This window comes from Melanotaenia boesemani, chromosome 21 (genome assembly GCF_017639745.1).
Source record: "Melanotaenia boesemani isolate fMelBoe1 chromosome 21, fMelBoe1.pri, whole genome shotgun sequence".
Taxonomy (NCBI): Eukaryota; Metazoa; Chordata; class Actinopteri; order Atheriniformes; family Melanotaeniidae; genus Melanotaenia; species Melanotaenia boesemani.
The window spans coordinates 20580092-20652180 of NC_055702.1; the positions used below are offsets into that span (position 1 = coordinate 20580092).

Consider the following 72089-nt stretch of genomic DNA (forward strand, 5'->3'; position numbering starts at 1 on the left):
AAGACAGGGTTGTTTAATCTACAAAGATTAGATTCACAGCAGGAGAAAATGCATAAAAAACCCCCCCCAAACTAACAAAAATAAATAAATAAAAACACCAGAAACACTTGTTTACTGCAAAGAACTGAGCCACTATTGCACATAAAAACCGTTTTTGTCTTCCTAAGCCAGTAAATCTCTGCATGTTTAAATCAGAAAACCTCAAACTTTGGGAGGAGAAGATGCTTGTTCAGGATCCTTTGCTAATCTGGTAGCGGGTAACAGCAACTCTTACAGACATGGTCAGCTTTTATGCTAAATTATGAGAAAACACGAAAGGAGAGGAGCGAAAGCAAAAGATTTACAGGGTTTTGTTTTTTTTTCTTCCCTACAACATCGGCCAATGTACTTTCAAGCCAGTCATTAAGATACTTTCTCATCCATATCTGGTTGAAACTGTGTGGTATAGACTGTGTGTTAGTAAATGGACCGGTGGGGACGTGAAGATGGGGGCTAGTAGACATAACCTGTGGCTCAAGGGTGTTGTGAGGGTCAGTTCTGCATGTAGGTGAGAGGTTTATCTCTGTGGATGCCTCATCTGAGAGTGCGATCTCACCTTCACCTCAAATTATTGAACAAAAGGTGAACTTGCCCTGGACAAACATGAGCTTATACTAAATCCCTGAATTTTATGGCAACTTTTGAGCAGTATTTTTTACTTTTTTATTAAGATAACTGCCCAGTGAAATTAAATGTTATCAATGTAAGATTATGCAATAATTCTAAGTGAAGGTCCAATTCTTCCACATTAAAACTAAAATAGTATTTTAATCCAATCCACTTTATTTATAAAGCACATTTTAAAAACAAAGACATGTCTCCAAAGTGCTGCACATCAATAATAAAAAAAATAAAAAGATAAAATAAATAAAAAATATCTGTAGAAGTGCAGCAGGACTAGTACATACCCCCCAGTAATTTACAGATTACAGCCTTTGTTTCAAAAAGGGTCGTGAGGGTCAAAAGTTTAGACTCAATGCAGATTTCTTTTCATGTCAACATCAGTGTTTCACTTTTTTGAAAAATGTTATTAATCATTTTTAAGTTTCTTATCTAAATAAAATCAAGTACCATGGATAACCGCTGCAGAGGTGATTTCTTAAAGGAGAAAAAAGCTTAATCAACTTTGAAGAACAAATGTTAAATTCCTTTAAAGTTTTTTTTTTTTATACCAAACTGGTTTAAGTGGTTAATGTGATGTGAACAAACACATCAGAGATATTTGCAGTGACAAACTGAGTATCACCAAATGTTCAGGTATCCTATTGTACCTCTGTTGTAGCTATAAACAGCAGGCAGCTTGAACTATAAGAATATAATTTTTTGTGATGCCTAATTCTGCATCTTGGAAGATATTAGCTTTGCAATGTTCTTATTTCTTGTTTTGAAGATGATCATACTTAAGCATGCATCTGTTTGTGTGAATTTACATCCATTTAAAAAATTGTGAAATAGGAATATTTCCAATATGTCCAATGCATAAAGCTTTATAGTCCAGGCTTAAAAGTCATCAACAAATTTAAAGTTGTGTAAAATAATTGTTGTATGTTGGCTAGCGCCATGACGTATGTCAGATTTTGTGAATAATGAGTGTTAAACTTGGTAGTTTGTGACAATGTACTGTTTTCTAACCCCAACCATGTATTTCTAAACAGTTAAATATAACCATGTCTTCCATCTCTAGCCATGTACCCTAATCAGCCCTATCCTAACTAACTATTACCAAATGCTAATCATAAACTTAATTTGCCAGTGGGGTAAATGCAGAAAAGTAAGTAATTGCCAAAGTAGATTAAATATACTTTCTCAGTTGAAAGGAAAGGGCAAAATGTTTCTCACCAACTCTTTTTTTTTCCTTTCCTAAATGGAGTGAGGAGATTAATGACTGGATGTGCCTGAACTTTCTTCAGTTAAACAGAAATAAAACTGAGGTTGTAAGTTTTGGAGCCAAAGAGAAACGATTAAAGGTCACCAGAGAGCTACAGTCTATACACCTAAAAACCACCAACCAGGCCTGGGGGTACTGATGGTTCAGACCTTAACTTTGAGAAACACATTAAGGGAATTACAAAGTCCGCCTACTATCAACTTAAGAATATATCAACGGTAAAAGATCTGATGTCTCAGCAAGACTTGGAAAAACTAGTCCATGCTTTCATCTTTAGTCGACTTGATTACTGTAACAGTGTTTTTACAGGTTCTACCTAAAAAATCAATTAGACGCCTGCAGCTTATTCAGAACTCTGCTGCTTGAGTCCTCACTAAGACCAAGAAAGTGGACTGCATCAGTCCAGCTCTGAGGTCTTTACACTGGCTGCCTGTTCGTCAGAGAATATACTTTAAAGTTCTGCTGCTGGTTTTTAAAGCTCAGAACGGTTTAGAACCAAAATACATCAGTGACCTCTTGACCCAGTATGAACCTACCAGAACCCTCAGGTCATCTGGATCCCGTTTCTTATCAGTTCCTAGAGTCAGAACCAGACATGCAGAAGCTGCATTCAGCTTCTATGCTCCACATGTCTGGAACAAACTCCCTGAAAGCCTCAGATCAGCTGAAACACTCAGTTTATTTAAATCCAGGTTATAGAATTTATTTAGAAGTTCAGATCTTCATTTGGTTCTTTTAAGCTTGCATTTTTAAACTTGACCATGTTTTAATACTTTTTTACTGTTCTACACTGGAACTTTATTTCTTCCATTTTATCTATTTCTTTTTATCTTTTTCTTTCTGTTTTGATTACACTTCTTTTATTTCTTTTAAAGTTAATTTTTTAATGCACTTGTTATTGCTTCTGTAATGCTTTTAATGTTTTATGTAAAGCACTTTGCATTGTCTTGTACTTGAAATGTGTTGTACAAATAAATTAGCCTAAAGAATGGAAACTGTCAACATAATCATGTTGCAAGCATTAATGTAGCTGTTGTAGTTGAGAACTGTGGAAGGAAATTACTATTATGATTTTTAACCTTCTAAGCAACATATTTTTCCATGGACCAACATGTATGCTTTGCGCTCTGTCATGAAATTGTATTGTATATTTTCAGTGTAAAATCATGAAGCTAGCTAAGTGTGATTTAGCTAAAAAGAAGGATTTCTTGTTTTGTTAGCCTCATTTAGCAACAGTGTTGAGGTATGTGTCATTTGTTAATTAAAAGTGTCATTTTCTTTTTGCTTGCTCTGCTTCTCTTGAAGTCTGACTCTTAATTCAGCCGCTACAAAAACATGTAACAATTTCACAGGACAAAGACAAAGTTCCCCATGAAAAATATTTCTCGCAGCATTTCTGGAGATGTGTGCCATACAGTTGCAAAGGGTTTTCCTGCTATAAACTTTTGCCACTAAGTGTAGCGGTAGCATTGCATTAACTGTTGCACGCTCTCAACGATAGCTGCAGCTCTTCACAGTGTCCTTTGCTGTCCAGGCCTTCGAGATGAAATGAGAGATGTGAAATGCTCCGGGCCTGGAAATGCCTCAGTAAATTCCCCTGCAATGGCGCCTATGGGTTAAAAATTACACACAGGCATCCAAACGCTCCTCAGTTATGACTCAGACAGTTCAATAATGAGAGACCCAGATCCACATTGACTTGTTCCCTTTCCTTCCCCCAAGGGAGGAAAACACGTACCAATGTATGATTTGTTTTTCTATTTTTCCCTTCTCTTTTCTCCCTTTATCTCCTTTTCTAAAGAGTCCCAGCCTCTGGCTCTTACACTGTCTCTCCCTCTCCTCCTCTCCCTCTCTCTGGTTGGGATGGAGGCTGATGGGAGCTGACATGATGGTGGCATTGTCCTCACTGTCGAGTTAATGTGACCCGGGGGAAGTTGTCCCTGTATGCTTGGCCTGATGGCAAAGAATGCAAAGCGTACTTCATCATGGAGAATTGGTGCGGAGAGCCAAAAGGGGAGAAGGGATGAGAAAGTAGTAGCCTATGTAGATAGACTGAGAGATGCAAAACAGGAGAGGTGTTTTTATGGGGAGAACAGGGAGTACTTAAAATAATATGTAAAGACGCTTCAATTATTTTGACATGATTTAGAATTATATTGTAATTAAATGGCATCGGATGCAATGGTAAATTTCCAGTGTATCCAAAATAAATAAAAACCTAAATGCCCTACATTTTGATGCCACCAGTTACTTAGCTTCTATAAACTTGGAAATTTTTGTCTCTTGAAGCAGATACAGACCATAACCAGGTTTTACAGCTGGTTTATTTTTATTTTTTTTAATTATTTGCTTAGGTTTTTGCCTCATAAATCAGTTCTAATGCTGTTTGGAAGCAATAACTCCATCAATAGGAGATGCAAAGGACTCCCACACTACTCCACCACCAGGGCAAAACATTTCAATAAAAATACTGCAATGTCACGTTTGTGTTGAAAAACAATAAGAGGTTTATTGTTGTGTAGTTATTCTTTAGTGAATTCTTGCCCTTATTAGCTTGCTAATGCACATGTCTGTGGATAGAAATAGTAGATAAGATAGTGATATTATTTTAGAATATTGCTAAAATATGTTTGACTCCACTGTCATGTTTGTACCATAGACTGTAAAAGATGGGCATAGTCACCAGTAAAGTCCAGTTCCCTCCATCAGCTCCAGCTCAGGACAGGTCACCATTTCTTTTGGTTCCTCAGGCAACAATTGAGAAAAATGCCAGAATATGTGACCCATCCTACTTTATTGGGACCCTTCCATTGGGGTCCCAATCTTACTGATTTGACCATAAAGAGTCGAGATGTATTGATTGGTCAAAATGAATCGTCACCTCTCATGTGACTCAGCAATAAGAACATAGCGGGAAAAATGTCACGTTTAAATACACTGTGAAGTTTTGGTTGTTTAAAGCCACATCCCAAGAATAAAGAACACAAACTGCTGGATGTCCATCATTCACATCTGTGGTTTCATTTTTTTCACTCTTAATCATTATAACTCAATTCAAGGAAAGTGTCACACTGCTAGCATATCACGCTATTAGCTTGCTGTCTACCAGGTAACGGTATAGTTGGCTGTGGAAATGCAACAGAGATCTGAGTTTATCTAACCAAACTGCGCCAAACCATCTTGTCCTGAGTCTGTCTTGTTGGTGAAAACAGGGCTTATATTACACATTGGTTTTTGTTGTGAATAATCAAATTTGGCATCATTCTTACCCTTGACTGTACAGACGGTAAAACCTATTTTATTGTAGATTGGTTCATAATTTACTGAAATCACTAAGCTGTAACTCATGAGGTAATAAAGGAATTGTGAGGTAGGGTTGTTTTCCCATTGACTTTTATCGGGCATCTGATAATCTGAGTCACATCTCACTTGCCAATAGAAAGAATGAATGTTTAAGGCACTTCTTCATTGTTTAGCTTTTCAGACACAGTGGCTTTGTCCATCTTTTACACATAGTTCATGGCACATATGCAAAGTTTGCCTCAGAATGCGCCAGCCCCATTTTGACTTGCCAAGCATAATGGTAATAATAATAAAACATGTCCACCAGGATGGAAAAAAAAGTTTGAAAGTGACAAGTCAATCCACACAGTTAAATTTACAGTTGAGTCAACTGCATATATATTCAACCTGATCATATAACTGGACCTTGTCCCAGTAAACATGCATGCAAGGGAATGGAGTTATTGACTAAATTATGCACGACTCCATGGATGTATCCATCCATGCTCAATGCTGTTAACTTTGTGAGAAAACATTTAACACATCATTTAACGCATTCTGCTGCTTCTAACGTTGTCAGTGGATTGTACATGTAAGTAAAGCTGTGTTCACAGCACAGATGTTTTCTTTAAATTAAAATGCTGATTTTTATCAGATGATACTATAGTCATGAAATCATGATTTTATTAGACCAGTGTGGGATGCCTTTGGGTCATAACTTCTGATGCTTTTAGCATTTTGACAAAGAAACAAAAATATATATTTTATTCAGCTGTATTAAAATTGTATACACTTTCTGTTTTTACATAAAGATGCAAAAAGATGGAACTTTGAACCATGTGCTGAGCACCTCGGTCCATTAGAGTCTTGCTTAGCGTATACATGCAGGAGTGTGCTAGTCCGGCTTAGAGAGCTCTGACTTAGGGCAATTTTGGTCAGGCTACTTACATGCATCTTAAAAATCGGGTTTTAATCTCACTAAAACAATGATTCCACTTTTTGTAATGTCATGTAAACATGCTCAATATGTCTGGCCAGATTCTCTGCCATCAAGGTTTTGATTACTATATGAGCTCAAAAACAAGGACAACTTGACTTCTTTTGGTGCTTTAAGATGTTAAAGTGGCTTCTGAGATTCAGAAAATCAGGTTGTTTTCAAACCTAATAGTCCACTAAACCGGGGACTGGGTTCATTTGGAAGTTGCAACATTCACACGGTCTGAGTTAACTTTTACACTGCACCGGGTCAAACGAACTGAACCTTAAGAATGAAATAATCCCCTTTTTGCTTGAGGCGATGCTACGTTAATAATCACTGAAAGAGATGAGACAAACAAAGAACAAGAAAACTCGCTCATCTTTTAGTTAATGCAGGGCAAATTCTGTTTCCACCATATAAGTTATAGGCCCCCTGCTGCATTTAGAGAATGAAGTTTTTAGGCAGACCAGAGTTGACTTCTTTTATGGGCATCAGTTTGGTTGTGGATCCACACCTCCTCAAACAAACCAGACTTTCTGAGCAAGCAAACTATGCTTAGATAAAGAGTTGGTGTCAATGTATGCTCAATGTTTCATGACAAAATGATTGCTTTTCAAACTATTAGAATGTACCAAATATGAGCAAAATGCAGGTAGTTGTTGTCGCTGTTGTTAAGCTAACTTCCTGCCATTGGGATTTTTTTTTTAAATATTTAGCTTCCAGATTCAAGAGTGATGTCAATCTTCTCTTAACTTGAACCAGGAAAGCAATATATTGATCTTTTCTGTTGAAGGAGGGTGTTAAGTAGGTAAAAAGAGACATGATTTCCAAGGTTTAAAAATATTTTCACACATATTTATGTTAAAGGTTTGTAAGGTTTGCAAAGTTTACAAATTTGCAACCTTTATGTGTCTGTTTGGACATTAATGGTGGACGGTTTACGCAGCTGGCACCACCACGGTCAGCTAAGCTAATGCTAATTAAAACTTTAAAGGGGCTTTACATAGTTTTTTTTTAATGTATGAGACCTTTACAAAGTTGATTCCCTGTAAGAGAGATGGTTCTACTTCCCTGTATTCATCTTGAATCTAACTGCTGCCACTTATGAAAACATTCCTACCATCTTGTATAAAATTCCCATTGTTTAATCTTTCTCCTGTTGGACAAGATGTCCTGAAGTCTGGCATTTTACTAACACCAAACCTTTTTTGCGTTTAACATTGTGGCAGGCTGCTCTGTCTCAGCCACTTAAACTGTCACCTCAGTCGCACTGTGGGTGGAGTAGCTCTTCTGCCTTGTGTGGTGGTAATAAGGGGGTTGAGATGCATGCTGCCCCTGGACCTGCTGCCCAGCTCCTCCATACATCCCCCCATAGGCTTGATTGAAGACATCTGCCATGTTCTCTGTGCTTTGCTGCCTCCGCATCGAATAGCCGTGTCTCCGTGTGGAACCATGCTGGGAGGAGGATGTGTTTGGTGGGGCAGAGGTCTGTCTGTGGACATGGCGGCCAGCTGGCTCCCAGGCTTTAAAGGCTGAGCTGGACAGAAACGGGTGCGTGGTGGTCTTGGGGAGGCGTGAGTGATCCAGGTGGTTGGATGGGATGGAGATGGAGAGGGGAGCATGGATATCATGGTGCAGTGGCAGGGGCTGGTGGATGTATGACTTCTCCTTGGGGTGTATAGGGTGGAAGACAGGAGGTGCTACAGGTTGGTACTGGGAGAAATCCATGATAGGGAAGCTCTTGTAGTAGCTCCGAGAGGCGGTTTCCGCTGCAGAGACAGAGGATAAGAAACAGTTAGTATCCAGTACAAATATTAATCAGTAAGGTCTTTGATTATTTTGGTTTCTTAAAATTTGGGTCAAGTTGCAAACATTTTTTTCCTAAAAGTGTTTCTCACCCCAAAGACCTGAGTTTGGGTTTTTATTGCATCATATGCTTATCAGCCATAATGTTATCTCTCCTATCTGGTAAAATAAAAAACATACAGTTGATACAGTTGCCCCTGATACCAGTAGATGTGAAAATGTCCAAAAGGCGAATATGCTGATTTACCATGTAATCAACGTTCCTACCCTCACCTATGGTCACGAACTGTAGGTAGTGACCGAAAGAATGAGATTACAAATACAAGCGGCCAAAATGACTTTACTTCGCAGGTTTCCCTAAGAGATAGAGTGAGAAGCTCAGTCATCTGGCTCAGAGTAGAGTCGCTGCTCCTCTGCATCAGGAGCCAGTGCAGTTGGCGGGTATCTGGTTAGGATGCCCCCTGGACACCTTCCCGGTGACATGTTCAACATCCCTCTGAGAAGAGACCCTGTGGAAAACCCAGGACAAGCTGGAAGGACAACATTTCTTAGCTAGCCTGGTAATGTCTCAGGATTCCCCTGGATGAGCTGGAAGGAGTGGCCTGGGAGAAGGATGTCTTAGTTTCCCTACTTAGGCTGCTACCCCCATGACCCGAGCTCGAATAAGCAGCATAAAATGTATGTATGTATGTATGTATGTATGGATGGATGGATGGACGGACGGACAGATGGATGGCTGGATGGACAGATGGATGGCTGGATGGAAGGAACTGTAGTCGAAGATTATGGATGGTGAACTGCCTGCCTGCAGTTGAAACACAAAATATATCAAAACAGAACCATGGCTGTTGAGCAGCTAGAATCCTTTTATAAAAAAGGATTACAACATCCATTTCTCAAAGGACCAGCTGGTCTCAGTTCCCTAATTTTTACAGACTGCTTCTAAAAGAGGATAGCGTGCTACACAGTGGTAATCATGGCTCTTTCTGCAGAACAAAGGAGGACATGAGATTGGGCTGCTAACTTGGCCTCCAAATGCTCCAGATCTCAATCCAATCACGTGTCTGTGGTATATGCTGGACAAGCAAGTGCAATCCATGCAGGCCCCATCCTGCAGCATTCATGTCTGACAGTTTGGTGCCAGATAATACATCATATCTTCAGAGGTGTTGTAGAGTCCATGCTTTTATAGGTCATAACTGTTGTAAGAAAAGGGGTAACCCTGCACATAAAAGATCTTTGCAATAAAGTTCACAAAAAAACCAAAACAAAACAAAAAACAAACAAAACAAAACAGGTCCTGGAACACAGTTCTGTATTACTGGGCCCAGAGTTAACTGAGGGGATCTCAGTACAGCAGCATTGCTAACAAGTGGTTGCAGACTGCCTAAATCAGGCAAAATAATTTAGGACTGAATTATTCTGAACAATCAACATTTTCTTCACATACCCATTTGGAAATGATCATAGATTGATCACATTTAGATAAAATCAGATTTCAAATGAAGATCCAAGCAAGAAAACGTCTTGTTGGCAGCACCCAGCTTATAAAGTTCAGTATTAATGACATTTTATATTTAACACACATCTGTATAAGCTGTTGTTTGTCAGTTTTACAAGATAAATACCCTCCAATTGTTCATGTCACCCAAATTTCAACTAAAAATGAAAACTGGGAGCTGAATTCACAGCACCCATGTTTGCAGGGCCAAATTTTATTTTAGAGATTTAATTAAGAAATTCCAATTTGTGTTCCCATAGATAAAACAGTTTAGCACAACAAAGTTGTCCACAACTTATTTCATCACCTGTCTTCTCCTTTCTTGCCTTAAAATGTCTGGATTCATATAAACTATGGTGATAGTGAAGACATGACGTCAAAAGCTTTGAAAATAAGTTAGAATTTGGCTGTTTTTTCCCCCTTGATAATTAGGCCAGTGGAGCAAAAACTTGTTTTATTTGGCCTCTTTAAACTTGTTTATACTTTGGAGTCATGTTCAATTTGTCACAGTCTGATGCAGAACTGAGTCACATGTGGAAACAGCCTGAAATGAACGATGAACATCGACGTATGAATGCAGGCTGTTGTTGGAAGAACACTGACGTCTGAATCACACTAAATCCATGATGCATTTAGGTTCAAGCCTCCTGGCTCTAAACTGTGGCCAACGTCAGACGCTCTACATCCTCAAGATATTTAAGAAACTTTTGGCAGAAGTTGTCACACTGCTCTACTTACCAATTAAACTTGAGTTTTTATAGATTAATGCATCTTTGTTAAAGTTTTACATGTTTTCAGGAATTTAGATTTTTTTTCTAACCTCACTCCATCTGGTTTGACAAGTTGGAGATGAAAATTTAAAGTGAAATACAAACAAACCAAAAACAAAACAAAAAACAAAAATCAGGAAAACAGATTTACATGTGTACAAATATAGAACGAGTCAGAAACAGGAAAAGGTAGGTCAGGATAAGAGGGAGGGTTTGATGAAGATCGAAGGAGAAGGTTGATTTCAGTATTTTCTATTGGTGTATATGCCTTTAAGGTCAGTTAGTTGTAGCTTTATCATTATTACCTCTGCCAAGGTTATGTTTTCCATATTGTACGTTTGTCTGTCTGCAACGTAACTAAAAAAGTTAGATAGTTTTTGATCAACTTTTTAGAAACAATTGGAATAAGGAACAAACGATTAGATTCTGAGGGTGATCGGGATCACCACCTGGGTCCAGGAATTTTTTAAAGGAATCTTTACTATAGGGAGATCGGGATAATTTTGCCGTTAGAGCGTCTAAATAAAAAAAACTGAACAAAATCATTGGGGGAAAACAAATAACAATGCAGTGATGGGGGTCTGTGCTCTGAGTGCTTCTTTTGTTGAGACATTACAGGGCAGATGGCACTAAAAGGTTGAGAAGGAGAAGAAAGCTCAGCAGTGCAATGGAGATGATGGAAGCAAAGATATTTGTGTCAGGCTGAGTTGACAGCAAAGACAATTTATAAACACCTTCACTCTGAGTTTGAAATGTGCCTCTGGATGTATCTGTATGAGGTAAGAAAGCATGAATGTCAGGGAATTTTCTAAATAAACTAAACACTTCGGTCATCAGCACTTGCGTCACATCTACATTTTTTGGTAACGTTGTCTTTGCATTATTTCATCATTTTTGTCAGAACGCCCGAGTCCATCAGACTCATCAGTTTTTTTCTTTTTGTTTTTTTTTTTAACCAAATTTTTTTTAACCAGTTCACATGAACCAAATCATATCTAATTGGATCACAAAGTAGGAAGACACTGCTGTGATTAACAGAGCAACAGAGCTTTATTAGGATTTCATTCATGTGTTGTAAAAAAAAACAAAAAAAAAACTAACAGTCACCTGACTATTTGTACAAACTGAAATCAGAAACATCTTACAGTGCTAACTACCACACCCCCTCAAGAAAAGGGTTGTTCCTAGCACTTTGGGTGTGGTGCCCCACCCCAGAGGAGACACATTACATACAACATGTCATGTAAGGAGTGATGCTGTTTTCACAAAATCAGAAGAAGAGAAATATTCTTTTACTGTTGTACTGACATGCAGATTTGCAGAAGTTTAGATATCATAAATCCTGTCAGTCAACGCAGTGAACCATGACAGATCTCATTTAAGATCTGCGATAAGCAGGAAGTTAAGGGGTTGGTTCTGTTCATGTTTTCACTTCTTCGTCTGATTTTTTTTTTGTGCACCCCCATTCTGGCGCTTGGTGCACCATGCTCAGTGTGTGATGCTCTGGTTAGGAAAGTTGCTGTTTCACACCCTTCTGAAACTGAAGGTGCCAAATAATGAAGCATGTCAGTTGTTGTTTTATTCCATTCTTTCTGCAAAATGTGTCTTAAGGGCTGGTATTGTTGCCCGTGGAAAAGATGTTGTGTTGTAGGAGCTTAAGGTTGCTCTGAAATTTAAATGAACTTTTCTGCATTAATGCTGTCACGACAGAAGTATAAATTAGCTTTTACACAGTCCAAAAACATCAGTGTCTGGCTTTAGGACTTGTTGCTGATAACAATGCACACTTCCCCTTTTCATTTTTGATTGTTATCTGCTGAATGTCTCTTGTCCACTCTACTCACCCGCCAGACCATGTGTGCTCAGGTCTGCTTTCCAAAAAAATAAGATTTTTTTTCCAAGAAGCATTGTTACAACAAGTACTCCACTTTTTATGCAAAGTTAACTTAAAAGTATTCATCTTCAAATCCATCCATCCATCCATCCATCCATCCATCCATCCATCCATCCATCCATCCATCCATCCTTATTCGGGGTTGAGTTGCAGGGAAGCACAGACTTTCCTCTCCCCGGCCACATTCACCAGCTCGTCTGGGGGAATCCCGAGACATTCCCAGGCCAGCCAAGAGATGTAGTCGTTCCAGCGTGTCCTGGGTCTTCCCTAGGGCCTCTTTCCAGTGGGACGTGCCCAGAACACCTCACCAGGGAGGCGTCCAGGAGGCATCCTGACCAGATGCCAGAGCCACCTCATCTGGCTCCTCTCGATGCGGAGGAGCAGTGGCTCTACTCTGAGCCCCTCCCAGATCACCGAGCTTCTCACCCTATCTCTAAGGGAGAGCCCGGCCACCCTGTGGAGAAAACTCATTTCGGCCGCTTGTTTTTGCAGTCTCGTTCTTTCAGTCACTGCCTACAGCTCCAGTTGGCCGCCTCAACAATAGAGGCACGGAACACAGCTCACTCGGACTCAATGTCCCCAGCCTCATGGTTGACATGGTTGAAGCTCTGCCGGAGATGGGAGTTGAAACTCTTTCTGACAGACCATCACAACATGCTTGGGTCCGCCAGGCCTGACCGGCATCCTCCCCCACCATCTGAGCCAACTTACCACCAGGTGTTGATCAGTTGACACCTCCACCACTCTCTTTAAGCCCCTGGTAGGTGACCCTACCAGGGGCTTAAAGCCCCCGACAACATAGCTCCTAGGGTCATCAGGACCTGCAAACTCCTCCACCACAGTAAGGTGGCAGCTCAGTGAGGAATATATAAAAATATAATAATATAAAATATTGAGGGAATAAAAACACTTACACATAGAAACAAATTTAAATCCTTGGCAACAACATGTCTTGTTCAAAAACTTATAAGATACAAAATCATATCACCTCTAAACTTCAGTTAATGAAGATTAACATTACAAAGCCATTCCTCCCACAGTATCAGACAAAGATAATTTGTAGGCTTGTCTTTAAAATCTTATTGCCTAGAGGCCAAGACCTCTTCATCATCTGACAGCTCCCGTACTGCCATCTTACCTCACTGTAAAGGTTACTGTGTCAGCTGGAGTTAACATCATTTCATGAGTGTGGGTCTGTGACTTACCTACAGCTTTGAGGGAGGTATATTTGTTCAGCCCCAGGCTGCTGTGGTTACTGTGCGGGTGTGGAAGCCCTTGTCCAAATGGTCCGTAAGCTGAGTTATTCAGCTGGTACTGTTCTGTTGAGTGACAGAAAAAAAGAGTTAGTATTATATACAGTATCTGTACAAAAACATACAACGATGAGATGAAGTGTCTACTTGTGTCATACAGAAAATTAAAGTTTTTTTTCAAACCAATAACCCACAATTATTGATGTAATTTACACCACTGTGCAATGAAAATGCTGGTTTTGGTTTTACCCTTGATGTGCAAACATGCTGCAGACCAACAGCTCCTTCCAGATTCCACTCAGTGAAATCTGCAAGCACCGTCACATGAAGTACACACAGTGTACTGCACACATGTAGTAACTTTTCTTTATAAGTTGTCCACAGCCCTGAGATCCAACTATTTCACAGTATGTTAAAATGTTAAAACAACATTTAACAAATAACATTACAATATTACTAACAAGTCCTGGTCCTGCTGGACATATCTGAAATGCCCCCTTTTGGAGACACAGAGAAGAAATCTGGACCAGAGCTCTAAACCAGCTCATACGACCATGATCACTCCCCAGATGACCGAACTCCTCAAACTTTCTCTTATTCTAGATGCTCCCCTTCAGATGAAACTAATTTTGGCCAGTTGAGATTGCAATGTCACTCTTTTGGTCATTCCCCACAGCTCATGAAGACAGATCCAAGTGCAATGTAGATCAAGTGTAAAAACACTTTATTATTTTAGTTATTCTGTAGCAACAGCTGTTTTATCTTTCAGCTTACAATGGAAATACCGTCTTCCAATCCTATCTATCCAGTCTAGGATTGAGAGTTTGAATGTATTTGATCAGTCTGTTCAGGGCTGGGCAACCTCTTGGCCTAATAAACAAGCAACTAACCAAACTAAAATCAAAGGCCATCGGAAGCTGGTGGGCCGTCACTGAGCACCAGTGCCGGATGACTTTCTGTATCAGCTGCACTTCAGGAAACAATTTTGGCTATATGTTCACAGTGAAGTCAATATGATTGCTGATGGTTGGATTGATCGTTTTTGTTTCCAAAACCCTACCAGCCTGTTGGACCTAATCTTTCTCTACATGTTCAAGCGTCACTCATCTTTTGGTAATGCTGTAATTATCCCTGGTTTGTTTTGTGCTTTGTGCCAATTTTTAACAGAAGTTACACTAGCAGTCACAAGTTTGGACCCCCCCCCCATTACATTTAATGGGAAAGTGAGTCCAAACTTTTGACTGGTAGTGTATGTGCTGAAAGAGTTTTATCACTTGCACTTTGTCCTTGCTGGATGTGTCAGAGGAAGGACAGTGCTGAAGAAACATCACAAAAAATGGTGGATTAACATGAGTTAGAAAGCATCAACCTATTGCTTTGAGGCTGGTGACTTTGGATGAGACAGTGTTGCCGTTCCTGATGGAACTGAGACTAATGAACAATGGAACAAACCAGGAGTAAGAGAGGAAAGGCCAGGCTTTTACCATTAATGAAGTCCACTGATGCAGCCAGTGCACTTGATGTGCGCCCCAGGGATGGACAAACACACATGCAGCACATGCGGATGTTCACAGGGACACACATACCCAAACAGCATGTATATGAGGTCATTTGGAAGAGCAACAAATCTGCCTTCTTTAGTGTTGTCATAGCACCAGTTTTGTGCATGTTTTTGTTTGCTTGCTGGTGTCTGTTTTCTCGTGTTTAATTGACAGAACTTCTGACTGAACAAAACAGTAAAGCTTATTGATAAGCTTGCCAATCTGATTTATCGCGCACAAATCAAGTCTGTGCATGGGTGTATGTGTGTGTGTTTGTGTGTGTGTGTGTGCATATTTGTAGCAAGTGTCATGTGGCAAAAAGCATGGCCTCAAAGATCACATCAATGTCTGTTACTGTCAATCTGTTACAGCTCGAAAAGATGGAAAGAATGTATGTGGATGTGTAGCAACCTTTAAATACACACACACACACATGAAAGAGGCCCATAGAGTGAGAGTCAGTAAGAGAACAGTACGAGATCAGGATGTTCTGGCTGTATGAGTTAGGAAATTATGCTGAAGCCAGAGGGGCGGAGAAATGTTCAGTTAGTCTTTACTGTAACGTATGTGTACTTCTATGAGCTTCAACTTTCAATGTTGCACACTCGCTCTTATACAGTGTCATTGGCACACTGTAGTTTAAGCTGATTAACTGGTAAAATGTTCATTTTTTTGTCTTGCATTGTACAAGTGTGTGCTTTTGAAAAGGTAGCTGGGTAACTAAAATGTCACATAAAGCCTTGATTGTGACACTGTGAATCTGTAGAATTCTGTAAAATGGGTCACCTCTATCAAAAAAAAGCAGCTACATCAGGCCAGTCGCCAGACAAATTCGTACAGTGAACCAAAGATAAAATGCTAAACTTTTCAGTATGGAGACAAGCGGCGCCAAAAAAGTGACAAAATCATCATCTTTAATGCCTGTAACCACACAGAGGTCTGTCATAAAAGAGCTGCTTGCGAAGGCAGCATGCTTTCAACAAGAGGAGAAAGTTAAAGAAGTAGCCAAAGCAAAAGGAGTTGGTCAGCCAGCCAAACCCTGGAAAACTACATCAAACCTCCAGGAGGCAGGTGACCTTAACTCCAGCCTGTGGCTCCATGAGGCAGACTGCTTTATAGTCCAGTGAGAGCAGTTTAAGCAACACACACAGTGGGGACAGAAGGACAAGGCTGCTGACCTAAAAAAGGATTAAAAAAAAGAAAAAAAAAGAAAAGAGAGAGCTCAAAAAATAATTTTGATGAACAACAGGCTGGCTGCTATGTAACCCAAAGCCTGAAAGGTCTGTTTTGCTGCCACGGCTCCAAACTCCAAATTTTTGCTGCAGCAATCAAAGTGTTAAGAAACTCTGGTCAGTACAGTTGTATGGACAGATGAGAACAATCTGGCCATTTAATTGGACCTCCATCCTTATCCGATTATAAATACACAGCAGGGAAATTTAGTTAAAGTTTATAAAAACATTTTTATTGGGAAAAAAAAGTTCAATTATCAGAGCTTTTGAATGGTGCTCGATATATATCAACATACATATGTATACAGTACCAGTCAAAGGTTTAGACACACTTTTCCATTAAATCTAATCGGAAAGTAGTAGTAGGTAGTAGTGCGTACGGATCATTGCTGTTTGTGCTTTATTTGTTGACCACTAGGTTTTGTCAATGATGTTTTTTTCTGTGACAAAAATGAGACGATACCTACATAAAAACTGGAGCATGAGGACAACACTACGATGATATGTACTGAAGCAAGACAAGTGGCTCCAGGTAATCTCAAGAAACTAATGCAATAAAATGTCAACACCTGGAAAAAAAGAAGACTCGACATATGCACACATATCACATTTGATTTGAAACAAGATGCTTTTTAAACTCTGTGGAGTGACGTTTACTAGTGAAAACACAATAAATTCAAAGCAACGTTTGTCATAGCATGCTTATCTAAACATGCTAAAGCTAATGTTTTATCATGAGAAACTGGTGCTTAAAACCTAAAGATGCCACAGCTGACATATCAACCTTACTAATTAGAAAAGTGAATGACTCATCAGTCTGAGATGAAAATCAACAATCGACTGATACAAATTTAAAGAAGAAGTACTTTGGCAGGTTTTTGCAATTTGGTGCCCCTAATGAAAGCCAAAGCTGGATTTTTACTCGCACAGCATCTGTGTACGACAGGGCTGGCATAGCTGATGCTGGTGAAATGTGACGAAACGCCCTAACCGACCTTACACAGACGCCTTACAAGTATAAATCCAGCTTCACTCAGCATGTGCCTTGCATCCTGTCTCTTCTCTGAGCTCTCTCCAGCCACTTGTAATAAGTAAATAAATAAAATGTGCCATCAAAATTAATCAGAAACATAGAGTTTTTAATTTCTAAAACTTAATATAGTACTGCTGTGGAACTGTGTAAACCTATAGTGTCTAAGCTTTTTGGTGTCATTCAAGTTATTGCACAGAACTGGTAAAGATTAGATTCACTGAGTTTCATTAGAGATGAGCATCTGGATTAGTTAGTACCACTTTAGTGAGCATTACTACTGGTGAAGTCTTTCCAAATGGCAGATTATTCCTGAAACTGTCAGTCCAGAGTTCCAGGATGATCTCCACATCTTCTTGATGCTTCTCTAAGTGGATGTGTGTGTGTGTGTGTGTGTGTGTGTGTGTGTGCAGACAGAGAAACATCATACACTGGCACTGAGCTCTCAGCATGTGCCAAATTAGTGGATTATGAAGAATAAGCCACTTTTTCAATATAATCATGAGTAATTATTGCTATATTCATCTTCATTTTTTCTTGTTCATTAAACTGTCAGTGCAGTAAATGACCAACATAACAGGCTGTTATGAGAGGCTCAGATCTGTCTGAGGTTTTTTTGCTTCACATTGATAGAGGACAGTTGTGGAGAAACTCTGGAGAGACTCTTAATCTCCTTTCAGAAAGCAGTGTGATGTCTAAATAGGCCTCCTTGTGTTTTTCAGTAACCTTGTTTTTGCAAAGGTAGCCAGAATATATATATATATATATATATATATATATATATATATATATATATATATATATATATATATATATATATATATATATATATATATATATATATATATTATATATGTATTGCTGTCAACACAGCACAAGCCTGAACAGCTGTAGTCTTGTTAAGGGGAAGGCGGATACTGACTACTTAGTAATTGGTTTCTGGTCAGTTGTTTAGACTAAATCAACAAAATAGGTTATTAGATAAATAAATTACAGGCAAATGGGGCAAATGAACAAAAGAAAACTATTCTTAAAATCCTCTGAGTTGCAGCTGCAGCTTCTGCTCTTGACTAAATTTCAAGTGTGCAAGTGTGTGCAAGCCAATATATAAGATGCTAAGGGAGGGAAATACATGCAGAACAAAAGAAACAGATTGCTTATTAATGAATCGTATAATGTCTTCTTTTTCTCAGTGGGAATTACAGGAAAGGGATAATCACACTACACAGCAGCAACATTTTCAGTTTTATCTTAGTAACACTGTGAAAATGAGCTGTTGTGTTTGAGGGACAAAGTCTTGGTGTACCATGGACATAAAGCCACCTGCATGGCTCTGGTGTCTGCATGAGCATGTTTACTGGGACTTAGCAGATTCTGTTCGTACTACCTTGTGGGACAGCTGTGCATCCCAAGTAATTTAGTACAATGTAAAGGTATTTCCTGCAAAGTCTCCTCAAAATGAGGGTTAATTTTGTTCCATTGCTTCTGTAAATCTATATCTGGTGTTTTTCTCTCTTTTTTCATTTAAACAGAGATTTTTCTTACAGTTACAAATATGTAGGTGGCACACAGTTGGACCTGGTGGCCCTTCATGGAATGCACAAACGACGAAATTTGTATTACACAGACTGGAAGCATGAGTAGATGGAGAAACCACAATTTTCCTTGAAGCATTAGTGTGTGTGCCCTAGAAAGCACCTTACAAATGTAAGTTTCCAGGTGTGAATAGAAAAATAAACTTATCTTTACACTAAATTATCTTTTGAAATAAATCTATAAAGCTGAGTTAAGGCTAGATTTGTTCAAGTAACCCCAAAGTAGTTGAATTTCCATCTCTCTCAATGTTTCATTTGGATGTTTTAATCAGGTTATTCTAGTCTCATCCTTGGTCAGGAGAAAACTTTGGGGACATTTTAAGTCTTGCTCAACTTCAAAAAAACATCTTCAACATAGAAATAAATGTGAACACAACCATTAGTCAAAGTCACTGGTACTGATAAATGGCCTCAAATCTTAAAAATTCTCTCACGAAGCTCAGATATTATATGCTGCGATATGAATAATTACACATTAATTATTAATCATTACAGAAGTCCTCACTTTCCCCAGAAATCTCTGATTAGCAGTTTTAAGAAGAAAAAAAGGAGAATGCATTTTTTCCTCATCATGCAATAAAGTGGTTATCAATAAATAAAGAAACCCCAGTGTGCAGTGTATCTGGTCCCAGCTAGTTTAGCTAGTTAAATTAGCAAGTAGAAGCACTAATTATGCTGCCAAAAGAGGAATGATGAGTAAGGTCTGTCATCAAATTAGAAACTTTAGGAGGCATTGAAGCTCTCTTAGATGTCATGATATTCATTCCCTCTCTTTTATGCACACACACACACACGTAAAACACAACCATACATCATCTGCCTGTGGTTTGAACATCCTCGCATGTCTGAGGGAGCGAAGGTGCAAAAAAGCACACTTGAGTGCCGGGAACAACGCAAGACTGCAGAGTGCAAAACGAGCCTGTAAATGGGGAAATTGTATGAGAAAGTCTGTGTGCATCATTAGCTGTTGCAGCAGAATTGCAGCAAACTTACCCTTTTCCATGGACTTTATCTGTACAATCTGTTGAGTCAGTTGTAAATGTACCATTTGTCAGAATAATCAACATGACATGAATGGGGGGCACAAACTCCTAGTAAGATCATTAATTTACATGGATAAGGTTTGCTCTTGTGACCCAGGGAAGGATTGAGAGAGCTGTATAACCTTTCAGAGAAGACGAGCACTCAAAGCAGCTTTTCTGACAGCTGGGGAAGAGGAGAGAGGCAAAGGTGAAATTTGTGATATGAGGAGTGATTTGTTACAGGGTCACACTACTTCTGCAGTTATCTTTGATAAATAGGCCATTGCTTTTTTGCTTCAAGCTTTTTTTCTGCAGTGAGTCATGTTTGTTTGAGGCTTTCAGACCAAATATTTGCCTCCTGTCCTCTGTTCATAGTAGGCACTGATGCCTCATGTAGATCTCAAAGGATGTGACTTCAAAGATTTGGGACTTTTTGACATATCTAATCTTTAATCTCTGCGAAACAGGAGTAAGAGCATCGTTAGCTTCAGAAATATGTCATAAATCTGCATGAAGCAGAATATGTGTGCAGGGTTTTGTTTCCAGATAGATTTAGGTTCCTCACCTGTGTTAGAGTGCAAGGAAGTATAAAAAAAACAAAGATTACATAAAAGATTACTCAGTCTTTGAAAATGTTACATTTTCACAAGGACAAATCCACTCAACCCTGCAAAAATACTGTTCTGTTAGCTACTAACAAGCTAAGAGTTAAGTGTGCTTTTATTCTATTGAATCAAGCAAAGCGTCACAAAGTTGGCAGGCTGGCTTATTATAACATTGTTTTGACAGCTGTCTGACCAAAGATCTGATCCTAATTTAAATGAGCTGCAGCAAGGTAATGGCAATACAAATAAAAATGAAAATGCCAAAACCTGAATTAGGTAGTGGTGCACTAAAGTGCATTTGATTTCAACATGTCAGTGCTCCTTAGAGGGGTTAAACATTTGTGGCTAAATTACCCCATGTACGTACTAAATAGAATCAGAGAAAGAGGGCAGGAAGTGACAATTTTACCACATTTATAGATTTCCAGACTCTAAACAAAGCTGCCAAGACTCACCAGAAATATTTGAGCCATCATGCGCGGGCCGCCCCCTAACCCGAGGGTCCCGCGGGTTACCCGCGGTTCGGGTTGGGGCGGGTCAAAGAATTTTCGCTTCTCTGCGGGGCGGGTTAGTGTGGTTTACTATTCTAAAATATCTAGTTCTATCTATTAATTTTATTTTTTGTCAAACTAAAAATAAAGACCCTAATCAGTGTCTGCATTTTGTTACTATAACATGTAAGACAAAATATTTATCAGTTATTTAAACACAGGTCACGTTTTATAACGTAATGTCCACGTAGGCACGTAGTAGGCTACGCAGGCTACGTGCAGAAAGCGCCAAGCAGACAAGCAACAAAAGATGGAAGAAGAAGTGTTGAATAACATTCGTTCGGGAGGATTCGTCCTTAAAAAGAAGAAGGAGGGTCAAATGGCTAAATCACAGGTTTGGGACAGGTTCAGCGAGGTAATCAGTGCAGACAACAGCAGCAGCATTGGCTATGTGCTTTTTAACACTTAAACGCTTAAACGCTTTAAAACACTTTATTTATTTGCCTATTTATGTTTATGGGCTTAATGTTCAAATGAAAATACATTCTGTGTTGCCAGTTTCCAGTGCCAATTTAGGAGACCATATGCACCTTTCTCAGACTAAAAAAAAGCATTCGTCAATGTCATAACATGTGTTTTAATGGGGCGGGGCGGGGCGGGTTAAAAAAATAGGAGCGGAGGTGCGGGGCGGTTTGGTGCGGTCAAATTTTTTTAAAAGAGCGGGACCCGCGGGTTGGAAAAAACCCGACCCGCGCATCACAAAGCCATCAACCTGTCACCTGGGGCCTGTTCCAGAAGGTGGGTTATGTTGAAATTCTGAGTATGTTAACCTTGAGTTGGGGGAAACTCTGGGCCTTCCCTTTCAGAAAACAAGGTAAGTCTTAACTGAGTCTGTTACCATGGTAACTGAGTCTGTTTCCATGGTAACTGACTCTTTAAAGTAAACCTGGCCGGCATACTGTAAAGAAAACCTGAGTTCACATGACACACCGTGAACATGAGATGAAGAAATGAATATTTTATTCTATCCACCCATATTTTAACACACATACTACGTATTTTATAAAGTAAAATATTCTGTCAGTGGACAACTGCATTCAAACTTCCACACTGACGCAGGTAGAAGTTTTCTTTTATGATGCGTCTCTCTACTCAGCATCAGCATTCAGCAATGCTCCATGTTTTACGAAATACCTCTTTGTATTGCCCTTATGCCCACCAATCAGATGAAACTTCTAGCTTTTTGTCAGCAGTTGCCATGGTGAATGACGGTATCAGTGCTCTATTGATAATGGCTTTTTGTTCTGGTTTTGTTCTGGGTAAAGATACTCATCGAACCAACTCACAGCAGCTGAAGTGAAAACTCAGAGTTGCTCAGCTCAGAGTAAGAAAACCAGGAGTTTCTTTTTAGACTAGTTAGTTGAAACTCCTTTCTGGAACAGGACCCTGAAGAGCAGGGGTAACATGGAAATTTAGTCTCAGTCAAGAACGGACACTACTGACATTATCATGTCACAAGCTCTGGCATTTTCACTTCACACTTCACTAACAGCTGCCATTGGCAGCAGATAATCAATACATTTTCGGAAAGCTAATATGAATCAACATACATATTTATTTATTTTTATATTTTTTGTGAGATGGTGTTGGGATGATGATAAATCTGCAGTCATGCCACAAACAATTTTAAGGCTTGTGGTCAAAACTTTTAAACACAAAACTTTTAATTTGTTACGTGCATTTGTTGTGTATTTGTTATTAGTATGTGTTATTGGAGCAAGTAGGGGTTCAGTGTCTTGCTCTACCCACTGAGCCATGCCGCCACTAAAGGTGAAAGGTGAAATGGTGTAGATTTGCTGTAAGTTGTAGTAAAGCTATATTTAGTTAAAATTTTTAAAATGGAGTAGACCCTGTCAACTAGTAGCTCAAATGGCAGTAAATATGTTTTGACTGGTGTCAGGATGATGATGCGGGTCCTTGGCTAATAGTCAAGCTTAACAATTAATGTCAGTACTTATTAGGGATGTCAGTTAAAACAACACAGCCATTAGAGAAATTAGAACATTGTTTAAGCTATTGATTATCGTGGGTTAACTCCCAGCTGTTAGCTCAGAGAAATGTCCATGTAAATCTATATTCCTGCTAAACAGGTGACTTTAATCACAAACTTAAGTGACAGAAACAAACAAAAAAACTCAAATTCAAACTCAAAGAATTGACTCAAATAGTCTGTTTTATACTTCTAAATGTTACAAATGGTACAATGTTGTAGTTTTTCCAAATGTTTATCATTTTAGTGGTAGCCACAGAAAATGTCCGGAAGTCTTTTAACACCCCTCCTCCCGCTTCAGATGTGTTCAGTCACTCTGCATCTAATGAACAGTACTTTTTCCAAAGGCTGGTCGGCCATTTTGGCTACAATGGAAAAACCAATTTTATGCATCTGCTTATTGGCCAAGTTGCAATCTATGCTGTGCTCCAGTTTGTCTTGTGCCACAATGAGAGACTGTGTTTCATTACATTTAGATGCACATATGGTGTTTAACAATTCACAAACCTGATATCCTAAAAATATTACAAACATATCTGTGCAGCTGATTCAGAGTTTGAGGAGAACAAGAAAATCTGGGACAGAAGCAGATGATTCATGAAGAGATGCACTGATGCTTCGACCCTCAAACGCTGTGAGTTTGCTTAAAACCATGTAATGACCAAAATATACATATGATGGCAGCTTCTAGGTGACAAGCTATAGTTCAGCTTGAGGCTGTTTTCTCAGTTCTAGCTTCACGTTATTCTCACCACCATGTCACATGTTGCCAGATGTAGTAGACGTACCATTTGGATGACAAAGTTACAAAAATGCCTCGTGGCCAATTTCCTGAGGAAATCTTCTTTGTCTGTCCAGCCTGCCACCAAGAACTATACACACGTATATATAGTGTATAGTTTTGTACCTCTAGTGGCCATCTTGTATCCCATTTTAAAGTAGAAAAATGTCTGTCTCATACTGAATGCCAAAGAAAGATGATTTGTTTCTTTATCATACACATATATCAATGAAAACATCTGAAGCAATGTGGGGTTCAGTGACAAAAAAAAAAAAATAGGACGATATAAAACAAGTTAAAAGATTAGTTCAGCAAATGTTAAATTATACAAAAAAATAAAAAATCTAAATTTACATATAAACGGTTTTTTTTCCTCAACACTGGACCATTATATTACCATTTATTAAAATAGTCTTTCAATGTATAAAGGAGCTGTAAAGCCTTTCAAAGAAATATTAGAGTACCTGACCTTTTTTTTTTTTTTTTTTTTTTACCTTTCAGGCCCTTAAATGGCTCCAAATAGTTATCGTGGGGTTCTGTGGTAACACTTCAAACCTCTTTTAAATTTTCTCTATCAAAGCTTGTTTGATTTCCTTGTGTGCTTTTCTTTTCATGCTCAACTGATGCCGACAGCAACATTTACTCACTTTTAGATTTGTAACCAACTTGGACGGCTGCTGTTTGGCTCTTGTTTAGTATTTGTTGAAGCTTTTAAATTTGCTGCTTTTTCCATGTGTCTATGATGGATGCAATTTTAAAGCTTCAAGTGTCAATGGCAGGGTGTGAAGGTAGATGATGAAAGCTGCAGCGTGGCTTTATCCATATGAGCAAGTGCTTACCAGCGCATACTAAGTCGTACACACACACACACACACACACACACAGGAAAAATAATCATCGAAGCTCAATATTCTATATAGATAAACATTCTTATACAAAAATTTAAGCCACCAGTCCAGTTCTTTTCTCTCCCCTTCATTCATTAATAGGCTCAATACAACAGTCAGAGCAGGGCTTCTGTATTAATGATGTTATTATGTTGAGTTAACATGATTGTATCATTTTGTAAGCATTTACATGCCAGTTTAACAGAATAAAAATACTACTCCAGCTCCAATATTCACTGCAGCAGTTAAAAACAATAAGTGGTCAACAGCAACTTCACCTGATGTGATTTAAGTAACAAACGGAAGAAAATGTAAACGTAACTTAGACAAATAAGAGAATGTCCAATTTTAAGAGGGTTTTCCAAAACTTTTTCAGGCAGCATCCCACCTGTGAGCAAGATCCACCAAACATGCCATGCAGTAAAATAAGCCATGTCAAAGAAACACATCCACAAGCACACTCTTTATATAGAGAAAATCTCAGACATCAACATTTAACCAGCAACCATAAAAAGCTGCAGTCACATCATTTACAACCAGATATACACACTGACAAACTGTCATTTAACCTGGGCTTATAAATGTTCCTCATGGGCACAGTTTACAGCGGTGGATGGTATCTGTGTACAGACTAGTATAGCTGAGCAGCCTAAACAGCCACATGTAATTTTAATTCAGCAGATTATAACTAATATTTATCTAGGTTATGCCAGGAAATCTCATGTATATCCAAGATTGGAATAGACAGTATCTTTTTTGTGTTTGGGCTGATGGTAGATATATTATAATCGTGCAAGAAATCACAGCAACATTCGCACCAGAGTTACGTTTTAACAGCAAGCAGGACTGCGTTCAATATTACATAAAAAGGGTCATGGAGAATTTTAACCAGTGATCATCATGTTATGTTCAACTAAAAGTTTTCAGCTTGTAATACACCAGCTGTCTTTCCTAAATTATTTATTTATTAACCAGTTAACTCACATGATGTAGATGCTAATGCTAGTGGGAACTTTGGAAATATCCAAAATTTTCCAACATTTGCCCCCTTCCTTTTAATGAAATCATGGTCCCCACTGCTCCCCCTATCCTCTTTCTTTCCCCCTAACTCCATTTGGCCATCACATTTCTCTGCCTCTCAGATAATCCACCTCTATGTGCTTTCCTAATGTTATTTTAAACAGAAAGAAAAACATGATTACTCACATTTTGCCATTCGGCATTGTTAATGCATAAAAATGTTTTGTCTGAAGTGTGTGCCAGATCTAGGCAGATCACTCAACTGCACCAATGTAATGATCACCAATGATTATTTATTTGTTTTCTGGGCCAAGCAGGCGAGTCAGACCACTTAGGCCATGCCACCAGGAATTGTCCTGCTCCCTGCCATGGACCATTCTGGGCTTGGTTGTCCAAAAACCAACCAAAGACATGCATGTTAGGTTAACTGGTCACTCTAAATTCTCCCTGGTTGTTTGTCTCTCTGTGTTGGCCCTGTAATAGAAAATGAATGAATGAATGAATGATCAGGTTTTCATTGTAAATTATTTTCTTTGTATTTGCATTAGACAATATTCTGAACGTTGGCATCTAGAATTCAAGAAATGTATATATATTCTTTTTCTTTCATTTACATGTGATCATTGTCTAAACTTCTACACATATAGAGCAGGAACCGCATTTATTAACTGGTTTTGTTTAGCTAGGAACTAACAGCAGGCTCATTCTGAAGCAGTAAAAAGTTCGCTTCTCCATTTATTTATTTATTTAATACACTCAAACCAGTTTAAAAATGTTAATTAAGTATGGCCCCTGAAACATGGAAATGCTACAAAACAGTCATACTGGAGGCTTTTGTACAAAGAAACAACATCAATGTGACACCAAGCAGTGAAAGATTGTGTTTATTCCAACAGTAAAGACAAACGAAAAAGAATAAATCACACTATACCAGTTGAATTATCAGTAAATCAAGCTGACAATGCCACATGCAAATTAAACTCTAAATGAACACCAGTAGGATCAGTCCTTGTAAGAGACAAACAGCTCAGAAAAAACATGTTAACCTTAACCGAATGAACGACAGTGTCCCTGTTACCTGGCCAATCAAGGTGCAGCAAACTTGCCTGAAACTGCAGCTTCCTAATCACACGGTTAGCACTTACCGGTGCTTGATTTTTTACTGTTTGCAAAAACTCTGCAGGAACAGAAAGAAAATGTTTTATCCTTCCAAAACCACGGTTCATATTTATAGACACTTCCACACTGATTATGAGTAATCTAATCAGCTCTGTAGGCATGCGTTTCTCAGATTTCTGCTGCGTCCCATATCCCACAATAACATCACAACATGTTACCTGCAAGGCAATCATCTTAAACAGAAAGGCCAAACTAGTAGGCCACGCCTTCTTTTCATAGAAAATATGCATGCTTAGGTGACATATGTAAAGCAGTTTATAATAATTTGTTTTTTAGATTTTAAGTTAATTTGTCTTTGGGATGTCATGCAGAGTTAAGATTACCCTTCACCGCCTTGGCAAGTGATTGCCTGAGGCAGCAGCTGTAGATTTTGCAGAAAATATTTATTTGCTTTACTGAGAGATTTGGCAAACGATAAAACACTGGCATTTAATTGTGATTCTTCAGGCATTTTTCTGACTCATGTTGGGATTTTTATTTTATTTTTGACAGAGCTGCGTGCTGGTTTATTTAACATTCACTTTCCAATAATCTACAGAGGATCGTCTGAACAGCGCATTTGCACCCCTGATTAACAAAAAAGTGTTGTTTGATTTAAGAGACAAAAGTTGACACAGACATGCAGTTTTCTGAGATTTTGCTTCACATCTATGAAGCAGAAAAACTAAAGGCAGAAAGCTTAAATTACTCCAGATTATCTTAAATACCTGTAAGGTTTATAACACACAAGAAGATCTTGCGACAGGAAGCCTCTATCGAAACCTCAGGATGGGTCTTAGGAAGGACTTGGGAAAGCTCAAGATCACATCCTTCATAGTTTGTGTGTCATGATCATAATCCCTGACAAATTATTTCTACCAGGGAATCAAACTTTCATGCTATAACTGTATATAACTGTGGTATTGTAAGAAACCAAATGTGGTAAATGTTTTAAAATTCATGTGAAAAACATTACAAGAGACAAGTACCATCATTTTGTCAAGAAAATGTGATTTTACTTATCAGTATCATCATACAGACAACACAAAAATATACTGCACATGTGTTGGTAAGGTTTAAAAAAAAACTTTTCTATAACGTTACTCAGATAATGAAATGGTGAACATACAATTTTGATATTCTGAATAAAAGTCACAGGAATGTTTCCTTCTGTCCAAGTCCAATTAAAACATAAATTTTTCTTCTCAGAATTGTGACCAAGTAAAATAACATCACTGGCCTTATATTTGAAAGAAAGTTGTAAAATACTTAATCTGGAATTAGAACACATGCTTGTTGCATGTGCAAATATTGCATTCGTGCAGTGCTTAATTATTATGTTAATGTAAGCAGGCTGAAACCCTGCAGGCAGCATGTGATGTGCCTTTTCCCCATATTTTCCATCTAGACACAGGAGCCCTCACCAAACACATTTTTTTCCTTGTCCTGCCCAGCATTATAGCAAGCAATGTGATGGTCTGGCTGTTATGTTGTGCAGAACAATTTGCTTTGCCAAGAGCTTAAAGGAGATAAGGCCCTGCTTGATAATTTAAGCATTTTTCTTTACCTGAATTTATATATTATATACCGGACCTGACAAGGGTGGGGTGGGATGGGGCGCCGGCCCCCCAGAGGCAGACAGAGCGGAGGACTCAGGCCCCAGGAGCCCAAGAGCAACCCAACCCACTAAGGCAGAGCCTTTTCTTTTTTTTTTTTTTTTTGTACCTGCAGCATGCCGAGCAGCATTTCACTTTTTATGTCAGAACAGTTTGGGTTTGCATATAATACAAAGTTTGGGTTTAGGTGTGTGTGTGTGTGTGTGTGTGTGCGCGCGTGTGTGTGCATGTGAACTTGTGTAAATGTAAACATATCCATGCATTATATGCATTGGGGTGGCCTGCATGAGTGTATGATTCCAGGCCTGACTTTTTTTGTCCCAGTCTTGCAGACAACCACCATGTTCTAATTCTATAATCATGATTATAATTTTATTGTAATTTTAACTATTTTTTTCTTTTATTATATTTTAATTAGTGCTAGGCACGTTAACGCCTTAATTGCGCGTTAATGCAACGCTTAATTAACAGCGTTAGATTTTTTTAATCATGCGTTAATTTTTTTTTTTTTTTTTTTGCTGGCTGCTGGCTTTGATGACAGAAACATGGCGTCCCTGTCTCCCTTCCTGCTGTGGCAGTGCATCTGATGGAATTTACTGCATTTTCTTTATATAGCTGTAGGCCTTCTTTTAAAGGAAAGAGATACTTTACGCGTAATAATGTGACTAATCGCGATTAATCGCAGCATGTCATGTGATTAAAAATTTTAATCTTTGCCCAGCACTTGATAATATTATTCCAAAGTGAGGTTTTCCTTCCATCTGAAATAATGAATGGTTGCTAGCAAGATCTTATCTTAAAAACCTTTGGTTTACAATGCGATTTAATCCATTTTAAAGCATTGACTGATTAACAACTTTAGTCCCATCCAAATCCATGGGAGCCCCTCAACACGCATAGACTTCATAACGAAGCTTTAGTTGATGTGCTCACATGATTTTTGTCATGCTAAATCAAAAAACAATGCTCGCAACACTTTCATGTCACATGCTCAACACATGCTTAATCAGATGGGCGAGCGTAACGTCACTACACCAACACACCCTAAACATTTGCATATAGTCTTTCTTCAAAAGCTTGCACAATTTCTACACTTGTTGTGCTCATCTTCATTCTTCCTCTGCTTTTTGTTCCCCCGTGACTTCTGGTGGTATTGCTCTATTTTCTGCGTCAAGCAACGGATAGCTAAGCTCCCTAAAAGAAGGACCAAATTACACGTGTAACCGACGCAGAAGACATATCCATCTTCTGTGTGCTTAATGGGCCTTTAGTTCCCCTCTGTATTTGTTCAATTGATCCATTGGGTTGTTTTTGTTTTTGTTTAGACACTGGATTGTATTATAATGATTCTCTATATAGTTAAAGGGAGGGGTTCAAAGGCAGAGTGGTTTTTGCATCTGTTTTGTTGCCTTTTAAGTATTATAATTTGGTTTTTTGTTTTTAATTTCATGCATAGTAGTTTGGTTTTTAAAGCTGCCCTTACTGAGCCTTCCCAACGATATAGTATTATCTTATTTTGTTTCTTTTGTTTGGTCCATTTCTTTGGTCTAATGTCTATCAGTATAGAAATACTGTCCACGCTCTTTATACATCCAACATCTAGACTATTAAAGATTTTAAATGATTTTATTGTGTTTATAAATAAATTGTTCTTTTAAATATAATGATCTCTTGTTCCAGTTCATTCTGGTGTTTTCCTGGGTTAAAAAACAATTGGTTACACATGTAAAACAAAACAAAGCTTAAAGCCAGAGAGGAAGGTTTAATTTCCAAAAGAGGAACCATCTCATCTGTTATTCAGAGCTGATTCTGTTTTGCCACTACTCAGAACAAGTAACATGTTGCCAAATCAGTTTATAGGTCATTTCTACCAAAACAATTTATTTCAACACCTCATATACAGGCATCCTGGCAAGTGGGAGAAATACTGGTCTCCATGAGATGTAGAAGACAGCAAAGCTCACAAACCTCTGCTAAGAAACAACCAACATCAGTGGGATCATTTTCATAGTGTATCCTGTATGATAAGAAAGGGCCCAATGGAAAGAGGTCATGGATGTGGTTGTGTTGCATCTTATTAAGGATACAGAACCCGTTCATATGGTGGAAAGGCTCGGCTTCATTTACATTCTTCACATTATTTTTAAAATAAGAAAAGTCACATTTACAGTGCAAGAATATTAAGTATAATGAAACTGAGTTCAGGACTGTGGTAACAAAGAGTGTGTCTCAAACAGTGCACTTACTTGAGTGCACTGGAAGGTAGTGCGTCTTTAATGCACACTATCGTGGATAAGTGCTGACCCAAATGGAGCACATTTTGCACTTACTAGTAGTGACGTACCAGCATTTGACGGCGATTCTTCTGCCTGCTTCAATTTACAGAATGAATTTCCAACTCTTTTGTTTTTACTTTCTTTCATTTACTCCATTCCTTTACTCCTTACTTAACCCCATCTGTAACCTGCGTTGCTTATTTATTTATTTTAAAGTATATGACCCTCCTACATGCTGCCTAATGGCAGCGCCGCTCCATTAAAATACTTTTTTTTAGGACAATCCGTCCAAGTTCTTCCAAAATCCTAATCCAAAATCACGTTCACATACGTGTTTGCATGTCATCAAATTTTTATGCTATTAAATGCCTTTAAAAGGCCTCATTTGTGAAACGAAGTACCGTTGCCTACACTGTATTGATCTACCTCAGCTGATAACAATAGTCCTAAATCCTGGATCCATCAGCACACACGTTCATGTGTCTTTGCATGTCTCCCCGATACCTGTTAGTATAAAGTGCAATTTAAAAAATTTGTAAAACAACTTTTAAATATGCAAAGATATCTTCACTGATTTAAAGTACTTTACGTCACATACATCTGTTTTCATTGGTATTTACACTGATAAGTTCACATCTGGCAACAGGAAACGATTATACTAGAAATCATCATTTAAAATATGAAATGCAGTAATGAAGAGTCTTAAACAGGGATGCAGAAAACCTTTTATTGAAACTTTTTAATAAAACATTTCTCTCTTGCTGCCTTCTCTTCTCAACAGCAGCGTGCTAGCCCCCAGGTGGTAAATGCCTCAGTGCCACTGCTGGCTCGGTGGTTTGATGCCACAGTGACCTATGGTGAACACACAATGGCCGTTTATATAAAAGCAAACATTATTTGTGTTTATATGTACTTTATGGGTACTTTGCAGACTCTTATCTAAAGTGATGTACAATCAGCTACGGCTTAGTCAGCGGTACCGTCCAAACGGCCAGTTCTCTAACCAGCAATGTTTCCTAATCAGTTTTCAGATCAAGGACCACTTCGTTTAACAATTATGAATAAACATACGGAACCTATAGCATTCATAACTCTTAAAGCTTATCTATGTCTGTGAAACTGGCTAAAAAACTGCTAACATTTATGTGTGCTAACTCTACTGCAGCATCCAGGAAATGATCAGATCCATAACTGTTTGCAGGGATAAAAGTGATAGGTAGTATGCTGTCGTTTACATTAGAATTATGATCAAATAACTTCATACTTACATTTATACAAAATAGCCTTCGCCTGCATCGGTACCACTGAGTCAGTGACCGCAATTATTCAGCTCTGGAGAACTGGTTGAAAGTCCCTCCCCTTCCGCACAGTCAGCAAGATGGCGTCCGTTTAGTGCACGTAATGTCCATTGTTTCACACTAGATTTTTACAGAAATTTCTGGGTCAGTGCACTATGCACTTGACCCATAAGAGCCTGATGTGACATATATGTTACATACAGTTTCTGAGACATTTTGCTTCAATTTATGGTATAAACTTTACTCAAAATCCTGTTGAACACAATCTGATACTTCTCTCCCGTAATAGATACCCAGAAGCGGAAAACCATAATATTTTTAATATATCACAAGGTAATAAATGGTAGATATCCCTCCCCAAAAAGCGTAAATTTTTTTGTTAGATTTTGTTAAAGGGCCAAATAAAGACCTCATATTTAAAAAAGTTACTTTTCTTATCATTTTTTCACAGTTCAGGCCTTAATGAAGTTTAGAAGCGCGTGGATTGGGACACACCCAAAGACACGCCAGGCATTAGCATTACACTAGTATTAGCACAGCATTTGCTAAACTGTCTATTGCTTATTCACAATAAACACAAGAAAGCTCATATATTCCAATGGCAACAGATTCCATTGATCTCACTGTACCCATGGCAACAGTGGCCATGTTCTGACCTTACCATTTTTATGGCATCGCTGGCAGCCTTGTGGCCTTGCAATTCCTACGGCAACAGTGGCCATCTTATGACCTTACCATTCCTATGGCATCACTGGCGGCTTTGTGGCCTCACTGTTCCCATGGCAACAGTGGCCATCTCATGAACTTACCATTTTCATGGCATCGCTGGCAGCCTTGTGGCCTTGCAATTCCTATGGCAACAGTGGCCATTTTGTGACTATTATAATGATTTTAACTTATTATAATTGCTGATGAGGAAGGTTCTCAGATTTACTTCATTGTCTGCTCTGTGTGCATCTTACCTGTGCCAGATTTACATGTTCAGACCAAAAGACCCATGAAGATTTGGTTTTTATTTTTAGTTTTTTTTTTTCGTTTTTTATTTTTATTTAGTTCCCTGTGGTGATGAATAGTTTTATTGAATATGTCTACTGAAAAAGTCACTGGACATTAATAACTAAATTAACTCTTAACACTACCTATCATCTTTAACTATATTTTTACTGTGTAATATTTATGATATTTGTAATTTTGTGAAGAACAAGAGTCAAGTCAGTTGTTCCTTTAGAAAACTACATGTACCAAAAAAAAAAAAAAAAAAAACATTTGCCATCAAATACAATGTTGTTGTTTATGCATTAGTCTAAATAAGGTTTTACAACATTATAACATACTTTACAGAAAAACAATGAAACTATAAACTTATTTATTTATTTTTATTTATTTATTTATTTTATTTTTTTGCATTGGCCATCCTGCCATCCAGCTGGATCCAGCCATTATGGCAGAAATCATTATCACCATTTTCTAGTTCTTGCATTTCTTCATTTTGACTGGAAGTCTATGGTGTCTGGGAGTGATTGCAACCCTGAACGTTCTGTGTACTTTGCTGGTGTTTTATATTTTTCAAGATGTCTCGACTTTGTCCTGTTTTGGTGTACTAGCTGTGCTAGTTGGTAGCATTTTGTGTGTTGGGCTATTGTGTGTGCAGCAGGACGAGTCCTGGCTGTGTGAGTTAACAGTGGAGAACAGTTTGATAGTCCTTTTAGATTGGGCTTACCTTCGTGTTCCCAGTGGGGAACATTTTGGGCACAGGTTAGGTGTTGAGCAGCGCTTCCTTTTGTGTGTTCTGCCATTTTGTTATCCTTTGTGTTAAAGTTTGGGTGTGTTGTGTTGGGCTAGATTAGGCCATATGTGTTGACACTTAGTTTATTGGGACTGTTGCCCTTTTGCCAATTACCCTATCACACCAAGTTAAGAGCACCTTTTTGTTTGTTGGATTTGAGATGGTATTATTTGGCGGGTTTGGTGTATAGTTTCTGATTTAACTTTTGTTTTCTTTCAGCAGTTCCGCTAACCCCAACACTTGGATTTACGTTAATTCCGTTTTACCCCTTTTATTTTATTCTCACCACAATAAAATCTGCTTGGTTTCAACTTTACAACTGTCTGCGACTGTCTTTTGTGTTACCCCCCAGTCACACCCCTATAACGGGACGTAACAGAGGGATTTTTTCTTTTGAAGTCCATATCTGATGTTAAGTCTTCCTCTGGTCGAGAGACATCCTGTGGTTGAAGGTCCAGTTCTTTGGAGACTTGCATTTCTTCATTTTGACTGGAAGTCTATGGTGTCTGGGAGTGATTGCAGCCCTGAACGGTCTGTGTACTCGGTGTTTTATATTTTTCAAGATGTCTCTTCTTCGTCCTGTTTTGGTGTACTAGCTATGCTAGTTGGTAGCCTTTTGTGTGTTGGGCTATTGTGTGTGCAGCAGGACGAGTCCTGGCTGTGTGAGTTCCCAGTGGGGGACAGTTTGATAGTCCTTTTAGGTTGGGCTTACCTTCGTGTTCCCAGTGGGGAACATTCTGGGCACAGGTTAGGTGTTGAGCAGCACTTCCTTTTGTGTGTGTTCTGCCATTTTGTTATCCTTTGTGTTAAAGTTTGGGTGTGTTGTGTTGGGCTAGATTAGGCCATATGTGTTGACACTTAGTTTATTGGGACTGCTGCCCTTTTGCCAATTACCCTATCACGCAAGTTAAGAGCACCTTTTTGTTTGTTGGATTTGAGATGGTATTACTTGGCGGGTTTGGTGTATAGTTTCTGATTTAACTTTTGTTTTCTTTCAGCAGTTCCGCTAACCCCAACACTTGGATTTACGTTAATTCCCAGTTTTACCCCTTTTATTTTATTCTCACCACAATAAAATCTGCTTGATTTCAACTTTACAACTGTCCGCGACTGTCTTTTGTGTTACGCCCCAGTCATACCCCTATAAAGGGATGTAACAGAGGGATTTTTTTTTTTTTTAAGTCCACATCTGATGTTAAGTCTTCCTCTGGTCGAGAGACATCCTGTGGTTGAAGGTCCAGTTCTTTGGAGACTTGCATTTCTTCATTTTGACTGGAAGTCTAAGGTGTCTGGGAGTGATTGCAGCCCTGAATGTTCTGTGTACTCTGCTGTTGTTTTATATTTTAAAGATGTCTCTACTTCGTCCTGTTTTGGTGTACTAGCTGTGCTAGTTGGTAGCCTTTTGTGTGTTGGGCTATTGTGTGTGCAGCAGGACGAGTCCTGGCTGTTTGAGTTCCCAGTGGGGGACAGTTTGATAGTCCTTTTAGGTTGGGCTTACCTTTGTGTTCCCAGTGTGGAACATTCTGGGCACATGTTAGGTGTTGAGCAGCACTTCCTTTTGTGTGTGTTCTGCCATTTTGTTATCCTTTGTGTTAAAGTTTGGGTGTGTTGTGTTGGGCTAGATTAGGCCATATGTGTTGACACTTAGTTTATTGGGACTGCCGCCCTTTGGCCAATTACCCTATCACGCCAAGTTAAGAGCACCTTTTTGTTTGTTGGATTTGAGATGGTATTACTTGGCGGGTTTGGTGTATAATTTCTGATTTAACTTTTGTTTTCTTTCAACAGTTCCGCTAACCCCAACACTTGGATTTACGTTAATTCCCTGGTTTACCTCTTTTATTTTATTCACACTACAATAAAATCTGCTTGGTTTCAACTTTACAACTGTCTGCGACTGTCTTTTGTGTTATGTCCCAGTCATACCACTATAACGGGACGTAACAGAGGGAGTCCACATCTGATGTTAAGTCTTTCTCTGGTCGAGAGACATCCTGTGGTTGAAGGTGAAGTTCTTCGGAGACCACCTGTGGTTTTGCTTCTGCTTGTGGCTGTGGAACTTCAGAGTCAGAGTCCACAGATGGTGTTAAGAAAAGTTGTGGTTTGGACTCTGCTTCAACTGAAGGACAACCTGGTTCAGATACCTGATCAGGGATCTGAGGGCCATTGCTGGCCATTGCCATGTTCAGTCGGACAGTAAATTCTGCCACCTTCCACTCTAGCTCTTGTATAATCTCCTCTTGAGACCTCAATTTGGATTTCATTTCTTGGTTGGATTTGATCTCCTTTTCCAAACATTGCTTTACCTTTCCCAGCTCATCGATGTTCCCTAACGGGGTTTCTTCCTGTCTGAGCTCACTCTCAGCATAAGGGCTTGGTGCACTGGATGATTGATCCAGTTCCTCGACAATGTCCGTATTTGTCTTCAGCTTCTGTTCAAAATGCCTTCTGAGACGGCATTCTTTTTCCCTTTGCTGGTCTGTTTCTACAAACATTGTCCACAAGTTTTCAGATCCTTTTTCTGCTTTTATTCTTTTCTCTTTCTCCAAAGTGAGAAATTCATTTTTCTTCTGCAGTCTTGCTCTGAAATCCTCTACCTGATTTTGGTATGATTGAGAATCTTGTTCTGCTTTAATCCTTTTCTCTTTTTCCAAAGTGAGAAATTCGTTTTTCTTCTGCAGTCTTGCTCTGAAATCCTCTACCTGATTTTGGTATGATTGAGAATCTTGTTCTGCTTTAATCCGTTTCTCTTTTTCCAAAGTGAGAAATTCGTTTTTCTTCTGCAGTCTTGCTCTGAAATCCTCTACCTGATTTTGGTATGATTGAGAATCTTGTTCGGCTTTAATCCGTTTCTCTTTTTCCAAAGTGAGAAATTCGTTTTTCTTCTGCAGTCTTGCTCTGAAATCCTCTACCTGATTTTGGTATGATTGAGAATCTTGTTCTGCTTTAATCCGTTTCTCTTTTTCCAAAGTGAGAAATTCGTTTTTCTTCTGCAGTCTTGCTCTGAAATCCTCTACCTGATTTTGGTATGATTGAGAATCTTGTTCTGCTTTAATCCGTTTCTCTTTTTCCAAAGTGAGAAATTCGTTTTTCTTCTGCAGTCTTGCTCTGAAATCCTCGACCTGATTTTGGTATGATTGAGAATCGTGTTCTGCTTTAATCCGTTTCTCTTTTTCCAAAGTGAGAAATTCGTTTTTCTTCTGCAGTCTTGCTCTAAAATCCTCGACCTGATTTTGGTATGACTGAGAATCTTGTTCTGCATTAATCCGTTTCTCTTTTTCAAAAGTGAGAAACTCATTTTTTCTTTGCAGTCTTCTTCTGAGATCCTCCACTTGATTTCTCAAATAGTTCAGTTGTGTTTGGTGGGCCATTTCTGTTTTTTTGTAGAATACTTGATGTTTCCAAAAACTTCTTAGAAGTGTACTCCTTGCCAGACGAACTAACAATACAGGAAACTGGATATCTGATTTACATATGTAGTGTAATTAGGTCACATGTTGTGATGTCATTGCTTTGATCTATTCTATGTCGTGTTGTCATAGTAACACAAATAAGAAATGGAAGTCTCCTTGTTCCTAGGCAACATGGGGCAGGGGTAGAAGATACAGAATTTAGAGTTTAAATGTAAACAGATAAAATATACTTCTGGGAACAAAGACATGTCTGACCTACCATCATGTGTTTTAAAGCTACGTCAGAATCTTTTTTTCTTTTAGTTCTATATATCTTTAATTATACCATGGTCTGGGTGAATACTCGATTCTAATTGGCTGGAGGGTGTCCATTAAAAAGTGATAATGGACACCTATGAAAGAAGTTCCGGTCAAATAGACTTATTGCTGTAAATTATTGCGCTAACTAAACAGCAGTTTGAATGGACACCCTCCAGCCAATCAGAATCAAGCATTCACAGCGTCTCCAGACTCTGTCACGTTTGTCACATGTGCTCAGCGTGAACCTGCTTTCATATGTGAAGAGCACAGGGCGCCAGTGGCGAAGTTGCCAATCTTGGTGTTCTCTGGCAAATGCCAAACGTACTGCACAGCGTCGGGCACCAATATCCCCCTCATGAAGTCTGTTTCTGACCGTTCGAGCAGACACATGTGCATTTGTGGCCTGCTGGAGGTAATTTTGCAGGGCTCTGGCAGTACTCCTCCTGTTCCTCATTGGACAAAAGTGGAGGTAACAGTCCTGCTGCACACTAAACAATCAGCTTTTCATTGCTGTGAATGAACCAAATGTTGCCTCCTTCCCGGCCCGCAAATTTGCGGAGATGTGGTTGAAGTAGGGACACCACGCTGCTATTGATCCACCAACCGGAAAGTAGAAAAAAAGGCTGAGATGCTGTATCAGAGCAGACTGTTTTTGTAGTGACCTATAGGCTACCCAATTAACCACAAAGGAAAAAATTACATTTTGACAGCACATTGTGGTAGGCTTTGCCATATTTGTTTTTTAATTCAAATAGTTTTTTTTTTATTTATTTTTTTTTTTATTTGGCACAAACTTAAGTTCAATATAATGAGCAAATATTTCTGCAAATGCAGGGGTTCAGTTCTAGTTTAAAAAAAGAGACCCTACTGCCGTGGTTATATAATCTGAGTTAAGAAATTTACAGGAGAAACAACAACTTTTAGCCTGTTAAATATGCTATGTTGTGGTAATTTTTCTCAAAAATATCAAAATGTTTCTCATAATTACAATTATAATTACAATTGCAATTTCACAAATGGATAGATTATAACCTGCAAGTCTACAAACAACTACTCGGCTGCAACTGCACCATCATAATGAAAATTTATTTAATTAAACATTTATTTTCTTGATATTTTGATACCAAAATCAAATAGTATCTGTTCCCATTAAACAAGGCAATGTCTAAACGATGTCTTTATCAAGTCATATTGAACGTTCAATTTTGATCCCCACACACTGCGGACTGTGACTCCAGAAGACGTCTTTTTTCCAACGTCTAAATAATGTCAAGTATTGATATCCATGGGATGTCTGCATTAAGGCTCAGTGAGAGTCACAGGAGACCCCTGATGTAGTGTTTGTAAACCAGAATTTACTGCAGTTCTTTATATAGCCGTAGGCCTTCTTTTAAAGGAAAGAGATACTTTGCGCGTAACAATGCGATTAATTGTGATTAATCACAGCATGTCACGTGATTAATCGGGATTAAAAATTTTAATCGTTGCCCAGCACTAATTTTAATGCTTTCTTTGTAAAGCACTTTGATTTGTCTTGTCCATGAAATGTGCTATACAAATAAAATTGCCTTGCCTAATTAGCTCTTATAAATTTAGTCGTACATCTGAATGGGCTTAAAACTGAAGATACAGACTTAAAATTATTGAAAGATTTGTATATAAATCCAGCATCTGGTGATATAAAATCGTTCTTTTTTTTTTAAGTAATCTCTGCTTTAATTCAGTTTCAGTGAAGAATTTTAGCTTTTTAGATTTTGCTGCTTATAGAACTGAAATGTTATAATCAAAACAGAACATGCAACAGATGCACTTAGAGTCAATATATGGAGAGCTTCCTTGCTGATGTTTAACAGCTGAGTCACCCGCCTGATTCAGTTCCTCACAAATGTTTAGGCAGGTGGAGGTGTCCACACTGTAGCCTTAAAAGCAGCTACACCAGGAGCATCGTTTGTTTGATGAGCTGAATGACATACATTAGGAAAATGCACCACATCAATTGGAGTCCCTATTTAGACACTGTGCTCAGCTACACCACAAGGATACACACTGATGGCAACAAGCACATACAGACACACACACACAGTTACCTGGTTTGTGTGGACGTGCACTGGATTAATTGGTGAGTAATGAGTGCTTCCCAGAGATAATTAGGTTCTTAATGTGTGTATGAAGTTCCCTTAATATTCTGAATCTGTCTGTCTTCATTTTAGATGCAGAATTAGATTAATTAATTTATTGTGTGAACCTTTACATGCATAAAAACTTTTCTGTATTTTTACAGGAGTACATAGAACAATTTTACAGCTGCTCTACTTGTACCTGTGTCTAGTTTTGTGTGTGTGTGTGTGTGTGTGTGTGTGTGTGTGTGTGTGTGTGTATCCACTTGAATAAATTCTCTGTACTCACCACTCCTGCTGCGCAGCATCCTGGCTGAGATGCCGTTGGCTCTTCCTCCGGTGGGCGAACCAGCCGTGGCATTTTCTACTGAGCTCACCTCACCTCCCTGCTGCTTCAGCAGGTCTGTCAGTGTCCTGCAGACCAACACACACACACTGAAAATTACTGCACTTCCTGAAATTTAATAGGATGATAAAACAATTCACACACAGTTAATATAAATCAATCTATTTAACATTTCTGGCAAAAAAAAAAAAAAAAAAAAAAAAATGTGTAAAGCTGAATTAGATTCCCTGGATTATTTGTACTTGTAAATTTAGAGTCAGTTTCTATAATCTTTTTTGGCATTTCCCTATATTTCTAAAAACTGCAAAATACAAAATGGGATGGAATTCACACTCCATACCTTTATGAGTACAGGTTAATATCTTATTGATGATTTGCTCTATTTAGCTTGATGTCATGTATGTGTTTACAATCAATCAAACAAATGAGGCAAATGTGGCAGATAAATTAAGATCAGATGTCAGTTTTATGTCTGTACTGCTGATGGCATCATGTTGTGGAATAAAAATGTTCCCCGGTGGTCCTATAAGCCATCGGTAGAACAGGTAGTTATACAATCACATTTTATTATGTGAATGCCACAATAAGCAAGAACATAGGGACAAAAGAAGAAAAAATAAGCCCTGATTTAAACAGTACATTTGATCCTGAGTGCAAAAGTCCATATGTAAACATCTGGAGTCCCTGCTTGCACACACATACTCATGAACACACATAAGCAGGGATGTTCATATGCAGGAAACCCCTTCATCTCAGCGAAAGACTCAAAATGTATGACTGAGTGCAGATGGTATTTTAGACAAACATGTTTTCCTTTTATATGTAACTTCTAAATAATCTGCCACGAGGACAAAAATCTCTCACAAACAAATACACACATATAAACATAACATTTTTATGCAATTAACAATCCCTAACAACCTAACACCAGAGGTTTGAGTTTGAGCCAGATGTAATTTGTATTAAAGGGGAAGTTATTAGTTTTAGTAAAATAAAAGATGAGTGCAATGCAGTTTACACCTTTATCAGCCAGTGATTGTTGAGGCATGAATGAATCAGCTGTTGTTGATCAGCTCATGCAGGCACATCTTCATTGCATTAACTGTTGTGCTATGTTCAGTGAGTTTTGATCTGATGTAGAACTAGACGTTAAGCACATTTCAGGTTGATCCCACAACCACTCTCATGTCGGGCTAATCAACAGATTATTTTACTACTATAAGAAACTGCATTTGTATTTCATATTTGAGTCAAACCAGAAATGAGTAACTAAGTTTGAGGAAGAGAGAGATGAAAGAAAATCCCAAAATGAATGAAGCTTAGATAATTCTCCTGCTTGACTGTTTTTCTGGACTTGTTTTGTTAGCCAGGTTTATTTTTTGGACATAGAAGTTGCAAAATCATGTTTATAGATTTTATTTGATCACCTTGGGTCTCTGACAGATCTCTGTATACCTTTACTACCTGCTAAACTGAGCATTGTAAGCTTGTTTGTCACAACGTGCCTCATGTTTCACATGTGTGTGTCATGTGACGAGGTAGCAATGTCACTTATGCAACATACAGCAATTAAAAGCTCAGACAGTAAATGAAAGAACAAGTGGATTTTGCAGAAAATATTTTCACTTTTTGTCCTGATTTGTCTGCAAACCTCACAGTTGCTCCTCCGTCCTGTCTGCATCTGCAGCATCACGTATCTGTTAATGAAGCAGCATCATTGACTGTTTTTAAATGGATGAAAAATGGATGATGGGATGAGAGTGTGAGAAAAGTGGACATTGATGAGTATTTGTCTCAATATAAGGCAGATTTTTAGGACAGCCTTTTATTTTACTGAAACTGGGATGACTTTGATCCATCATCAGTGCAATGCAGAAAAGATTGGACTACTACAATTCCTTTTTATTGTTCCAAAAATGTCTGAAAGGTCTACAGCAGATCCAGAAATACAGCAGTGAAAGATCATTTTTCTCCTATTTTAGCTTCTCTTTTAAAACTCCCAGTTAAATTTAGGGATGGGTGTATTGATCCTTGTAATATCTACCAGTCAAATGATCTGATTGGAAATTTTTTTTGAATATCACCACTGTGTTAATACAAAACATGCACTTTTAGGCAATTGTTTTTATTTAATTATATTGTTTTAGGCAATAAAATTGCACGTGAAACCTAACTGCAGTGTATTACCGTCTTCGTATTATAATGGTTTAATGCAGATTCTTGTGCATTATGTTTTAACATGTTTAATCTATTATATATTATATATTATATTTCATTATATTCAATTAAAGAAATTGAAATAATTATATTAATGTGTAATCTAATTATTCCATCATTTTAAAAAGATTTATTTTAATCTTATTTATGTTTGTATTTTAATATTATTGTATACGCATTTCTTTCAAGTATTTATGTTCAAGAGCAAATTCTAGGTATTGATATTGATGAAAAAGTAGCACAAACTAACAGTATTATATTGAAAGAAAAAAGTTTGGCATCACACATCCCTAATTAAATTCAAAATGTGATATATGTTCTCACATATAAAGCATAAAGGGTTCAGGAAGAAAACCCTGCTACCTCTCTACTTTTAGGATTAAATTAACCATTGCCTGAGTTTTGTTGCCATAAACTTGGGCTGTTGGGGGACATCCCATGATGCACCGTGGTCCTCCCTCTCTATGGTGTTTATTTTCCATGTATAAATATGTGACATTATTGTTATCATCCTGCATTTCTTCTCTCTTTCTCAGCACGACATATTTATCCCCAATAGGCAGTTATTATTATTTTCTTTGCTTTTAATGAAATGGTGTTTCACAATTATTATGTATCAGATTAATATGTAACACAATTGTTATGAATTTAAATAAAATAATCAGTTTGACCTAATTGGATTATAACTGGATGGAGCAATATCTTTAAAGGCCTTGAGATGACTGTGGTGAATTGGTGCTAAACAAATAATGTTGAAATGAACTGAAGAGGTGAGAGTTCAGAGCCTTTCTCATGTTGAATCTGAACATGCACACGGCATTGATATGGCTCAAGCAGAGCCCACTGAGCAAAACTGACATCTTTTTGGTGCAGGAAACCTCCTTTCCATAGTTCTCACAGGTGTGTGCACGCTTGTGATGCATTAAAGAAGCGTTCAGCTCCGATTGTTCAAGCCACATTCAGAAATGTTCTTGGATGATTTTAGCCGCATTTTTACAATAGTGTGAGTGCAAATGTGTCCAGAGCCAAACAGACTGTTTTTCATAGACTGAAATGTTACTGAAATGTTTGTAAAAATAAAGATTTTCCAGCCCAGGTGAATCTGAAATGCCCTCATGTCTGTATAATGGTATTATTTGAGTCACTGCATGTTTACAGAAACATTGTTGGGGCTAATGTTTTGTTGTTGTTTGTTGTGACAATATTTTTCTAAAATATCTCCATAACAAAATCTCGGATAGTATTGTTGTTTTTGGCCACACAACAAGTCACAGCACTTGCAGTATCCGTCTACCGTTTGCCTGACTTGTCATTAGGTGTACAGCAGTAAGGTAAGGTTTGACTGACATATAGTTTTATAAAATAAATAAACTGAACTTCAGTATATCCACATATTTCATAACCCCAAACTGCCACAGTGAAGGATTTTCATTCATAAAACAGCTGATGTCACTGCCTATTCATCACTGTATGTTTTGAATTTAGCCAGAAATCATGATTTGCGCTCTAGTTCTGGACTTTTTCCACTGGATTTTATGGCCAGGAGTTGTTTTTATTTAGTCAGTTTTCCCTTGCAGAGGGAAGACTTCACTGAAAAGCAGCTAATCTCTGTTTTGTGTGTCCTTCAGTGTGTCTTGTTGGATAAATTTCCAATCAGCTACATGTCTGGCGGCCGTTTGCTGTTTGACTTACATGCAATATGGCTCCATATGAACCCTGCCTCTTAATGCGTTTGAATGCAAAAAATACTCTCAAACACAACAAGTGTGTTCATGTACACTCAAACATGGACTTCCATGCTCATCTTAGTGCCAGGACTTCCCATTTGTTATCATTAACAGGCTGCAGATATGTGCCACCTCAGCTGGAGAACTCAACTGCACACACACATACTCACATACATTGTGGCTTGCACATTACTTTAAATAAACACATACCCGCCACCTTTGCATTTGCTGATTTTATGCTACCGATGGTACTCACTCCCTTGATCAATAATTCAAGCACTGGTGCTTCTGTTATCTAATAAAGCTTGTGTGAGTTGAGCTCAGTAACACACTAAAAGACACACATGGGTACAAAAAACACACACAGGAGCATGACTGACCTGAGAGCCACAGCTAGGGGCCACTTGTTCACACAAAGCCACTTCTCTGATAAACCATCAGTAGGTGTTATGATGTGTGACTGCATGCAAGAAAGTCACAGATGCCAAAAAGTGGTTTCTGCAGGGGCTGCTTTGAGCTTCAGGCTGGTTTGCTAACCGATAATTTGTCATCACGAAGAAGTATCTGTTGTTGTTGTTAAAAGCTACATGTGTACATTGTTTTTTTTTTTTACTTTTTGCCCTCATGGCCTTCGTGTTTGATTCCCAAAACCTCAAAACAGAATGAATTCATGAAAGCATAACAGCAGATGGTGGTTTTCTGAGACCGCTTTTGGGGTCTGGAGGATGAATAGATGGGTAATGCGAATGTGAGAAATCTGTAACATCAGAATAAGTGGGACAAAACTTAGAATTAAACAGGTAATTACCACAGAAACAAGACCCCACAAAAAGAAAGAAAGAAAGAAAAAAGAAAAAGGCATATTAAGGAAGGCTTAGTGTTGGATTTTGCCTGTTATTTTCCCCTTTGAATTAGCTCTATTTATGGGAACAGATTTTGCAGCAGAAAATTATATTCATTCATTCCATCCAATTCAGATCTTAATCTTATTGTGAATCCTTTCACATATACCGTGAAGGCTTGCGTTTCTTTCTGAAAGTCTGCATTAGATCATGACGCATGTTTCCCTTCTCACTTAATGTTTACATAATACAACAAAAAGGCTTGAACGTTTCTTGAAACCTCCGTTCTCTCCTTTCCCTTTAGACTGCCAGGTCATCCCTCACCCTCTCAGTCTCACAAAAATCCCACATCATACCTCTTTTTCCTTTGAAATCATACTGTTTGTATCTCCTCTAGTCTCTTTCTACTTCTCATTGCCTTTAAGTGCCTTGGGCCTCAGTGCACTCTTCTCTTGGCTCACTGCTCAAACAACTTGCTGATTTGGACTTTTAAGCCACACAAAATTTGCACCTGTCTTCAGGCTATGAAGTAGTTATAGAGAATTGGCTGAGCTTTACAGGAGTTTCTGTTGATGCCTTTAAAAAACTAAAGATGGCTTTGCAACCAGCTAAAATGTTCGAAGTTGCAAGGCGGGGTACACAGACAGAAAACTGATTTCTGTCAGTGCAATATGCATGTCAGTGTGAATAGGTTGTTGGTGTTGTGTTCCATCAAAGGATGGCAAAGTACAAACTGCCAATATAAATGGCAAAAAATAAAAAGTGGAAGTAAAGTCGTCTCCATGTGGCCATTGTTCAGTTAGTGTGAGAAGGTGTCATTAGGTTTGTCTTTGTTCAAAGACAAAATTTAATCTTCAAAATTTATTCCAAAAGTTGCTAAAAATAAAAAAAAGGAGTTTTGCCCCCTCACCTCCCTCCAACAAAGATAGATTAGAAAATCAATAAATTAATCCCTTTGTTTATCCACAATTAGATTAGAAAATTTTTTTTAGCTGCTATTCTTTAACCCTTCCTTTTTTCCATTGTACTACTAAATGAACACTCATTTGCACAGTTGGCCAACTCGACCACTAAGTGTGGAAGGCCTTACTAATCAGCCAATAGTTGACTAATTTATATAATATTTTACAAATGTACAATAGGGGTAGGTGTGAAAACATACACAGTCTTGTACCGTTAGCTCTGGCTGCAGCCAAAAAGATGGCAAGAGCCTCACAGTAGCTTAGCAAACGTTTGGACATTGCAAACAATTTAGGTGGAAGGTGTGGAGAGATTTTGATCTACAATTGTGGGAAATAACTTGTTGTGTGTTTATAGGTTGTGTAAGAATAAATAAATATGGGTATTTGTATGTTACACTAAAAAAAGGGTTACAATATTAGCGCTGCTAACATTAGCCATACTCTACATTGTTAATGTCTTGCCACTGTTTGCCCACCCATGCTGTGTTATAGGTTTTAGTTATGCTATATTTGAGCTTATCAGAGTATCTTCTCACTTACAAAAAAGTCTGCTTTTTTCTGTTTTTTTTTTTATTTTTATTTATTTAATCAAAAATGCTGTTAGCTCCCAAGAAAATCTGTATGTCTTTACTTTCATCAGCCGAATGTGGTTTAGCAACTGAAGTAACACTAATTCAAACAATTCTATTTAATTTTACGTCAAATGACACAAAATCTTTAGAAGGATGTCTTAGTGTCCCAACCTATTACCAAACCTCTACTTTTGGTGCAGGTCTTGACAGACTATATCCAGGTCAAGTTTCTCGGTCAGAGTTCACTGAAAGAGTTCAATTTCTCTTGTTAAAAAATCTAATGTGATGTAATCCTAATATATTCCACAAGTAGTGATCACTTTACTTTTCCCACAGCTCTTTATTAATCTGTAGCACATTATGCAACAGTATTTGCCTGAGTTCTTTTAGATCATTAGTTCTTTTGTGCTTTCTCATCACATTAAAGCTTCATTGAGATGAGACTCTGCTAATGTCCTGTAACAATCACTTAGCCTACTTCACCTAGATCCCTCAGATTAGAGCGCGCAGTGATTCATTATAACTCAGATTAACAAGATTTAAGGCTTTCTACCAGTTTCTTTGGAGAAGAACTTCAGCACATGCTGTAAATGTTCCACATAGACGCAATATGACAAACATGTAAATATAAAACTTTTATTAACATGCATGATTACGAAAAATGACATCAAACTGCTCTACCGTGAGACTTGTTTCGCTTTCTTTCTCTCACCCAACAGATTTATCATCTTGACAACGTCGTTCTGTACCCTAGCAATTCTCATGTGATTTCCCTCTAAACACAAACACAGAAACAAGCAGACATTTTTATGTCACAGTTTTTTATTTTCCCTCAGCTGTCGCTCTTTTCTTGTCACTCATCCCCCCCCTCTTCATCAAAGGCACAGTTCAAGTCAGCTTTGCTGTCACTGGCGATTACTGGTAAAGTACATGACAAGGCACTACTTAAAAACACACATGGTTACTCACAGAGAAAAGTCAGATATGAAAAATTTCCTGTTGCACTGAGTTGATTCTTCTGCTTTTAGATTTTGTTCTGGCATGTCTGCTGTATTGTCACTAAGGATATTCATCTGCATTTTTATTTTTTAAGCATTTCTTGCTTTTGAGTGGTGAATGTTTTTGAACAAGCTGCTACATGTGGCGTTGTCTAGCATTTATTCAATCCGGATTAAAAATGTTAAGGTTGATGGGGACTTTATTGTTTGCACAAGTTTATTTGTGGCACACACAAATAAAATGAAGCAAACTTGTATTGTTGTCTTTTTTTGTCCTGGCTGTGTTATGCTAGCAACACTCTGCAATGTGGTTCCAAAAAAGTACTGTTTTATTTATTTTATTTTACTTTTTTTTCCCTTCTTGGTCAAATATATATTCTCATCATATATTTGACCAACAAAACATGACTTAAAAATGTTGGGACAGAGGATACAATTTCTCTCTTCAAACATTTTAAACCCAATTAGGTTAACTGACAGGTCACTAACATGATTAGATATGAAGATGAAGGGCATCCCAGTGAAGGTGAGTGTTGGGGACAGGTTTGCCTAACTCAGTGGCAATAGTAGGAAAATAATGCAATAGTTTTTGAACATTTGAATAAGCTGAAATCAGATACTTGACCGGTTGTGACCTTTGTGCACTTAAAGCCACTAAAACAAAGATGATACTATTGATGGAATATAGGAGCTGAAATACTCAAAGTTTGTTGCTGTATTTACAAAAAACAAGTATAATTCTGAGGAAAAATAAGACAAACTATATTTAAACACAAGCTTATCACACAGTGGAAAGGTCTCCTGTGATTTGATGGATCAAAATGTTGAAGTCATTTATTAATGTGCCTGGCATTCAAGCTAAAAAGAAATGGAATCACCTAACTTGTTATCAAATTTTTAATGATATAATGAAGATTAAAGCAGTAGAAAAGTGGTGTTTATTTTTGATAGCATGGGGGGTGTCATACAATAAAGGTAACCGGCACATCTGTGTGTATCATTAATGCTGAATGATACGCTCAGTGTTGGAGTAATGCTGTAAACACCATACGTGTTCCAGGAAAGTCACATCTTTTTAGCAAGTTAATGACAAACCACATTCTCCTGCTCTGTTTTTTTTTTTTTTTATCTCTGCAGGTAAAGAAGGTTTACTTAAGGAGCAATGGTTATCCAGCCACCAACTCCCCAGATCAAGGGCCAGATAATAGCTGCTCCTTAATCCCTACAAAGTTATAGAAGAAAAGCACCTTACTTTTAGGGTAGAGCCAAGTGAGAATGGTGATGAGTGTTGTTTAAAAATAAATAGCATTTCTATTGGAAACTGATTTGGTAACTTTTCAGGTAACTTTTAAAGTTATCAGGGTTGTTTTAGGCAGGTTTTTATTTGAGTGGTTATTAGAAGTTTTGGAGAAGGAGGAACTGAACCCACGTTGGCCAGCTCAGCTTGTCTGCTGGTCCCATGAACTTCACTCTTGGACAGTATGAGTTTACTTGTGGCCAGTAAAATTTTCAGCTAGGATAAAAGTATGAATCTAGAAACCTGCCTTTATTTCAGCCTTTCAGAAAACAATCACTTGTCATTCACTCTACTCAATAAACAAAGCCACCACTAAAACAAACATGCACAAACCCTTAAGTCAGTGGGCGCTGACCCATATTTAAGTGTGGGTGGGCACAGTGGAGCCTGGCAGGCCTGAGGAACCAAGTAGGTGAAGTAGCTGCAGGGGGGAATATGTCACATCTTATACAGCCATGAATCTGTCAGCTTATGTCTTTAAACTTTGGGAGGAATCCTACCAAGCAAACACACATGCATACATGCACATTTAGATGAAAGCATACATGCAAGCAGACAAGTTCACACTCAGTGACATGTGGGTGATAGTGAATGACAACGCAACCCTAGAGGTAATCAGGAGGTGAAAGTGAAGCAGAAAACGACTTTTTTTCCTCCCACTTCTTGGTCTAAAAGCTGTTTCTAACAGTACAGCACTGGATTGTGTAACAAGTGTGTGTAACCCTGGAGGAAATTTCTCATTCATGTCCAACATTTTTGCATGTTAAATATCTTGGGTTGAGTCAAGAAGCACAATGCTGCTTATTTATTTATTTATGTTTATTTTTTTTTAAAAATGAAGATTACTACTGGCTGTTTCTGGTTTCATCTTCTTTTTTGGTGCATCTTCTGTTACTTGAGGCCAGAGTAGGAAATGTGGAGCTTAGGTCAGTTTAAATGCCTAATAAACACTTTACTTTCACTAATAATTTTTGTTTTTTCAGAAGACCCTCCAGCCATGTTTCTTTTGCTTATTTTGATTAGGATTCAGAAAATGCCAACAAGATAAGGTGAATGAAAATAGTAAAAACGGAAAGAAAAGCTCCAAACAAGTTTAAAAATTAAAGTTGTTTTTTTGTCCATTTAGAAGAAATGATCCTTATTTCTAATCTTGTCCGACCTGGCAAAGATGAAAATGTCATGACTCACCAGCTGTTTCAGGTCTGAGCCAGTAAACAAACTCATGTGGCTGACCCCCGTCATCCCAGATATGATGTAATAGCCTAAATTATTTTTTATTTTTTGTATTTCATTACTGGGTGTTTGTTTCCAGTTAGGCTATTTTCAAAAATGCGTACTTTACTTGTCAGAAGTACAGATTTTGCCAAATTGTAGTACATAGTATATAAACTGTTGCAAAATAGGCAATATGTGAGAAGTACCCTAACTCTTCATTTAATTGACACATAATGAAATTTCTCTCATTAGAACTAGACTGTGCTCCAAATGATTATTCAAATGATTATCATATACTTAATTTCTCCTAAATAATCAAAGCAAATGGCAGTGAAAATTATTTTTAATTGTCAGAAATTGTTTTTGATTATATCATAATCTGGATTTTATTGAACAAAACAACCAGTGATATAAACAGCATTTTTCTGTCAGTCACTCCAAACACTGCGTTCCATAAGTTAAAAAAACCTGTCATATATTTTGCATTTTTTAAAAAGCAAAGTCAAAGTAATTTTTTTTTCAGATCCACTTCCATGTTAGCACAAGAGCTATTCTTTGATATTACCTCAACAACTCTCCTGAACTTGGAAGTCCAGGGATAGTTTTCTATTTGAGAATACCAGAACTGCCTCTGAAGTTGCTGTTTGGAGGCAGTTCTGGCCCCCACCCTCAGATCTTCCTTTAAGGATGCGGCACAGGTTTTCAATAGGGTTGAGATCAGGGGATGACGGTGGCCACATCGTTTTCCCCCCTTTATATCCATAGCAACCAAAGATTCAAAGCTATTTATTGCAGAATAGAATGGAGTGTTGTCTTTACTGCAGAAGACAAGCTTCTTCTTTTTCTAAGATGGCAGGAAATGGTCAGTTACTGCCTTAACATATTTAGCAGAAGTCATTTTGACACCCTCTGTCACCCTTAAAGGTCCTATATTCCTGTTTCCCATTATTATTCCAGCCTAAAACATCACCCTACCACCAACTTGCTGGTGTTGCAGCCTTGGCACGTAGTGACCATCCAGAAATCCATCCACCTGGTCCATTCATTGCAGCACGGCATTCATACCAGAATAAACTGTTTAAAAATAAGTCTTCATGTATTTTTAAAACCCACTGTTGTGAGCATTGGTTAAGTGTGGCTTAAATACAGCTTGAGTCTTAAATCCAAGCCTCCGGAGTATCCTGCATCGAGAGGTTCTTGGGATTCCAGAGACACCAGCAACTTCAACTACCTGCTTGCCGCTCATCAGTTGCTTTTAAACAGCTGCTCTCATAATATGATGCATTTTGTCTGATGAAGACTTTCCTTGATCTGCCTTTATTTGAACAAACCTGTTCGCTCTCTGAATCACACAGAAATTTTTAAGAAGAAAGAAAGAAAAAACCTTAAGTTTTCATGAACTGTCCAATGTTTTCATCCCTTTCACAAGGCATTGCAATATTTCATGCTTTTTATTTCTAGAAAGATCCTTCTTTCCCCCATACTGCATGGAAATGGTGACTTGCTTAATAATGTAGAACAACCTCTGTCAATAGTTTCCTTTAAATGAAGCTCTCCTGATCAAACCTGTCTGTGATTATTATCAGTGATATATATAAAACCTAAAACCCAAAAGTTTAATTGACTAAAATCTTGCAAGCAGAATAATTTGAGCACAGTGTGGTAGGTGGTTTTGAAAAATTAATGATAAAGTCAGACTGTACTACCAGTCAGTTACCTTTTCTGCTGTGGCAATATAAGACATAAGCATCAAAGCCCTTACCATCACTCTGCAATGACACCACACCACCTTGTCTCTTAAAAATAGTCATGAAAATATATCTGATACACATTTCTTTTGTGAGACTTTTTAAAGTATTTTTTCACATTTACTTTTATGGTAGATAGAAATCAGGCTACTCACTTAATCACCCCATAAAAATTAATTAAATGTGTGGTTAGAAATAAAAATCATCAAAAAATTATCACAGATTTTTCACTTTTTAATAAACCAATAAGGTAACTTGAAGTCTAGTGAAAGAAAAGGGGACTTTTCCATTAAATTTGCTCAAGAAAGATAGATTCAGCTGAAAACGTCTGACTCAAACTAGCTCATCTCCTAATTCAGCCTTAAGTCGTTCCACCACCGTGGCACATTATTTGAGACGAGACCTGAATAAGCTTGACAGCTAGCCTGGTCCAGAGCAGACTTGTTCGCCAGCATTAGTTACCATGGCAACTCAGCGGGAAGTAATTTTAGCCACAATGATGGAGCGTAGCTCTTACTTTGATGAGGCAGACTTTTCAAAATAAGCTAGACTTTCTCTTTATCCTGTTTGATAGAATTTATTTTATTAATTTCTTTTATTGATTTATAGTATTTATAAGCCATTATTAAACAGCTAGTTACGACAGAAAATATTCAATAATGCTTCTCATATAAAAAAAAGACACAACAATGTTCCTAAAATGTCCTTGAAATAGGAACTCTGATACTACATCCCATGCCTTTATGATCGATGAGTGTGGAGGACAGAGAGGGTAAACCCATTTGTTGCCTGCAGACAGCCCACATGCATATCCATGCTGTATTGACTATTGCTTATCTATCTTTCATCCGTCTTGAATCAGGTCAGAGCTGGCAAAGTGTTTAAGTGGCAGTGTCCTTCGTTACATAACACAGGGGGGAAAAAGCTACTGCAGTGTACACACGCTGGATATTGATGTCATGCAAAACAGTGAAACATATACAGTAAATCAATATGCCTGCAGTGATATTAGTGAATGAAAACCTTGTATCTCCAAAAACTGAAAAAAATTCAGTAGCTTCAGTATTCATTAGGTAACTTTTGGCATTTTTGTTGGTGTCTTTTGCACCAAAGTTCCAGGCTTATAAATTACTTACCAAATATAACATTTAGTAGTATAATAAAACAACTTCACCCAACTCATTTGATTCGTTTTTAAGCTGGAGATACAAAGTTTTCCTTCTGACAGCAGGTGGAGCGCAAACAGCCAACATCTGTGTATGAATACACCTGTTCAGTTTGGGGTGTGTGACCTCTGCTGCCACTCCTTGATTGTACGTTGCGTTGCTGTGCGGCTGACTATCCCTCCCTCTCACTGTGGTGATTTGAAACGTGCTCACGCAACTTAAAAGCCACCACTACCAATCTTGCTGTTAATTGAACTATAAATCACTGCAAGTGTGTGCATGTGTGCGCGTGAAATCGTGAAGGTCAATGATGTTTGTTTACTCTCTCGGTGTAAAGCCAGCTCCTCTCCAGTTGAGATGCTTTCATTAGACATGACATGCATGACCTAAGGCAGCGCTCTCTGTTCGCTGTTGTTGGCTGTACGCAAGACACACTGAACTTGTTGTGGTTGGAGTGAGTCGGAGGAGTATTAGAAGGTGAGTGTGTGTGGATATGTTAGGGTGATCACTCTGGATTTTAACTTCCAAGCTGATTTGGGAAAATTGGTGGGATTTCAGAGTGTAAATCACCTCTTGCTTGCAGGGTGTTGTGTGAGTGAAAAAGGTGGTGGGAATGAGAGAAAGCACAAAAAAGCAGGTGTACCAGCAGAGTGCATAGGAGAGAAGAGTAAAAATATCCTTTTATGTTCAGTCACTTTATTGCCCAGCACTTAAATGGTTGAGTGTATGTTCTTAATCATGGATTTTACCTCAGAAAGTACACGCAGTACGTGAGGTCTTAGTTGCATGTTCACTCTTTGACCAGGGGGATTTATGTCAGCAGGCTAATAACCTAACAAGCATGCAGGCAAAGCAGCCCAGAATGGTAACGCTGTAATCTTGGTGAAACTTGTTCAATTTCAAGGAGGAGCAGTAATCTGTCGAGACGTATATACAGCCAGAGAGTTTCTATTTTAGTGAGGTGCAACCGTGCAGGATGCATTAATCCTGGCTGTTAGGTTTTGTGCTTCAGGTAAATGGGAGACATGTACACAGATAGAAGAGTGGGTGGGGAGAGAGCAGTCATCTGCATGTACACATTCCAGATTAAAGCGATTAACAGAAAAAAAGGATGCAGAACATAAAATGTTGAATGAATAAAGACCAGAAGGACTGAAAATGGCCCCTTCTTTAGATCTTCTAATCTTGAGAGCAATGGGAAAGAAGAGGGGCAAGAAAAAGCAGCCATAGAAGGATAACAGAAAAAGGAAGACACAGAGAGGAGGAGACAGAGGTAAAAGGAAACTTTCAGGAACCAAAACAGCACAATTTTTTACCCAGGTTGAGAGGGAACGACACGCAATGACTTGAAGATTAAGCAAGATCAAAAACAAGAAGCTTGGAGAGATAACGAGCATTCGCTCTAAATAAAGGAGAGAATGCATGGAGGCAGATGGCGAGGGTTTGATAGTTTGGGGTGAAAGCGGGGAGATCTGAGCCCATGCTGTGTGCTGTTTGCTGTAATGATTCCCTGAGGCGAGCAGATTGAACTCTGGACCATGTATTTAACCTAACTGCAGGGGTTTTGTGAGTGTGTTTACATGTGTACATGCATGCTTGCATGTAAATTTCCATCTATGCTTGATTGATCATCTAGCTTGTTTCTCAATGGAAAAGTGACTCAACCTTCCCTCAATGCAAAGCCTGAGGCAAACCATAAAGGAGGAATTCTCACACAGAAGCACAAAGATGTTCTTTCTTTAACAGTGCTTTACTGCAGGAAACATAGTTTGGTCCATTTTTCTTTGTACATTTCTTTTTGTGTTTATTTCAAATAGTCGTCATGCTTACAAGCAAAGCAAATGGCACAATGTGGGGATGAAATGTAGAAGTACATGAAAAACAAAAGAAAGACAGAAGCACAAAAAAAACAGAAATGTACAATTAGAAAGAGATAAGATGAGCAAAAGCAAAAGAAAGGGTATGATAAATGTGTAGATATGGATGTGGAGACATATGAGCTTGCAGTTTATTAGAATAGTCTCATTCACTTCATGCAGAAGCACCTCATCACTGCTACGTATTTACACATTACTACATCTTCTCTCTCTGAGTATCTGTTTCCCTTAACTTTAACACAGCATTTTCAATTTTGCTTGTTTTACTCAATTTTGAATTTGGAAAACATTCCAGTTGCACCTCCAGGATGAACACACACATGCACGTAAAATGAACATGACAGACACGCATTCAAAGTTGGAAGTTGTAAATTCCAAGCTGGAAAGTTCTCTTAATTAAACCCAAATCTGCACCTTTCAAGGAAACAACTTTCTACTAGTTTTGCTGAGATGAAGTCAGAATTTCCAACTTTCCAACATTCCTGCAATGCATCAAATAACACATGCAAACACACTCATTTGCATGCAAGTGTGCACACACAAAAAACCACACTTTTAGCCACCTCTTTGCTTATAGCTAGAGTCTACAGGGAAATGCCAGCAAACAAACTCCCTCAACACATAAACACACTTTCTCACCTGGTGTTGAGGTCAGCCTGAGGTACTCCTGCTCCTCCACTACTTCCTCCGCGGGTCTTCTCTAGAGCCAGTTTGGTGAAGATGCCCACCAGCACCATGACAGCAACCACCCCACAGATGATGTAGACAATGAGGTGTGTGCGGTCCCGGTCCTGGTCCCCCTGGCCTTCTGTTATAGTGGCCACTGGCTTGCCAGTGTTGGCCCAGATGGGTGTATCGTAGTTGGAGCAGATGGTCTGGTCCAGGCGCTGCTGGCGGAACTGGCAGCAGAAGCGGTAAAAGCAGGTACCGCAGCAGTACAGAAAGACACCAGCGTTGCAGTTGAATGGTGGGTCCCATTGGCCCATGACATCATAGTAACCCTGGCAGCGTGTCCCGCCAGCCGGAGGGACATCCTCATCATCTGCGTCTCCGCCGCTGGTGGGTGTGGAAAGCCCCGTCTCCGTAGGACTGCTCTGAGTCGTCTCTTCATAGCTGGTAGCGGTCTGGTTGGTGAGTGTGGTGGGGACAATGTACGAGTTGCCTTCATCTACTGTCACAGTGGAGATGGATGCATCCTGGGAGAGGGCTGGCTTGATAAGCAGAAGGAACAAGAATAGGAAAAGGTGGCTGGGTGAAGGTTTTACAGCTGCCATGCTTCTGAGAAAGCTCTTTTTGTTCCAGTGCTCCACCTGCAATAGCTTAAAACAGGAAAGGGGCATTTTGGAGACAGATGGAAGAGTGTTATAGACAGACAAAAGTCACAGACAAGCACAAACATCAAAACAATGACACCAGATTTTCATTATTTCATTTCATTATTTCAAGTTCAGAAGTAAAAACGTATCATATGTTCTCAGGTTTCATGATGTAACTTTGTGGACGTAATCGATGCTATAACAGTGACTCAAAAGCAAAGAGATTTTCCAGCTTGTTCCTGTTACCACATGATGTGTTCATTGATCCTAAATACATATGATCAATAACTAAAATCAGGGCAGAGAGCGTTTAATACAAGTCAGCCATAGCCACTGAACCACTACCCTGAAACTCACAAGACATCAAAAACAAAGAAAATGTGAAAAAGGTGCTAATTTTATTTGTTAGGAATTAGCACAACTACTAAAGAGGCACCAAACGTTTCCTCACCTTTCCCCTGTTCCCTGTCTGCACAGGCAATTCTTTGAAATTCCTTCCCAAAGTTAAAACAAAAAATCCTTTCAGAAATATCCACAAACTTTACTCAGCATCATCATTCCTCCGCATGTCCCCACAGTTCTCCCTCTTCCTCATGTGTTCTCCATGTCAGCTGTGGATTTGCTCTGTGGGATCCAACAAACACAAAACGTTGAACTCCTTTTTATCCCTTTTCCCGTGTCACCTCTTTCTCCACTTCTCCCGTTCTTTAAGTGCTGCTCAGCCAGAGCTGCCAACTGGGAATCCAGTCCAGGACTGTTCGGATTCTCTGCTGTGAATGTCTCTTTGTGCTGTGTGAGTGTGTGTCTGAGTTTATGAGTGAAATGTGAGTGTGTGTGGCTGCACCGAGCGCTGCAACAGTTCAGGAACTAAATGAGATCTCTCCCTCTGTTTACCGCTCAACAGTGCCAGATAGACAGAGAGAGAGAGAGGAGAGGGAGCGTGTTTGTGTTGTGTGCGTGTGTGTGTGCGTGAGTGCGTGTGTGTGTTTGGGGAGGTTACATCCAGCTGCATCTCCCATCATCCCCGGAGGAAAAAAGCCTGGAAGGAGGGAGGAAGGAAGAGAGATGGGAAAGAATCAAAAGAGGAGGGAAAAACTAAAATGTCGGCTGGAACTGAGTAATTAGTCACTATCATTTTTTTCTTTCCATCCTTATTTTATAGTTTATACGTGTTCACATTCACTATTCCAGAAGGAAAGGTTTAGATTAGAGATTATAACAATTTTTAGATTAGGTTAAAAATGTCAGATTTTAGGTTAGGGTGGGGAGCTGGGGAGTACATCCTGTAAACTGAAATTACATTCAGTGGCAAAGCAAAATTTTTCATTGGTTTTGGTTTAAATAAACTAAGCAGAGTGACACCAGCAGGTAGTGAGAAAAAGCTAGTCACCTCGGCCACACCTGAATGAACAATGGAGAGTCCTCAGAAATTCACTTTAACTGGGTATAGTCTGTTCAATGCTAATTATGATGCAAAATTATCATTTAATTTAATTCAAAATCTAGTCATAAGAATAAGATGAGTTTCATTCTAGTTTTAATCGAAGAAATGGAATATCGTAGTCGACTAAGGGCATGTTCATACCAGGACAGTCTGGGAGGGACTCGGTGTGAGTGGGCGGGGAATTATGAAAAATGTTGCACCTTCCTTTGGTTTGGTTTGTTTCCACATTGCGCTTCACTCAAGCAGACCAAACTGCCTAGTCAATGTCATGTAGTTACAAGGACTGCTCAGTAGGAGTGATATTCCCCCAAAAACCCACTGACAATAAAAGAAAAGAAAGTTGGAAGAAGAATAAAATCCAGCCCATTGATTGGCCAGAATGTTCACTGCACATAAACAATGGAGAAATAAGTTTGTACATTCTCTTTTTACTTTGGTGTTCAAATGTAATAAGGTTTTCACCGGAATCTGTCTAGTGTAAGCAGCATTGTTCGATACCAAACTTGTGCCATGGCACACAGAACCTCATTTCTTGTCTTTGGTTCACTTGATGATCCGGTTCCATTCAGACTGCAAGCAAACTGCACCAGAGTTCAATTGCAAGTGAATGGAGACCTTAGGTTCTTAAGTGGACCAGAGTTCACTTCATTGGTCCGCAACCGAGTGCGAATGAGCATTCACACTGCGCCAAATGAACCGTACTATCCATGGAAATGGACCAGGGTTAATTTAAAGTGGACCGAACACCACCATTGTAAATGTGCCCTTGAAAAGGAGCTGTGTATCTTTCCGACCTTAAAACTCTGTGTTACGGACTCATTTGATGGCAGTGCAGTGGTGCCAGGCGAGGTTTTTTGGAGCCTTGTCTGAATGGAGACCTCAAGTATGAAGTATGTTCCGTTTTAGGGTCAAGCCCTAGTAGCAAGCTCAACCAGGTCTTGGGAGGTGATGCTGGAATAGCTTGCTGGGTCCATCGGTGGCCAGTTCATTCTGTCAGAGCTGTGGTGTGGATGAGGTGAGGACCCAAGTGCAGGCAGATAAGGCAGGAGGCAAACAGGTGCAGGAGTTAAAGTTTAATTTACATGGATAAACCCTGCAAAAAAGAAAACCTGGGTAAACATGACGGAGACAAGACTGTAACATGACATGAAGACTACAATTGACTGGCAAAGGATAATAAAACCAAGGAGTATATATACACAGAGAAGAACTAACAAGAAATAGGAAAAGTGAGTTAGCTAAATCAAACCAGGTACAGTAATGACAGGAAGCAGGAAGCAGAAAGCAAAACAAAACACAAAGGAAAACCTACAAAATAACACAAGGAAAACAGAACAAATGTACAAGACCATAAAAACCCAAACCAAACACTCAGATCATGACAAGCTCCACTCAGTTTACAAATCGTCTTGTTTAATGTTTCATCAAATGTGTCCACATCATCTCTTTTCTTTTCCCCAGGTGTTGATATTTTGTAAAATTACTTTGATGTGAGTGTAGCAGAGCTAGCTGGACTGCCTTTTGCAGGGCTAGATCAAATGTGTGTGCATTACCACACATGACGTTGTCAACTGCCACTTAGATATCATTATATAAAGAACACTTATCTATCCCTTCTAGGATGGTAGAGATTGAGACTGGGCTTAGGAATGCATTTAAAGCCCCCTCAGGGCCCCAGTACACGCTCTTCAGCATAGCTCAACACACCATTAATCCTCTTTTTCTTCATCTCAAATTTAAATAAGGAGCCTGAGCTGTTGAGTCAGTTCTGGCAGTAAGGAAGGATGCATATGTGGGATGAGGATGACATAGTTGGCTAGCCAGATGCTACAAGGACTATAGCATAATTATATAGTTAGACACCAATGTGCAGCGGTTTGGTGACATTACAAGGTTGAAGGTGGAGTCATGTTAAGTTTGTCTCCAGAATATTATTGATTTTCTGTCTTTCTAATCATCCATTAGATATGTGAGTGTGTGAGCAAATATAACAAACTGAGATTAGGTTAATGTAAGGGTTTGACTGTTTATGTTGGATTAAATTAAATAGATGCAATATCATAAAAAGAATAGCTGCACAAGCAGTGATGGGAGTGTGTGTCATGTACTTATATTAACACAGAAGACAGTAAACATCTGATGCAAATATGCCTGCCCAATCTGCTCATCATCCACCTATCAATCATTCCCTCATCCTTGTTTGTTTCCTGCTTTTCTTGAACACCCCATCAAACCACAAACATTCCCACTTCCCAATTTCTTTTCTCCTGTGTCTCACAGTAGTGTCCCTTTCCTGCATTATCCTCATGCAAAAGACTTAGAAAACCCACTTCACATATTTTACAGACTTATGAGTCAAATCTGTGTTTGTCTGCATGTCTGTTTTTTATAAGCATCTATTTTTGTCAGAAAAATTCAGGAGTCAGCAGGGTCCAGCTCCAGATTTGGGCATTCTTTTGTCTTTAAGACAACTTGCAAAATGATGGCAAAACCAAAAGCTGAGACTGGCAGATGCTGCTACAGAAACCATGGACAAACCCATACACACTTGCACGTATACACATAAAGCAGATCAGCGAAGACAAAAATCAGAAAACGATTAAAAAAATATATAAATAAAAGTGCAGATATGCACATGGTTGTGTGTGCACTTACTGCAGCTTCCAACCTCACTGAGGCCAATTCTGAAAGCCTTTTTCAAAGTAAACCATCACATGAACAATTTTTAATAGAATTATAAGCCAGATTGACAAGAGGCTTTTTGTTTTGCTTCCCACTAATCGCCTCTCCCCAAATCCCCCCGCCACCCCCTTATGTCTTGTCATTCCGTAGCAAACTCCACTCTTCCTGCACTCTCCTCCGATTTTCACTGCATGCTGTATGTCAGAGTAAAAGAGAGGATGAGAGAAAATGTAACAAGGAGAATGAAAAGAAGATACTTAATGTAGGGCAGTAGGGACGAGGATGACAGAATAGAAAGAAAAGCAAGGAAGGAGAGTGAGGAAGGAAGTGGGGGGAGGGTTGGCTCAGGACCAGTGAGGAGAAATTGGTGACTTCAAGGCAACGAAGGTTGGTTTATAGTTGGAGGTTAAAGGGAAAAAGAGAGGTGAAAGTTTTAGGATCTTGATGAAGGGAGGAGGTACAGGATGAAGAGTTGATCAGAAAGGAGAATAAATGGAGAGCATGGGGGAGGAGTTGGGGATGATAAAGGGAAGAACAAATTCTTTAAAATATTTTATTTTGGGACTTTCCTTCTTTTAAAAAAATAAAAACTTTAGGTAGTCTGCATACACTGATATCATGACCCATCAAAAATAAGTCACCTCTAGTAGCAATGAAATTAAATGCAAGTACGATCTTTAGTAGACTGATCGCTCAATAGAGCTATCAATTCCAGACATCCATGGACGTTGTTTTTATGGCTTTGTATTTAGATCTGAGTTAGGCACAGTTAATGACTTATCGGGGGAATCTGTTAAACTGCTAAACTAACATCTAAATAAAACTTATGAAGGTGGGGAGGGTGCAAAAAGAACAACATACATATTAAATCTTTGATTCTCCAGACAAAAACAGTGCATGCTGCAGGGCAATGATGGCCCCACAAAGGCACATAATGAATGACGGTGTGCTGTCAAAGTGAGCCAGAAGCACAGAGTTTTAGGGTTAGGAACTTATATAGTATTTCTTTAAACATGGGTCGTCAGCTTATGTTTGGACTTATTCCATCCATTACCCCTCCAACCTCCATTGTAACTTTTAAAAGATTCATAAAATCTATATTATGCTTATTGGTCCAGTTTTAAAATCATTTATGAGTCATAGTGGATTGTTGTTGATTCATCATCCTTTGCCCATCGGTACTTTCATGTATTTGTCCATGTTTTGCTCACAGTGCAAAAACTCTAAGTTTTATTTTGCCTTGCTGCGCCCCTCACTCTGGGCCACCCCTAAGGGGCCTGCCCCACAGTTTGGGAACCATTGGTATATGCTAACTAGTAATTTAAAAATAAAGCACTTGTGTGCCATGTTATTGTTAGCTAGGAATGTGTGCACAGGGAGTGATACCAACACTCTCAGTTGTGCTAAAACTTCATCAGTCGTTAAAATAACAGGTGCAAGTGTAAAAATACGTTCACTTCTTACAATTCGGGTTAATAAGATGATAGCTTTTTTTCTTGTTTGGTTGTTGACATTAGATAAAACTATGCAGCTACTTTTTGATTTGATCAGAAAATGGAGACATTTTCACTCTTCTACAAATCTTTTAATCAGTATTGATGTACTTTTCTTATACTGCATAGCTAATGTTCACCCTAGATTCATACTGTCTGTCCCCGAGTCTTGTTTTGTGTCTGGTACAGAACAGTTTATGCTACAGAATATTATTCATATTTACCAACTGAGCTGAACTTTGGGAACAAATGTACTTGAGTATTGTTTGGAGTATAAAACAAATAACATAAACCTTTCAGAGTTTTCAGTTTACACAAGATTTTTGTGACATCCTGCTTGGATAATTACTGAAAATAACTATAATGAGAAGAACTACACTTTAAATACACAGACTACATTTTTACCCAAATGAGTGCAAAGGTGCAAAAAACTTGCCTTTCAATTATGTTTTCACCAGTGTGGCACCTTTAGAAAAAATGTGGTCAATGTAAACAAGTGAGAGAGCAGTGAGCCTTTGTGTCGTATTGAATATAAATATAAACATGATGAGGTGAAAGTGTGTATGAATGTTGACACAGTTTATGCACAGAAGCTGCTTTAATTCATGAATTCTACATAATCCAGATGAATTAATGTTCATTTCGAACTAGATTCACAAAGCAGCTGCAGGTCTCATTTACCCAAGCAATGTTGCTGCCTTCATTAGAAATACTTTGAATATCCCAATTGCATTGAATATTTCATTCAGTGACTTCCAAGTCTTCAATAAATATTCATATATTGGCTTTGTGTGCCTCCACTGATAAGTGTATATGAAAAAACCCTCACTGATCCTAATATATGAGCTTACACCAGCTGCTGGAGCTATACTTAAATTTGATTTGGAATCCATTTTTGATTAATGTTTCTCCTCCTTATATTATATGTTTTTGTTTTTAAGACATTGAATGGTCTTGCCCTGTCCTACTTCTCTGAGCTGTTGCATGTTCACTCCCCCTCCCAGTCACTCAGGTCAGCTAACCAGTTGCTCTTGGATGTGCCGAGGACGCAACATAAGCTCAGAAGAGACAACTCTTTTGCAGCAGAAGCTCCTCGGTTGTGGAACCTGCTGTTGCTGCTTGTCAGACAGACCTCCTCTAAAATCCCTAGTGAAAACCTATTTCTTTTCTTGACAGTTGATTTTTAATTTGAGTCAGGTGTGCTGGAGCAGGGAAATTTGGTAAACCTGCAGGATTGTGGCTCTTGAGGACTGTCGTTGGCCAGCCCTGCTGTAGACCATCCAGTCCTCATCACTCGTTTGGCTCAGTATGTTGGCCTTCAGGGAACAGTGCTTGAGTGGTTTATATCCTATTAACGGGCAGGTTTTTTTCTATCGTGGTAGGTGACTTGTCCTCCTTTTCAACTCCGATGATCTCTGGTGTGCCACAGGGATCCATTCTGGGGCCTGTGCTCTTCTCGTTATGCATGTTGCCTTTAGGGACCTTTTATTAAACGCCACAATCTGTCTTTTCATCTGTATGCAGATGACATGCAAATCTATCTCCCACTTACTCCCAATTCTCCACTTAGTTTAAACTCCCTTGATGGGTGCTTAAAAGACATTAAACATTGGCACTCTCAAAACCTCCTCCACCTAAATAATGACAAAACAGAATGGATTTTGTTTAATGCCTCCAATCCTTCAGCACAGGACACAGTATGAATTGTTGCTTTTGGTTTTTAAAGTGCTGAATGGTTTTGCACCTCCTTACTGTTGAAAATCCACCAGCGCAGCAGAGCTTTAAGTTCTTTTTAAATGTTTTATGTAATCTTACTGTTTAGCACTTTGGTCAGTATTGTTTTTAAAGTACTATATAAATAAAGTTGACTTGATTTGGCTTATATAGATTAAATGACATGTTGTCCAGATATTTTCAGCAACTATCCTTGATTCATTGAACTACTCTGAGATCATTAACCCTTTGATGCATAGTGTTCACTACAGAGGACACATATTTAAAGGCTGTTTTTAAACGTATGCATGGGTGTGGATCGTACATTAGCAACTTCATTGGACATTAGTGAGTCACCAATACTCTGCCACGTATGAAGAATAAATATATTTGATATAGTATATATACATACATTGTAATTACCAAGTTTGCCTCAGTGATAAATAGGACAAGAAAATGGTCCAGGTGTTTTTATAGAAAATTTACATTATATTAATATGACAAGATATTATTTTACAAATATTTTTACAAAACAAATAGAAAAATCAATACACTGAGTAAAAGTTAAAATAAGATTAAAAAAACAGAAAAACATCAATGTGCATGTCTGTAGAAGTAAAATATTTTATTTGAAAAAAATGTGGTACTGTTTTGTAATAATTTATGCACCACAGGGTTAATGCAGGTATTATATTTCTACCAGAATGACAACATGTTTTAATGCTTTTCACACTATATATATTAATTACATAAAATGTCCTGAAGTGAGAGCGTCATGCCTCAATTTTTTTTTTTTTTTTTTTTTTTTTTAAAGCTATTTCAAATAGCATCAGGTACAGACTCAGCTGTTACTTTTGTGTTTTTCTCAGCTGGAGGAAACAATGCAGATAACTACAATCATCTGCATACCAACAGCATGCAGTTTGTATGCCAAGCTGATTAAAAAGCAAAGTCTTGCTTTTTAAAAGGCATTTTTACTGTTGAAATGTGTCTCTTCTGCAAAACTTGAATCTCACTTGGTGCTGTTGTGGCTTCCTTCTGTTTATGCAGATATGCGAGTAGAAATGTTACGAGGGTGTGTGCATGAAAGACACTCTAGAGTACTCCAGTTGAAGTTGAAGAGCAATGCAGGGCTGTGATCAGAGGGAAGCCCCTTAATGAGTTGATCCGGGCGAGCCTTTGATGATGATCTGCTCAAGGGACCATGAGAAATAAAGCAGAGGAGGAGGGATGATAAAGTGAACTTTAAACTTTACAAAGGGTAGATAATCTCTCACTGCAGGGCTTCATGTGAAAATCCCAAATATTATTTAATGCAGTGAACTAAGTAATCCAATTTGTTTAAAATATGCCATGAACTTCATTAAATTATGCAACAGATATGAATTTTATTGTTTATATTTTTCCAAAACATGTTACACAGGAACATTAAAGTCTGAGTAGAGCATCCATTAATCTACTCATATGATGTTTTTGCAGGAATGATTAAAATAATCATTAAACATATAAAATTATCTCTCATAATCACAGCAAAATTAGTTGTGCTCTCTACTCTTAGATACTTTTTTGTGCACCACTTTGACTAATCAATTGGTTGATTAGCCGTGCAGAGTCCTACTAGACGCCCAAGTTCTGCAAATTGTGGCATCCAGGGGTGACTTCTGCAGTCATAGCAGATAAGTTAGGTGCTAGTTGAAAGCTAATGCATCATATGGTTCATGTGGTAATTCATGTATTAGAGTTCATTTATTTAAATATGCTAAATAGTTTTTTACAGTGTTGACTATTTACATATTTGTGTTCACAAAATTAATCTTTACAGGTTTAGCTCTTCATACTTGCATTTTAAAACAAGAGAACCAGTTTGTTGAATCTGCCTCTGTTTCTCCTGCATTCACTGTAGTTGAACTCCTTCTACCTTCTGATTGGCTAGCACTGTCATATGGGAGTGAGAATAAGGAAGTGCTCAGCTGTGACGTTGTTGAAGTGTGAAGAAGAGTGAAGTGCTGCACAGCAAGTAATTCATAGCCATCCTGTTGCTTATTCCTCTGAATGGTAAACTACTGTAAACTACGAATAAACTAATATAACGCATAACTTCTTGTCAAGAAGTATAATTGCTTTATACTCTGACTAAAATACAGTGTGCCACTTCAGAATGTTTTATATTTAGCTATGCTAGTAGTGTAGCCACAGGGATGGCAATAGCACTTAGCTAGTTGGTGCAGGCCAGACTGAGATAACTTTTATTGTCTGACAGAACAACTTGTATTATACTGTGGTCTGGGTGAATACTCGATTCTGATTGGCTGTAGGGTGTCCATTAAAATGTGATAATGGACACCTATAAAAGAAGTTCCGGTCAAACAGCCTTATTGTTGTAAATTATTGCGCTGAATAAGCGCTAGTTGGTAACCGTGGCAACAGAAACTCAGACTCCGGGCTGGAGACACGCCAGATCATGTCTATGACAGCGCATCGCTGTGAAAGCAGCCTGCAGGCTTATTGGGCTCCATCAGTCCAGGAGAGACATGAATGGAGCAACATTTTGTCATCCCGCAACGTCCCAACCAGCAGTGGTCAGGGTCCACAAACATTAAATCTCCATCCTTCAAACACCACTATGTACATGCCAGTGTCTTTATGAAATGTCACGACCAACGGCAATATGGCATTTAATTTTAAGAAGGTCATTGCCTCCATTTCTGTCTTGATTACCTTAAGCCCTTATAAGTCTAATACCAAAACCAAAGAAGTATTTGCTCCTCATTGACAACTGGCATCCAGTTTGCTTATTCAATAATGATTATAAAATATTTGAATTAATCTTTGCAAAAAGAATTAAAACTATTTTGGACCACATAACTGACGAGACTCAAACTGGATTCATAAGTAACACACACATTTCCAACAATATCAGATTAGTACTTGACTTAAATGCGTATTCAGATTTACACTCTGATGAAAGCTTCATTCTTTTTATAGATTTTTATAAAGCCTTCGACACAAACATAAATTTATATTCCATGCTTTGGAGAAGTTTGGCTTTGGCTCGAATTTAAGCAGTGCTATCCAAACAATGTATACAAATAGAAACTGCTCATTCAGATTGCATAATGGTACTTCTCCTCGCTTCTTCCTTAGACGCGGGGTCAGACAGGGATGTCACAGATCCCCTTAACTTTGTTTTTGCTTTGTACTCAGCTACTTACTGACTCTATAAAGTCCACTAATAGGCATCTCAATTGTAGTGAAGTTATCACCAGCCAACTGGCTGATGATACAGCATTATTTTCAAAAGATCTCCCTCAGATACCTTTATCTATTGATTTGATAAATACTTTCTCTGCTGCATCTACATTTTTTTAAACATAAAGAAATGTGAATTGTTTACCATTAAATATGTGACGTCTCTTCTATCTGTAATATACCTGTAAAAGACACAATTACTTACTTAGGTGCTGTTGTCTCTAAAGTTTAAGAAACCAGATGCAATTTGAATTTTGATCTGATTATTTACAAAACCAGAAAAATTTAACCAATGGCTTCAAAGAGATTTGTCAGAGAGGTAGGATTCTGCTAACTAAAGCTGAGGAACTGTGCCGTCTTACATATGCTGATAAATCTCTCAATGTTAATAGAAAAGTTTCCAAAGAAACTGACAAAATGTTATTCAACTTTCATATGGAGGAACAAAAACCACAATATCAACACATCTGTAATAATGAATAAAGGTGGCCTTAATTTTCTAGACTTTTATACTTTAAATAATATTTTTAAAATAAATTGGCTCAAACAATTAATCAAAAACCCATGTTCAATCTGGAACTTCATACCAAACTTTTTTTTTCCAAATTAGGAGGCCTGAATTTCCTCTTCCTCTGTAACTTTAATATTAAAAAATATCCCCTCAAAACTATCCCACTTTCTAAAACAGACGCCTATCTCTTGGTCACTGATATATAAACACAAATTTTCCCCACACAGATACTACATGTGGAACAATAAAGACATCACATACAGAAACAAATCTTTTTTTTTATCCTCTTTGGTTTACTCACAATTTAGTATACTCCTGGTCCTTCAGCTATTTAACCCAGATGTGTCATTAATGACTTATCAAGAATTTATTTAAAAATATAGTCCCTATCACAATCCCTTTGAATGAATGTAGCATAGTTAAAAATGCAATCCCAGATGGAATAATTATTATAATTATTTTAAAGGACAACAGGACAGAATCTAACACTACTACTCATTGATCCAACCAAGTCTGAAAAGTCTGTCATACGCTCATTATTTCAGAAAGATATCAGTTCCATATGTGGTATCCTACTGGAATGGCTTTATTAATAATCTTGACTGGAAAGAGATTTGGAACTTACTGGCTAGATACATGCTAAATAATAAAAGAAGTATTTTTTTTAAATAATTCACAGATGCTACCAATCCAAGGTTTTTCTACAGCGATTAAAAAGGATATAGAAATATTATCCTTTTTGTGAAGGACACCCTGAAGATGTTTTTCACTTATTTTGGTTTTGCCCCTTCCCCACCAAATTATGGGAGAACATTTGCATCTTGATTCTTACTTGTATTGATAAACCCTTTTCCCTTTGCTTTGAACATTTATTGTTTGGCTTCACTAATTATCCATCTTTTAAAAAAATAAACAATTTTATATCATTAATCTTATTATATATTTAGCCAAATGGCATATCCACAAATGTTGATATACTAGTCAAAAACCACTCTTCTCTGTCTTTAGTAGTGGGTTAATCAATATATAAAAAACTATTGGACATTGTACTAATATGAAAGCCATTAAAACCTTTGATTAATATGCTCTTTTCCATGTTTTTGTGTAATGTAATATGAGTTTCTGAAACGCTACTTTTGAAAGATTGTAACCCCCTGGCGGCTATATTTTACTCTGTACTGTGTTCTTCTTGCAATAACCAACGCAATATTAAAAGTCGATCGCGTGGCGTTACCTTTCATAAGTAGGCTAAGATATATTTATTTAATTTTTTTTTTATTTTACCGTCAGTTCTTTCTGCATGTCTAGGAATTATTGATATTGGGTATTACATATAATATAATATAATATAATATAATATAATATAATATAATATAATTTCCTTACTTACTCTCAAAAGATATATATTTTATGACTCTCCCTGTCCCCACCAAACAGCTCTTTAAGTGTGTTAATGTTTGTTTTTAATTATTTATTTATTTATTTATTTATTTAGGAGGCTGGAATAACAATCCCACTGCAGGCAGTTCCAGGGCATTTTTCGCCTTCTGATGGTCCATATCATGCCAAGTGAGTCAGGCAATGTGGCAACACAAAATGAAACTGTGTCCTGATCAGCTGCGGACATTCACTCTACTTTATTGGCAGAGGAAGAGGTCCCTTCCCCGTTTGCAAGCATTTCTGCTTTCATATGTGACCACAGTTACCTGCCTGTCTGCTCTAGTGGTCTTGTGGGCAAAAACAAAAGAAAAATCTGTCCTGCGAGGTGTGCCGTGCAAACCTCGTCACAGCTGCTGCACCCTCATCCCTTGACCAGAGCTACCACCTGCTTCAGCTGAAAAACAATGGCGGGCTGATGGTCCCACATTACTGAAACCCAGTTCGGAACTGAGAACCACTAATTCATGCTTCTGTCCTTTGTTGTGTCTGTATTTCTTAAAGTAAGGCTGCATTGCAGACATTGCAAAATTAACCACCCTGGAGTTACTGAGTGCCAGCACACGCTAGAAGAAAACAGTTCTTTTTTAAGGGTTTTAGATCCGCGAGTATGTGTGCGTGTGCATACATGTTACAAAGATAATTCAAATGATCAAACTTGTTTATTAAAGTGTCAATTCATTTATACAGTTTGATTGATTGATTTGTACTTTTATTAATATTTTACCATGTCTTTGTTAAGGAGCATAATAAAACTGATTTCAGCTTGAAAGCAGGAATTTTTAATGTGTAACAGTGACCTGTATCATAACTTCATCTCTGCTGTTTGTAACAAAGCAAACCGTAATAAAATCGAGTAATAATTCGTGGAGCTGTGATGATTGTAGTTGGGAATTACACCTTAGAAATAAACAAGGCGCATGGGACACCCATCCAAGATGGTGGCCATGTTGATTGTCAACTCCAATAGGCAGCATCAGTTTATGAGGCATCTATATATATGTGTCTATGGTCACCACAGCAACCACAACGTGCATCAAGATGTCATTCCAAATCTAATCCAAAGTTGTGTGTAAATATTTTTATTTTTAGTCCTTATGTTGTATTTTATTCTTTGTTGCATATCTATTTAATAAAAAAATGTTTTTATGCCTGTTTAGCTTCAGCTTGCAATGCAATGTGGTTTATATTGGCCCGTCTAGTGACCATCAATGCACATTACTTTTCAAGATGCATTGTGGGGAATTTTGAGTGCCCTACTTTTTTCTCTCTGTACATTCGGACACCCCTACAAAATGGCGTGACCCCTATTTAGGGCACTATGTAGGGAGTGCACATTCGGACACAGCCAGAAACTTTTTCATTTATTGCAGGTGGTTTCCATGGAGACCTCTATTTCCGGCTTGCTGTGGCAGTGTTGTAAATAAAATTAAATAAAATAAAATGAAAAAACACCCTGAGCCTTTTCAATAAAACAAAATTGTATATCTAATTTACAACTTTTTTCCTCCTTTGCTTTTACAAGTCATTTATACAGTTCATGTAGTAAAACTACGTACCACGTAGTTCAAAGTGCTATTTGATGTATTGCTAACCCCAGGGATCTGGAATGGGGGAAAATAACAGAGATCTTGCTTTCCATTGTGCTTGTGTGCTACTACCACGTTTAGTGATGCAGTACCTTAATAATCTGCTAAACATATGTAAGATTGTGTACAGATCTTGTGCAAATGTTTGGACTGCCATCAAACACTTGCGGCCAATCTCTTGTTGTAGCTGTTTATGAATTACAAACTTCAATACAACATCTACAAATACTTGGAACAATAATCCATGTTGTTAAGCATGTAACAGAAAGAAATCAGAATGAAGCATAAAAATAAACTTCAAGTTGTATTTCTTGCAAATGCATGGCTGCCTGTGTGGACAAGGCTATGAAATAGTCAAAGAAAAAATTTTAGACAAGATTAGAGAACAAAATTCAGGTTGCAGCAGACAATTGTCTTTGTTTTGTGTTAGGTTTATACTGTTGCTTCAGGTTAGTAAAAGAGTGTATAAGAAAGGATTAAGCAGGAACAGTTGTTAGTTCAGAAGTCCTTGCCTTTACTCCCCCATGCAATCATATACTGCCGGACATGTTTATAAGATTCTCTAAACCCCTAAATCTGAAAGGAAACAGGCATGAAAGTACGTCAGTGCACCAACATATCAAGAGGAAACCAACACAGCAGGCAAGTATCAGGATGGTTTCTCATCCAGCCGTTTAAAGGGAGCAGTTTCAGAAACACAGCCAAAACCAGATGCAATAATCCCTTTAAAATTCAAATCACAATTTAAACTGAAAATAAGATGAAATTTGGGGAAATATCTGAGCTTACTTGTACTTCATTGTTGTGACCTTCTCAGTTGCAACACTTTTGCAAATATGCTTTGCTCCAGTTTCCAGACTCGACCAAATGGCAGAAAAACCTCATTTTAAAATCAGTTTTAAAAAGGAACGTTCTCTAAAAATACATGGCTCATCCATTAGAAATCAAACATTTTTTGATATTACAAGAGTTGCAGCTTTTCAAACACTGTCAGTGTGCAGGATAACAGGGAACCTTTTTAAACCTTTGTACATACCCTGTATGCTGCTGGCTGCTACAAACTCCATCAAAGTTAGAGGCACGGCCATCTTGGCTCTTCTTCAAAGACTCTGGGACCAGCTTAGCAACATGTTTCTTCACATGCGGTGCCACCTTATCTGCTATATGTCCTTCCACTGTACCCACACCATTCATCATAAATACAAAGTCATATCACAGAAATATCAATTTGAGTACATTCCCATCATTAAATACAGTCCAACAATTCCGGCAGCTGTGTCAGGAAAATGAAGAGACCTTTGAGCACCTTCTCCTTCACACTGATGACCGCTGGCTTTCAAAAGGAAACTGCCTTGCTTGTTTTGTTAACTGTTTGACAGCATTTTAGAATTCCAAGAAGAGGTTGATCCAGAGAAAGTGCTGTCAAGCTTTTGTGAAATCATGTACCTTGGTCACGCTCAAACTCCAAGGAAAGGGAGTTACATGGTCATCCGCATTGGCAGGAGGCGGTTTACTCATTTCCCACAGCTGACCAAGGTGAGCTACTTTCCACAAAAATTTTAAAATAGTTATAATACTTATAATAGAGTTGCTATTAGATTCTTTATAATCTGATAATATGTGAAGCTTTTATGCATTATAGGCTGAATTCAAAGACTTTTGTAATGTTCCTGTATGTCAGAACATACTTAGGAATTAAAATACTGTTCTCTCTCATCATAGAGATAGCAAGAACATGTCAAAATAAGTAAAAGACACATGAAGACAATAATATGAAAACAATTTAAAAAAGAAGAAATGAAATAAAAAAAGTAGTGGCAGACTCTTAAAGAGTAAATTTTATGATTAAATATTTATTGGTTGAATGATTTCATTAAAATTAAGCAACCACTTTAACCATTTTTCTCATGCATTACAGGCGTCTGGGGCTCTTTCTGATGACCACCTCATCATTTACACCAGCCATCTGAAAATGGTTAAGGCTGACATTGACGTCCACTTCAGGGACCTCCTGGACCATGATGTTCACACCTGTGTAACACCCAGTGGGTGAGTGTG

The 72089-nt window shown here is 38.2% G+C and overlaps 1 protein-coding gene across 1 annotated transcript; it reads right to left on the reverse strand.

The window, feature by feature from the left end:
- Positions 1 to 5500: 5500 nt before the first annotated feature.
- shisa8b (shisa family member 8b) lies at positions 5501 to 56662 on the reverse strand. Its single transcript, XM_041973915.1, has 5 exons — positions 56365 to 56662; positions 55237 to 55916; positions 39920 to 40044; positions 13365 to 13478; positions 5501 to 7957 (listed from the first exon to the last, which is right to left on the reverse strand). Exons 2-5 carry the CDS (start codon positions 55869 to 55871, stop codon positions 7437 to 7439), a joined length of 1395 nt encoding a protein of 464 aa, XP_041829849.1. The 5' UTR covers positions 55872 to 55916; positions 56365 to 56662; the 3' UTR covers positions 5501 to 7436.
- Between the last annotated feature and the right edge of the window lie 15427 nt (positions 56663 to 72089).

Excerpts from the sequence above, each read along its gene's own strand:
- shisa8b (XM_041973915.1), bottom strand. The coding sequence starts at position 55,871 with ATGGCAGCTGTAAAACCTTCACCCAGCCACCTTTTCCTATTCTTGTTC. Across the intron at positions 13,479-39,919 it reads GATGCTGCGCAGCAGGAGTG|AACAGTACCAGCTGAATAAC; the intron begins GTGAGTACAGAG and ends GTCACTCAACAG. Across the intron at positions 7,958-13,364 it reads TACCTCCCTCAAAGCTGTAG|CGGAAACCGCCTCTCGGAGC; the intron begins GTAAGTCACAGA and ends CTGTCTCTGCAG.